We start from the raw sequence: 72,089 nt of genomic DNA on the forward strand, positions 1-72,089 counted from the left end.
CTTTTGGGTTAACCAATGCACCTGCCATATTTATGGACTTCAGGAATAGAATTCTCCACGAAAGTCCTAGATAAGTTCGTTATTATATTCATTGATGACATCCTGATTTATTCAAAGCATGAAAAAGAGCATAATGAACACTTGAGGATTATATTGGAGACGCTTAGGAAGAATCAACAGTATGCCAAGTTCTCTAAGTGTGAGTTTCGTTTGGAGAAAGTAGCATTTTTGGGTCACTGTGTGTCAAAGGAAGGAGTCTCTATAGATCCTGCTAAGGTCCAAACTGTGAGTGAGTGGCCTACTTCAAAGAATGTGTCTGATATGCGAAGTTTTCTAAGCCTAACTGGCTATTATAGGAGGTTTGTGAGAGACTTTTCTAAGAGAGAAAAACCAATGACCAACTTGATGAAAAAGGAATCAAAATTTGAGTGGAGTGAGAAATGTGAGGAAGCTTTCCTGATTTTAAAAGAGCGTTTGACTTCTGCACCAATTGTCGCGTCAGTTGAAACCTTATGAGACTAATTACCCTACCCATGACCCGGAGCAGCTGATATTGTGTTTGCTTTGAAGATTTGGAGAGATTGCCTTTATGGGGCAACATGTAAGATCCTTACCGACCATAAAAGTCTGAAATTTTGACAAAATGTCCAATTGAATCTTGGGGAAAACATGAAAATCTGTCTTCCACCCTGTAACCGATGGTCAGCCTGAGAGGACTAACCAAACAATGGAAGATATGTTGAGAGCATGTGCTATTGACTTTAAAGGTAGTTGGGAAGACCGCCTAGATTTGAATGAATTTTCTTACAACAATAGTTACCATGCGAGCATTAAGATGACATCTTTTGAGTCATAGTATGGAAAGAAGTGTAGAAGTCCCACTTGCTGGTATGATTTTAGTAAAAATATAGTATTGGGGACAGAATTCATTGAAGGAGAGATATCTAGAGCTATTCCCTGAGGTGATTACAAGGGCGTAACTAGTTTTCTTTAAGGGGGTAGAATCCGGTAGAATTTCGTGCTTTTATCTATTTTTATGGTATTTTTATGCATTTTATGTTTATTTTTGGCAAATTATACATGTTGATGCAAAGTAAAAAGATTCTCCGCATAAGAAAAATGTGTTCATGAGTAACACAAGAAACTTTAAGTTGGCAAAAGAGTGCACATGAGTGGCACAAGTACTTCTCCAGTAAGAATGAGTTAAAGACTTTTGAAAAATGTGTAACTTCTCATGTCAAATTTCGGGAAGAAACTTTTTTTAAGAGGGGTAGATACGTTGCAACTTTCTTAATGTTGTATTCTTTCGTGTGTTGTTGTATATGATTGATTTTTTTTTTTTTTGGCTGAAGAACACAATGTTGGACAGTTATATCATAATGTGTTTTATTGTGTTGGTATTATTTTAGGTGTTTTATTATCATATGTTGATGTGTTAGTATGTTGATCAAATTTTCCTTTTACACTTCGTATTAGCATTTTTAATTGAGGTTGGGGGTTGAATTTCCTAATTTGTTTGTTCTATCCCGTAATTTTGTCATTTTATATTGCTGATGATGATTAGTGACTTCCTATTGCTGATAATAATTCTTCGTTTGATAATTATTTTTTCTGATGTTTATATTTATTTATTTTTTAAAATTCAATTCTATATTTTCTTTTCGGTTTGCGACATGTTAGTATAGTAAAAAAAATTGTCGTTACTTACTATAATTCCACCACAAAATTGTGATAGAGAGTATTACAAAAAAAATCTTTATGATTGGTTGCATTAAGATTACATGATTTTAGTTTATGAGTGAATATAACTCACCCATGTTCATAATTATTTATCGACTGAAATCATGTGGAGAGAAAATTACTGATGCAGATATGTTAGAAAAAATATACTTCACTTTCCATGCAAACAATGTTGTTCCGCAGACACAGTATCGAGAAAAAGGTTTTAAGAAATATTCTGAATTGATATCTTGTCTTCTTGTGGCTGAGCAAAATGAGTTATAAATGAAAATCATGAATCGCGTTTTACTGGCTCGACTTCATTCCTTGAAGCGAATGTGACATACCATATTATGAAAAAAATGAATGATAAAGACCATACCAAAAGTACCGGTTGTGGCCAATTGCGTGATTATTGATGTGGATGTATATTTGGTGGATATGGTGGAGATCGTGAATATTATTCAGTGAACTCATATTTACACCTGAAGTGGGACTTCAAAAATGTGAACTCACATTCCCACCCGTAGTGGGACTTCAAATATGGTAAATTGAGAAAGATAAAAGTGAGAATTTGACCAATGTATATATGTTATCATTGTGTAGGAAAAAACCTTATTGAATACAATTTGTTAATCTCTTTACCACCCCTTGAAGGAATAATTAAGTTTCAAATGATTTTTAATTGATTTTAAGTATGAAACTTCAATAGTTTACATATGCTAATTACGTTGTGAACCTTATGGTCGTATTATTATTTTATGTTTTATATGCTTTAGACATGGTATTATTTTGGGTGGTTTCTATTATGACAAATCTTATTTATGAATTTGGAGAAATTAATTTTGGACAACCATTTGAACATGGTTAATTTCTTGATCACCACTCCCGATGGAAATAACTGGTTATTAAATTCATTTGATGCCCCTTATACATCAACGAGAATAGATTAAGAAGAGATGTATTTAGTGGGTAGAATAATTTCTCTTACAATAGATCAGAATAGAATATATTCAAGGATCGGGGGGAGATAGCTTTTAACTATACAAAATAGTGGTATATGGATTAAAATGATACATGGATGTTAAATGCGGTACAAGTTTTGGTTCATAAATTATGAACACGAGTATGAGTTTATGATATTGATATCATCCTGAAGATGAAAAAAATGAATATGTTTATTGAAATTGATATGTACCACAATTACAACGCATACACCAGAAGAGTACAAGCTATCTTTCCATAAGTTTTGTTGAATTGTCTTGCCATTACAAATGAGACACCGGTTTGTGTTGTCATATTATATCAGAATATGTCCAAATTTTAGTATTTTATAATTAGAGTGATCACTTTGAGAATCTAACCATAAGTTAGAGAATGAAATATTTTGTATGATATTACATGATGTATTAAGGCATCCGGGTTTAAGAACACCCGTCATGAGAATTTGAATTTTTTTTGTCAAACTAGTGGTTTGGCCACGCGCATTGCGCGCAGTATGCCTAGGATACATAATCTCGCGATAATTTTGGTCTAATTCTCTACGCGTACATATACTAATGGCATAAAACTTACTTGATATCTTATCATGCAAAAGTATGAACCAATAATAGATAAATAAAGTGAAATGCTATCCAGATTTCTAAATGATATGTGCCTAAAATAGCTAGTTTGGTTTAATGCTAGCTCTTTGTGCCAAGTACATAAAAATGGCCATAGAATATCATGCAAATATATAAATCTATTGTAGACAAATCAATTAGTTTCTAATCATGTTCTCACGTTCTCACACAATTGTCCAATATCTTTTATGTTGTTTAGAGGTAAAAAAAATTTAGACCTCCCCAAAGCGTCTATTGAGAGATTTAGAGTGTCTTCTCAGGTAAACATCTTAGAAAAAAGATATTGATATCCTACTTAGTCATAGAACTATGTGAGACTGTGAGTAACTAACCAATTTAGCACGTGGGAAGGGAGCAAGGTAAAAATATGTATCTATCATCCTTCCAATAACTTTTTTCAGGAAATCTACCTACCAGCTCCATTTATTGTATATACTAATTAATAATTGAGAATTGTACATATAATTCCTTTGAATGTAAAATAAAATTGAACTATAAACCCAATCATACATATGAATAAATGCTTATAACGCCACATATAACCAAGAATATTTTTCCAGCGAGCTCTTGAGTTCAGGTGGGAGACTTAAGGAACAAAAAACATGATAATTTTAAAATTAACCAGAACTACTGCTTATAAACTTGATAATGATAAAAAAAATAACGGATTTTTCATAAAATACCCCTGAATTTTGGCGAAATTCACCAAATGCCCCTCGACTTTCAGAAATTCATAAAATACAACCTGTTCCAAAACATAATACACCAAGTACTCTTATGACGTCATCAATCCTAATTAACCCATTTAACTCACCCATTAACCCATTTTTTCCCAATTAATCAACTAAACTCCTAATTAACCCATATTTTTCTTTTCTCTCTCCCCCACCTTTTCTTCCTGTTTCTTCCATGGATCTCCCACCTCTACCAGGATGGTCGACTTTCCAGCCGCCACCATCGCCGCCAAGCAACAATAACAACATCAGTAGCGACGGTGGAAGCAGGCCGGCGACTGATTTTCTTTGGTATTCGGCTGCACTAGCAACTCATTTTCTCTCCTTCTGTTGCGACAAGTCCAACTCCATCAACCCCATGGTGAAATCTCGTTACAGAGAATGATGGAGTTGCCGAAGAAGATTGAAGGCGGCCATTGTTGACTACTTGCCGCACAAGCCACGACATTGTAAGTGGTTCAAATTCTACAACAAACACCAAAACAAAGTTCGTTTGATCGGGAAAACAACAAACACCAAAACACCAAAACACAGTTAGGGAAATCAAAGCAAAATTTTGTAAATCTGGAAAAAAATCGATCAAACAACCTTGTTCGTTTGATGTTCTTTGTTCTTCAATTTTCCTGTCAATTTTCTTGTCAATTTTCGTTCTTCAATACAAGAGAGGCTCAATTTGGGGGAGAATTTCAAGGGAGAAATAACCTTGTTCTGTTTGATATTCTTCGTTCTTCAATTTTCTCTGAATCTCTTCGAATTTCTCTTCAAATTTCTGTTTCAATTCTTCGAATTTTCTTCAAAATTCTTCAAATTTATCTTCGAATTTATCTTCGAATCTTTGGGCTTTGTTAAATTGATGAAATTTGTTAAATTCATTCAATTGATTTGACTTTTTTGTGTGATTAAATATGATGGAATTTGGTTTGGGTTCAATGAAAAAAAAGTAGTCATGATTTGCTGGTGAGATGATGGAAGGAGGAAGGAGGAAGGAAGAAGGAGAGAGAGAAAAGAAAAGAAAAATGGGTGGGTTAGTGGGTTAATGGGTGGGTTAATTAGGTTTGTTAATGGGTGGGTTAATTAGGTTTGTTAATGGGTGGGTTGATTATGGGTGTTAATTAGGGATTAGTTGAGTTAATTAGGCGTTAATTGGTGGATTATAGGTATGATGACGTCATTAAAGGTATTTGTTGTATTAAGTTTTGAAATAAGGGTATTTGGTACATTAAGTATTGAAATAGGGGTATTTTATGAATTTCTGAAAGTCGAGGGGCATTTGGTGAATTTCGCCAAAACTCGGAGGTATTTCATGAAAAATCCGAAAAAATAATGTAAACATAGGACATATGAGAGAGACCTTCATTCATGTGTTTGCGAAAAACCGATAATCCATCATGGTTGCTAATTTGTTGTGTCATATGCAGTCAAGACCTTAGAGAAAGATTGACTCGCCGACTTTGGTGTCTCAGATTGGCACCGAGTAGACTTAAGCCATTCAGTTTGCTACTAATTGGTAAAAATTTCACACAATAATTTAATTTTTCCGGGAGAAGAACTTACGCATGCTCTAGATACAAAATCAGATTCACCTCCACCCCTTCTACTTGTTAAAAGATTGACCATGAAAAAATATTCTCATATATGATTGCAGAAATTGATGAAATTCACAAATTAAATTTAAAATTCACAAATTGATGAAATTAACATAAGTAAATTCTAAAAGAATGAACATGAGATCAATTAGACTGCACACATGTCGCACTATAAGCCATACCCTCCTCCCTAAAAGCAACATACCTAGGAAATTGTGATGATGCATGAGATAATTAATAGTAAAATTATAAATGAAGATAAATAATTAAGATAGAAGATATTAATTAAGTGGCGAAATGAAAACAAAAATAAATTATAAGGTCTTGCGTGCACAAGTTGTACAATAAATTTATTGTGCACCAACATAACTTTAATCCAGTTTTCTCTAACTTTTACTCAGTTTTCTCTAACTTTTATACTATTAAAAAAAAGTTAATAGATAAACATTTTAAAGTGTAATGATTAATTTTATACATTATTAGTGATTTTGAAGAAATAATTTTTATTAAAATGGAAAATTTAATTACTAAAAAGTAGATAACTTTTACATATATAATGGTGACTTTTAAGCATTTTACGTCAATTTTAACTTCGGTGTACAATATTTACCGTACACCCCATGTAAATAAGAACTAGATTTTAGCCCGTGCGATGCACGAATTCTATTAAATTGTTATGTTTAAATAAAACTCCTATGTATATATACCAATTTTATATACTTCGTATTAGATTAAATTATTTTTTGATTTTGTATTAAATTTCATTTTAGATTTAAAATAAATAAATTATGAGAGTGTTTGTTTTTGGATAAAATTGTATATACGTAATATTATTAATTAATTAATTAATTAAAATATCTACGTGGCGTTTAATTATTTATCTACGTGGCACTCGACTTTTTTAATTCAATATTAATTTTGAAATCTTATTTTTCATTGGCCAAAACCATTAGATTCTCTACATGGCGCTCTAATATTGGATAATATATTTTATTTATTTTATTTTAGATTAGTGTTTGATTTTGAATGAATTTTATTTTAGATTTTTTTTAAAATTTATTATAGTGTTTGATTTCAAATGGAGTTGTATATATTAGTAATTAATTAATTAAAATATCTACGTGGCACCTAATTAATTATCTACATGGCAATCGATTTTTTTAATTCAAATATAAATTAGAAATCTTATTTTTTATTGGCCGAAACTATTAGTAATCCTAGGTGGCGCTCTAATATTTCAGCAAATATGCCTCCTTTATATATACTAGTTGTTGGACCGCGCGCTACCGCGCGCGGTCCCCCAAAATATTAGAATCGGTTTGGTATATTTAATTAGCGTGCTTCAAACACCACATTAAGCTCAAAACAATTGCAAATGGTAAAAGATGACACAAACAATCACGAAGTTATGGAACCGTACGAATTGGCGACCATCATAATTTTGTCTATGGAAGATAGATACAAAGTACTCGTGCAAATTAGAACATAAGGTACTCGGCATAGTGCCCGAGTTATAATGGAATATAGATACAAAGCACTCGTGCAAATTAGAATATAAGGTACTCGGCATAGTGCCCGAGTTAGAATAGAACAAGAGTTCTTATGTTTATATTACAAAATATGTAAGGGGTTCTAGATAGTGAGGCTTCATTCCCACCTTCTATACGATCGCAACAGAAGCTATTTCTGTTGGCATGAAGTGTAGGACTCGTTGATTCCAGGCTAAGTAGAGACTACCTATATCTTACAAGTTTCCAAGGTAGATCAACTACAATACTAATTATTTTACAAGACATTAATCTTAGCTAAGCAAAAGGGTGGATGACTGATTGACTTGAATTACATACCAGAGGATCTGGCTTCTTCATCCTAAGCAAAAGGGACAACTAATGATGCACTTGAATTACTTACCAGAGGAGTCATCCTCCTCTTCGTCTGATTGTCTTGCAATACTCCCCTGTGCAGCATGGAGCTCAGCTATGAATTCCTGCTTCAGTTTCTTTTGAGGAATGGCTCCTTGCTCTGGCTGCTTCCCAGTAACCATTGCTTGCTCAGGGTTCTTCCTACGAAGTGTTGGTTGTTCAAGCTGCTGCCTAGCAATTGTTGCTTGTGCAAGCACCTGGCTGGCACTCGGACCCTGTTCAGCCTGCTGATCAGCAAAGTGATGCTCAACATTTTCTGCTTGGGCCTGCTTCAGTTTCTTTTGAGGAATGTCTCCTTGCTCTGGCTGCTTCCCAGTAACCATTGCTTGCTCAGGGTTCTTCCTACGAAGCGTTGGTTGTTCAAGCTGCTGCCTAGCAATCGTTGCTTGTGCAAGCACCTGGCTGGTACTCGGACCCTGTTCAGCCTGCTGATCAGCAAAGTGATGCTCAACATTTTCTGCTTGGGCCTCCCCAGATTCCAAATCAATCGATTTCAAGCACCATTCAAGCACGCCGTTCTTTGAAAGGCCCATTGTTGGACCGACTTCCAGCAGAAAGTGGTTGGACTTGAGCATTTCCTGGAGCTGTTCAAAGGTCGCTGCATCATTCTGGAAACACAGGTGTTTGTTAAGCTTAGGAAACGTTTTCCAGCCTATGTATGGTAGAAGAAACAACTGACACCGAAGGATTAATAAAGGCAACACAAACTGCAATAAGCTCCTAATTTCATATGCAAGTATATGGCTGATTGTTTAATAAGTTATCTACCTACTAAGTTTTTGATAGTCCACTGTAAGAATTTAAATGTCATCAGGGAAGTGTGTATAACAAGTTCGAATGCCCTTTGTGTGGTCTCTGTTTGTCTTTCATTTCTTATGTAATTTGCAGTTTTAACCTGATAAATTTAAAGTTGATTTTTTACAGTGGTCGCCTAATTTTATAACAATGTGCAGCGTTGCGTTCTTTTCTTTCTAAATTTGTATATGTGTACATTCTAATGGGTTTTGCAACATTCTTCCATGGTTGACTTGTTAGTCTAAGGGAGATAGGCTTACGCTGTTCTTCATCCTGAACGTGTCTGCAGCCGTCATCCTGAACAACTTTTCAGAATCTTCAGTGAACGAGGTGCATTCCATTGTGCCAGTCCCATCAGATGCCACGAAATTGTAGGTAATCCTGCAATGATCATTTGCAAAAGTGTGACACAGCATTACATGTATTCGTCTGTAACAAAGCATTCTAAAGTTTGCAGCTTACTTTGGAGTAGACACGGTATCCGCCTTACATCTGGTGCAAGTGTAGGATGTCCCTGCTGGAATGTCTCCACGCCGTCCACAAGCAGAGCACCCCAGGTATGCATTGATCGTGCTCATTTGAGGGTTGGGTATTGTAACCCTGAGCCAATGGCGTTGCTCTTGCAAGGTGTTGTAAGGCTAGGGAAAAAATCCGACAGGTTCACAAGTCAGGCACACTTCTTTATATTCTGAAGTGCATCTACATTAACGGAACAATAAGACATACATTATTTGTGAATCACTTTTTCGCATATGAGTGTGGGTTTCCAACAGGTTTAAGCTCAGTTACCCCGGGCCACTTTCTTGAGGCCGTCACTTTTTCGCATATGATCGCTTTATTATGAAGCAACATTATAACAGCTCTAATCAGACAAAAACTACCTGTGTATTCTGTTCTCACTGAATGTAAAGTTAGCGTAGTTGATTGGATGGTATTTTGTCGTTACTTAGTTTAGCAGTTATGCAATGCAATATAGTTTAGGTTATGCAATGCAATGTAAACACAATGATGATGTTGTAGCAGTCCTTAAATTCCCTATCTATTTTTAGTAGCTATGCAACGCAATTTAGTTTAGGCTATGTAATATCTTTGATGTTCCTTCCATTATCCGTTTTTTTTTTCTTTTTGCTGACATTTTTTCCTTACTTAGCTTAGCTTAGCTTAGCAGTTATGCAATGCAAACATAGTCCAACACTGATATGGCAGCCTAGAAATATTAGTTTTTTGTTGTTGGGAATATGAAATCATCTGAGATTATTGTGTCATTGACTGGAGTTTTAATAATTGTAGACGATAATCAAGGTACATAGGACAAAAGCAAAGGTTTATACCCTTTTTAGCTTCAGGGAGTCCAGTGTGATGATCACCTTCTCTTTCGTAGGGTTCCTGACATCCAATACCCTTGCTTGCCTGTCACTCAGCCAGTCGGTGCGATTTTTGACCCTACAAAACATATCGAGGTTAGTTGCCAGGTATTTTATGTTGTGTTTTTAAAGGATAAGGAATGACATGTGCTGTCTTACCATTCCCTCAATGCGTCTGCTCTTTCTCCTTTTGGATCAGTAATGATTCTAGTAGACATGGTGGAACCAAGGGAAAATCCTGTACATTTCGCAGCGTCTTTTGTAAGATAATTGAAACTGTGTATTCAGACACTAATGGAGGATTAAGGTAATCAAAACCTTTATGAAAGCTGCCTCTCAAAGCCGTGAATCCAAAAACAGTGAACTGTTCTGCCCATGAGGAGAGCGGTTTGCAATGTTCTCCAGTCAGCTCGTTCCAAACAGTAATTGTGATTGGCTGCTCATTGCTGCAAAAGTGGCGAAGGTTTGGCACTGATGATTAAAGCGCAAGATGTTTAGATTTTTAAATAGAGTATGAGTCGTACCTATGGTCTGTCACCACAATTTCACGAACTAAGTATTCGCGTTGTTCAAATCCAGTGACTTTCCGTGCTTCTTCTTCGAGGTATAGAACAACAGCAACAATATCTGCAAATAAAAGGAGCATAGAAATAAGTATTGGCGCATGTGTATTAGGTTTTTACCAAATCTGTCAGTTGGATCATACACTCTTGGGATGGTGGCTAGGCATTGGTATTCCGGTAATACTGGCCCTGACTCAGCATTCATTCGTTGGATTACCGCCTGTGAGCCAAAGCTCATCTGGTATCCAAGCAGACCGTATTTCGCGTCTTTGGCTTTCCAATATTCATCGCTGGCTTTAATCGTAGCATTAGCTATCTCATAACTCCCTAAGTGTTCAATAGCTTCCTTGTAGACATCAATTTGATTTCCAAAAAGTGCAGCACGCATTCGATTTCCCTGCATAAAGCAATAGCATACAACAGCTTAAATAAGTAACTACCACCAGTACATGTGTGCATATTTGATAAATAAAACCGTAACTATACATGGTCAACAATATGGGAGCATAAGGCAACGGGTTTAGGCAGAACTGAATCCTTTCTAGATAGCAGCTATGCATTGGGAATGAAGCAACAGAAGAAAGCCTAACACCTGTGGGGGAACATTGATGTATAGGACTGACATAGAAAACATGCATTTTGGGAATAGCTGATTCTGGTCAATATTACATTTAAATCACTAATCTGGGTGGCCTAAAACTGCTGATTTTACTGCATAAATCAGACTGATACACATGGCATCCAACCTTATTCATGGTTGGGCCTCCCTGCCCTCCACTGTGTGAATAGATAAAGCTCACCAATGACTTTGCATCATAATTTAATATAAACTAACAACTGTATGGGCATACTCCCCTATAAAAAGCAACCTTCTCCAACTCACTCTCTCACCTATCCTCTATTCAGGTATACTGTTTTCTGAAGGGAAATAAATCCCTATTCACCTAAAAGCCTCAAAACTAAACGCTCCTCAAATGGCAAGTGATGTGAAGATCGAGTCGTCTGTTGTACCCTTTGGTACACAACATATCATGTTCAGCATGCTTAGATGGTGTATGAATACCTGGATACTTACAGAAATATCACAATTAACATGAATGTTCTGATGTATTGTCGATACTAAGTACCATGGTCTGATGTATTGTCGATACTAACACGACATACAGTTAAATTACCAGGCCATGTGTAGGTTTGATGAGATGAAGGTTTATGAAACTGAGGGTTGACACCACGAATGTCTGGTTCGGTTGGTTGTCCCCCCAGGGTATGCGCCTTCAGAATTACAAACCACCTAAGGACCAGCACTATATGAGCAACAAGAGGTAACCGCTGGACAGCTCTATTATGAGCCTGTCCTGGTTGCATTGGTTGCCCTGTGGCTGGCCCTCCCCGGGCACAGGCTTGATCAGACCGTCCGTCATGTCTTGCCCCCATAATGTATAGAGAGCTACCTTCGATCCAATGTATCCTAATGTTAGACCTATTAATGAAGCAGTGTTATTCATGTCCCCTAAATTTGCAAGTGTTGTATGTATTTATCTATTTGCTTTTACATTATAGTTTTATGCCTTATGACGGTGCTATTCCGTTAACTTATTTAAGGTATCTATTAATGCTAAATAAGTTAACGGAATAGCATCTTCAATAGCAAGCCATATGCAAAAAACACAAACAGGCCAAGGAAATAAGACTATACCAGATTTTTTTTTAAAAACAGCAGTTGCATGCATACAATTCGATATAAAACATTGATGATTAAAGAGTTATTACCAGAAACCTAATTCCAGTGGTGACCACGTGCGACTAAATATGCAGTCGTATCCAGGAAATCCAATAATTTGATAGATGACGTACGCTGGCCAGCAGTTCTTATGTTTTTTGAAGAGTAAGAAGGTAGGATGTTTATGTTTTTCAACTAAGTGTAAGGAGTTCATATGTTTTTTAAAGAGCGAGGAGGTACAACTTTACGAGTTATTCTTCTGAATGGACAACTAAGTGAAAGGAGTTCCAGAAATTCTAATCGTTTATTATGGAACGAGGTAAATAGAATAGGTAGATATTCTAATCATTGATTACGGAATGAAAAATTCTAATCACTGGACGGTATTTATAATGGGAACTCTAATCACTGGACGGTATTTATAATGGGAAAAATTCTAATCACTGGACGGTATTTATAATGGGAAAAATTCTAATCACTGGACGGTATTACGGAATGAAAAATTCTAATCACTGGACGATGCTACTATGTTAACGTATCTAACGTATCTATCAATACTAAATAAGTTAACAGAATGGCAGCGTGAATAGGAAACCATATGCATAGACCACAAACAGGGAAGGAAATGAGAGTACACCAGGGGAAAAAAATGTAAACATAGCAGTTGCATGCATACAATTCGACATAAAACATGTATGATTACAGAGTAACATGGAACCCCATATACCTATTCGGGAAATCATTATTGTTTACAGGAAAAAAAACTCCTGGACGATATTCATAATGTAAACTCTTTTTCAGATCTGAAGTGTCTGTGATACTCATATTTGTTATACTACTATGTGTTCAACATTTCCAGGTTGACAGATTAGCAGGGATTTCCTTTTTCCCAATATATTATGTGTTGACAGATTATTAGCATTCTAGTACTGAGTGTGTAAAGGAGATATTAGGAATTTCCTTTTTAAAAAATTACTATGTGTTGACAGATTCAGAGGAAAAATCAACACCAACTGCTGCTTGAGAAATAAGCAGCATCTTAGAACTAACTCTAAAAGATAGAACACTCAGTAGGCAACTAAAAGTCAGCAGCTTAGTAAAGGCATGGGGACAAAACAGATGGAAATAAACTTGGCAGAGAACATGTAAGCAAGCATGAAAAAAAGGGAAACGAAATGAAACAATTATACCTTGTCATCTTCCATCACAAGTCCTTGGAATAGGATTCCCTTTGAAGGAGAGTTCCTTTCCGGTCCTTTCTCTACGACCTTGACCTTAACCTTGTAGCCCTTGCTTTTTTCGGTTAGCTGATCCAGATACACGCGTTCAGGCTTCATTTCTTAGAGTTTGTACACATGGTAAGAAAAAGAAATATGATTAATCCCACAGAAATAATCATGAATTCTGTTTTAGCTAACATAACAACATCATCTTATTTTGTAACTGTGTAACTTTGAATTATCAATTATGCAGAGAATACAAAGAAAAGAAATATGATTAATCCCACAGAAATAATCATGAATTCTGTTTTAGCTAACATAACAACATCATCTTTTTTTGTAACTGTATAACTTTGAATTATCAGTTATGCAGAGAATACAAACCTAGTAAAACAAATCTATATTCAATTGGCAGGCATTTGAAAAACAATAATGCAAACATTTATGATCTTATACATCAAAGCAATAAATTCCATTTGATTTGGTCATACCTGACAAACTGCAGATTCTGATTGTGGAGAGGAAGCTGTAAAATTCTGCTTAGGTTGTAAAAGATTGGGACTGAATAGAGGGTGCTACATCTTCATATATAGAGGGAAGGAAAACCTGTGGTTCAAAAGAAAGGCACAGCAGTAAGCAAAGAGGCATGGGCAAAACAGCAAATCAACTATTCAGAATAGTGTTTTATTGTCCTTGTAGCAGGTGAAGTCTTGTATTACCATGTCCTAACACTATTTAAACCATACTTTGCTATGTAAAAACGTGTTGCCTTAAACTTTAAGAGGGAAATCTTTACCACGTACAGCTGATTTTAAGGACTACAATATAAAAGGATACATACCTCTCTAATGGGTATGACCATGTACTGTGGTCTGCTGGTTTTTTATTTCCTGAGAAAAAAACAAACACCTTTGGAAGAGGCTGAAGTATTAATAACATTATATAAGGTTAGGCTGGAAAAATTAGTGTGAAGTATTAATATCATGATGAAAGTTTAGTGCTTCATAGATTTCTGCGAGATTTTTTATTTAAAGGGTTACGGAACATCCTATATTACGGTGAGCAACATCTGTAGAACCATGATGGTTACATTCGTATAACCAGTTTCCGAGTGTATATTTCAAAAGAAGTTAGTAATAGATAAGTTGCAAGCGTCTAAAGTGATATTCTCAAGCTAAGTTGACAGGGGAAAAAACGCCTTAATTAGGAATACTCGAGTAGGGAAGTGGGTAAAAGTGGTGATACAAAACCGGCTCGATTAGGAAACTTGCTAAAATTGGTGGTTAACCTTTTGAAGATTGACCAAGAGAACGGCTACATTTAATAGGATGCTTACTATACAGAAACAAATGCATGTTCACGACATTATAACAGTTTAGAACACAAATCTCAAAACCAAATTCAGCAGTCTATTCTTACAACTTGATCGCACTAAATTATGCATACACCATTGGAACTGTGGGCAAAATGAGGGGATACGTCATGAACCTCGCTCATACCTGCAAGCAACGACAGTCTAACTTTCAGTTTACATTTGGTTCACTCTCAAAATAAAGAAAGATGAGGTTTTTTTTATGTTCACATGTAGTTCATATTACTTTGAAACAAGAATCCAATGACAGTCCGTATTATTTCGTTGTAGTTTTTTGATTCTCTGTAATGCACTGTACTGCTTGAATTAGAAAAGTGTGCACTTTATTTTCTTTCACCTGGAAGTGGTGATTAATATGTCTCACCTACAATGGATGTGTTAAGTAAGCTACAATATGAATGTAATTAAAAAAACCGGTTTAATCAGCAAACGTGTGCAATTTGGTTGTTCTGAATCTGAACTACAATGACCAAACAGGCAAGCAAAAGAGCCCACATAAATCTAAGAGGGCTGGTTATAAATACTAATATCCTACAGAAAGAACCTTTGACAACAGTTACTGGAACCCGGGGTCTGTGCACAAAAAAAGGAGGTTATCTCTGGTGTACAAGCTATAATTCAGTTAAGCATAGCAGGAAGATACTAATTGAAAGTACTCTGTCAGGATATGCATTTCTATTTTGGAAAACCAAAAAGGAGAAGGATTAACGAAGAGGGAGCAACACAGAAAAATATAGAATCTCTTTGGCTATTATAATAACTCCATGTTAAAGTGTAAGGACTTGCATTTAAACGACCTAATAACACTGGTTTTAGTGTCACCCAATCGCTTGAGCTTAGGTGCTTTAATAATGAGAGTAGAACACAAAGGGACTCACAAAATACTACCAAAATAGCACATATGCAAACGTGTTTATCAGTTAGCTACTTCCAATGTGCAAGTTGATATTTAAGCAGATGGGTGTAATGAACTTACAGAAAGAATAATATGAGGTTGTATGAGCTATCAGAGCCCTCACTTGGCATATATGAACACCAAAAATTTCTTGATCTGCATCAAAACAAAGCTTAAAGCTTAGTATTAGAGGATGGACATCTACCTGGCACATTATTTGGCATGACACCATTGGATCATAGGTACAAAATCCGGAATAAAGGGACACACCAGGTTTCCAATGTGTCTATGAGTTTTTGCCAGTTTTTGAGAGAAGAGCTAGTCAAAATTTGAATTAAATAAACCAAACAGTTAAGTCTATTAGGAATCAGAAGGAAACCGAGAATTATAATTTCAACTCCTATATATGATGCGCACAGCAAAACAGTGTGTATTAACTGCTAGCAGTTGAATGGAAGAACAAATAAGAGCATGTATATATATACTTGACGATAGCAACATTGAAATGCGGGGTGAATACTTTTGAAAGATCCTATGCCAAACTTGTTCAATTTCTTGTAGCTAAAAGTTTTCTGTCTCTATACATAAGCTAGCCTTATTGACTGGTGAAAATAAGGGGTGATGCTAGATTACTTAGTCGCACTAAAACAACGAATGTTCACCAAAGATGTATTCAATTAAAATAAATCAGAATCAAAGGCAGCAAAGTAAGGGCATACAGAACTGAAGAGGGTATATACCTTATTTATCATTTCCTCTGCAACAGGAACCTGCAGATGACATTAGAATGCATGTGCTTGCATGATTTTCTACACAGGTGGGCTGTTTTTCACGGGCATATTTGCAGCACAAACCAAAAGGCACAAAAAGGAGCAACAACTGCATGGCATGAACATGTTTGGTTACAGTAAGCCGTACAAGAATAATAACAAAGCAAGCTGTAAATGCACAATCAGGAAGCAGATAAAAAGGTTTGTGATAGATTACCTGTATATCATATGATACCGGCTAATCTGAGCACATCATAAGAGATGACATTTCTAACATGGTGCTCAGGTTGGTGTCCCGGAGATTGTTTTGAAACAACTTTGACGTTACATGCTTTTCTAGCACGAGACAATGCCACATAAAGCTGACCATGGGAGAAACACGGCTGGGGAAGATAGATGGAGACTTGGCTTAGTGTTTGCCCTTGTGACTTGTTTATCGTCATTGCAAAGCTTAGTTTTATAGGGAATTGTTTCCTCTGAAATTGGAAAGGATAATTGGAAGATGCAGACGGCCGAAGCCTAATTCGGGGTATAAAAACATGGCTTCCGCTGTGCTGCCCAGTCGTGATCATGCATTCAATCAGATTCGGGTAGAAATTCTTGCATATCATACGTGTCCCATTGCACAGGCCAGACGAAGGCAGGATATTGCGAAGCAGAAGAACTGGACAATTTTTCTTCAAGACGAGCTTGTATGGGCTCATTCCACCTGGGCAGAGGGTGTGTATAAATTCAGGAGGATAGATCGCGCTATTATCATCAAGAACTGTATCAAAACTCCTGTACATAACAGATTCTCCAGGGAATTTGTCTATCAGGGTAGCATTGATATCATCAACATCTTCATTCAGGGGGGTCAGTATAGCCGTTGTTGTGAAATTGCCTGGGGTGGACCTGCAAACATCTACCTCGGGAAATGCAATTGCAGTAAGTTCGGCAATAGGATCAGAAGCGACCTCAGATGGGTGTACTATCTGCATTGGCAATTGCACAAGGTCATTCTCGCCGGTTTGCAGCTCACCATTTCCAAGAGAAAGCAAAAACGCAGAAAAGTAGGGATCTTCTCTTGCCCGAACATTTTCAGTGAGATTGAACCTAATGAACCGAGGCCAAAGAACAGAACTCACTAAGCTAGCAGCAACAGCTTCTCGCTGTGTTTTGCGGGGTAGGACGGGCAGGACCTGACGGAAGTCGCCACCAAAAACCACAAGCTTGCCACCAAAAAGGGTATTCTCATCACACAAGTCTCGTAGAAGCATGTCTAATGACTCAACATTTTCTTTCCTTGCCATTGAAGCTTCGTCCCAAATAATCAACGATGTCTCTTTTAGTAAACATGCAAGACTGCCCTGTTTAGGAACATCGCAAGCAAGGGAAGCATCAGAATCTATCGGTATTTTAAACCGAGAGTGAGCAGTCCTCCCAGAAGGTATATTTGATGCTGCAATTCCAGATGTCGCAGTTGGTAGGACAATCTTGTTCATCAAACGAACCTCTGCATAGAGAGCATTGTATAGGAAGGTTTTACCTGTTCCTCCGGGCCCGTCTATGAAGAATGCACCAGGTTTCCCTTTAAGAACGTGGTCAATAATGCTGTCAAATGCCTCCTGCTGTGCTTGGTTTAATGTGTTACGGGCATCAATACAGTCCCGAGGTATCGGTGCATCAAGTGCATCGATAATGTCTTTTGTTCGCCTGAACTCTTCATCTTGAAAATCATTTAAATGTTGTAGGCCAAAGTCTCTAAATGATTTCCCCATTGCTTCAAGAGATTGCTCAACAGATCTAACAGTGAGCTCCCTTGACCTGCTATCAGAACTCGGATACTGGTGCCTATAATCTTCAGAGAGAGCGTCGTAGTATTTTAACCAAAGGGCATTGGGGTCACTTGGCTGGCAGAAGATCAGCACTGTTGAAAAGAGCTGTCGGAATGCAGTCGGCATTTGCACTTCACACGCTTCAGCTAAGCACAAGTCGACAGCGTTGTCTTCCTCTAGCAATTTCAGCCGCAGAGCTGTCTCCTGAAAAGTGGCACACTTATATCCATCAACAGTTCGGAGATGATCAAAGGATCGCGGGCTATCCACATGCATCAGTAATAATCTGAGGAAGTAACGTTCCCCTTCAGCAGGTGCTACAAAAGTGAGCCTGCCAACAACAACGGTCTTGTTGCTTCTTTTTTTCCATTCTTTACCCTCCCACTTATAATGCTCTGGAAATTCTGCATATGTATAGCCCGTTCCATCAGGTGTGGCAGCATTCATCCTAAAGAATTCTGTAAGTTGAGTTCGAGATCTTTTATCATTTAAAATGATCTCGTCTAAATTCTCATGAGGCATTACCTGGATTGTCTGCAAGTTAGGCAGATGTATTTGCAGAGGCAACACCGATGGAAACATCTCAAACAGATCGAACCCGAAAATTCTCCATGCTGCCTCACACGGGGAAACCCACCTCCCAGCCTGGTACTGTTGTATCTCATCAACAATAGCAGTGCTACCATCCTGCACGTTGAATGAGATCCTGTCATGGCCCTTGTACACATATTTGTACAGGTATTTGACTGCCATTATGGTCGAACAAACCTCAACGTTTAAGTGGCAATCAAAAAGTGATGATAGGTACGGGTTATACGGAATAACTGACCTGTTATCCATATTAACCCTGCGAATACAAACACTTTCTCCAGTATCTATCCTTTTATAAAGTGGGTATCCATCGCTGCTATTAGTTGTCTCGGCAGCAAATTTTTTCGGATATCCATACTTGCAGTGCCCCTCATTACCTTTCCGTTTCATGCACGCACAATCAGGGTTCAGTTGTCCACATGGGCCATGCATCATGTGTTGAAGAACAATCTTCCTCAAGTGAGGGTTGGCAAGAGGAGGGATCTCAGCAGAAACAAACTTATCAAAGTCAGCAGGGCTTCTAATCTTAGAATTGGGTTTAAGGATAACAAGGAAATGAGCGTGCGGCAACCCCCGTTTCTGGAACTCAACAACATATATCATAGCAGCAACTTCACCAAATATTTTTTTTTTCATGATATGGTGTTTTAGCGCTATCAGTTTAGCACGGAAAATCCTTGAAACTAAATCTGGCCGGTTTTGTGCCTCCTCTCCGACAGCCAACTCTTGTTTAATCTCTGGCCAATTAGGATTGCACGTCATTGTAAGGAACAAATCAGGCTTCCCATACTTCTTAACTAAGGACATCGCATTCAAATACCTCTTTTTCATATCCCTAGGCCCCCCCAGAAAACTTGGTGGTAACACAACTCGATGCCCCACATTAGCTGCACTGTTTTCACCGCTCTCGACAGTGTCGAGTATACCTTGGTACAAATCTGCCCTGATAGTTTGCTGGTTCTTTCGGAAAAAGTCCAAGCGAGTGTTTTCAATCTTCACGTACATGTCAACAATGTACTGTTGGAAGCACCTCCCTGCCCTTAGCAGCATGTTACAAGGGCGTATCTGAAGCTTATAAGCATAATACTCTCTGCAAGAGATATGCTTAGCTGATCCTTCCCGACCTTGATGAGCAACTGGTAAGCAAAACAATAGGCCATATGTTATTACAGATGCAAAAGAGATATGCTAAAAAAAGAATGTAGCCATGGGTAGAACAGAGTAAATGAAATTAGTAAGGCATACGGTTATCTTCTTGAGCCAAGAAGTCTTCAACAGTGTGGACAGCACACGATAAGACAGGATCCTGATGAGTGGCAAGCTGTTGTTGCCCACCCGTTGACATCTTTTTAAGCCCTTGATGCCATCCACAATCTCCAAATGGGAATAAGAGCGGATACTGAAGTGCATCATAACAACCATAATAATGCATTATTCTATGGGAACTGTTTGATTTTCCGGAAACCAATATATGTGGACTTCTACTTGTACTGGAAGATGTGCTTTCAGACCAAATGACTGCAACTTCATCGGATGTAGGAGCGTTATAGACATTCTGATTTAGCACAGTGTTTTTGTTAAGTAAAATCTGGGTATCTTCATGGACCTCCATTTCTTGTAAGGATCTAAAAAATCTAGCATATGGGTTTCTTTGCATGACATTCATTAGGATAGCGATAATTTCTGGCTTTAATTCTGGGAAACAGCCTACCCGATTTTCAGCCTCGTGTTGGCCATCATAAAAGTATAGTTGCAAATATTTAGGGTTGTCATTAGTGGGAAGCAAATTAGGGAGATAGTGATATATTTGCCCATGTAGCTTAAATACATATATGCCTTTTTCGGTCTTCGAACTTAAGTCCCCCCCAAGGGAGCTAAAAGCAAATAGATTATTGTAAAGCCGTGCATATGTTCTGAAATGCACAGCATCACTGTCTCGGGAATCAAATAGCTTTACAAGCTCATCTGGGTATGCATTGGAAGCTAGTTTAATTTCTCCATTGCCGCAACAAAAGTGCAGCGACTCAAATTGGAACTTCTTTGCAGAACATTTTGGGCAATATTCAGGTGGAGATAGTGCAAGAGGTGCAGCCGGTAATGGCTGTCCAATCACTGCAGCAGGCACCTCTGGTTCACAGGGTATACATATTAGCGATGGATATTTAACCAGGTGTTAATAATTAAGATGATTTAAGGACATGTTTAAAAGTACTTGGTGGTTTTGGCCTAGTATTCTTTGCCCTCGGTTTCTTGGGTGGTTGTGTTCTAACCTCAGGCAACTCACTGTAAAACAACGAATAAGCCTGTTTATAAACATGCAAAGTAACTATGGAACATGGCTTTGTTATATACCATTACCTGCATGAACCTGTAGGCTCAGCCATGGCCTGCACACTCCTCATGCGCTTGCTGCATCTTGGACGGCTTACATACGAACTACTCAAGAATTGATCTATGTTTAACAGAATTCATAGCAGGCTATGTGTAAGACACTTAATAAAAAAAACCACACGCATGAAAAGGCGGAGGAACTTACTCATCACATAAGTTGGCACGCTACCTATTTCCAAATGTTCAGTTCCCTGCACAAACCATCAGCTGTTTAATCTGCAAACACAAAATAAGCTAAGTCGACAAACAAAGGCACAAAGAACACGCTGTGTACAAAACGAACAACACAAGTGAGAGCCTCTCCTCAACCAAAACCCAACATTCAATAACTGTGAACACAACCTACAGACCTGAATAGACATACATGTTAGTCTGGTGTGTCCACCAACTTACATTTACATATCAAACAACCCTAGGTAAATTTAGAATGCAATTAACAACAAGAAACATGAGCAGGAGGCAGCATCAGGGAAGTGAGACACGATACATCAAGGAAAGGGAAAAGCACTGTAAAGCAGGATACAAAGAAGAGTGCTCCAAAACAAACTGAATTTCATTTAAACATAAGGATTCAATACAAAGTTGACTGCTATTAAAAGCATACATATGATCGCCATATACGACGAACCAGAATTTCTAAACATAGCACCATTACAACTTGAACTACCTAACAAGCTTGACAGCTAACAAAAGAGAAACTGTATGGCGATACAGCAAGAGGGAACCAAAAGAGAACCATCACCCCTAATATTACATATACAAGCCACCTAAATTCTAGGAATACATCTAGGCTTGTCCCATCAAAAGAGGAGGCAGTTTCACGAAACAGAGCACGGTGTGCTCACACCCCAAAGGTTGAACTATTTCGGTAGGTTAAACAGTCTTCCGGCGTTTGAACACAGTGTCAAGTTCAGGTGGAACAAAGAAGACCGGGGTTGCAGAAGTAGAACCAGGAACAGATGGCCTGACAAAAGAGGGTCTGGACATGCGCTTTTTGGGGGGGAGAGGAGCAGTAATCATAGAGGGTATCTGAAATGGACAACCACGGGGAGTCAAGCAGTCTTGCTCAATCACAAGGGCGCTAGGCTGAATAGTTTCTTTAACCCCGGACATGCGCTCCCTCACAGTCGAGCAACTTTCTTGTTCAAGAGAATACACAACAGCAGCGTATTTCCCAGACCCATAGTTCGCGTCTACAAGTTCAAAAGCATAGAGGCGCATCAAGCAATAGATGGCCTTCTTTGCTACACTTTGCTTAGCATCCTCAAGAGTCTCTGTATAATCCCCAACAACAGACTCCATAGCATTACTCTTGTGCGGACTTGTGAATGTCAACCAACAAACCCAAGTGTGAGGCCCAAACTGGAGATGCTCAATAGGAGCAAGCAAGACTTGAGTCTGGGCAACCACGGTGCGCAATACTCCTATATAATCCAGACGCACGTGTTTCACAGAAACTCGAATGTCCATACAATGATGTTCTGGAGGCAGGACCTGTGGATGTCCGCTTTCAATACCCTCTAACTCAACTCTCTTGAGACGATACAACCTCGCACATCTTTCAAGGGCCCTATTGCTAGCAGAAGTAAAATCCTCAACAACAACATCATATTTTTTTATAAGGCTACGGACAGCCTTCTCAGCAGCTCTCTCGCAAGACTCCTCCAGTGTAGGAGCTTCTCCGCCAATGTACACATAAGCAATTGCACTCGTTCCCGGCCTCACCGCCACGCAAACATTATTTTTATCTATATCTAACATATCGTACATTGGCTTTGGAAAGTGCAAGCACTCTACAACCTGCCTCAAAAGAGGCTGAAAAGGAATACGGATTTGTGCGGGCGGCACTGCCATAACCTGTGATGGGAAAAGGCTAAATTAAGGGGATTTTAGGTACATAAGCAAGCAAACAGTCTGAGACTGGGCACGTATATGGTTAGGCACACCGAGCAAAGCAAGAAGTACAAGAACTCGCTGTTGGACTTAAAATCAGGATTGCAGATGACCATGCAAAATGAACAAGGCAATTAGCTTGTTAGCCCACTGTACAACTGCTCTACAGGCAGCAACAAAAACTAAAACACTCAAATGTTGGCTAACCACCCTAGCACAAACCTAGACCTAACACTGGATTTTTTAAAATATTGGGATGTAAGTGTATGATAAACATAAAGGGGGGAAACCTTGCTGGGCTCACCACTATTAGCTGTGTGTACGTGTTGTCAGTTAGGACCAATTGAAAAAGGTGAGTCGGTTCCAAAAGACTTAGGTTCTCGTTAACTCTTGTAGCCAACCACACTATAGGCCACAGTCTGATTCAAGTAAGCACACTATAGGTAGCTATTCAGTCAGGCAGACTACATGGAGACAGTGACTCCGTCAGCCATACTTACTTATAGTATTAGGATTCGATTGATATTGAGCTATCCTATATGTTTGGGATTTTAGTGGCACTGTATATCCAGGGACAGTTGAACTCTCTTCAGTGTGTAAACCTTAAACACTACCAACAAACACACAATACACGATACTCCATCTATATTACGACTAAACATACCAATAGCAACAGATTGATACCCCGAATCACCCCGTAGTAATTAGTGCGTGACTGCTGAAAATTGCAATGCTATGTTAACTTCCACCCAATTGTCCCATTTCAGTATGCTATCACAACAAGCCAAAGACAAATATATAATCAGGTCAATGGACAAAACATCACCACACACATGGATGCACACCTAGGGCTTACACTATAAGCATAAAAGGATAAGGCTAGAGGGCGGTTGAAGGGTTGACTACCTCTAATGTTGTGACCCAAATATTACAGGGAAAAAGAGGAATCTCGGACGGAAATGAATGCTTTGGTAACCCCCAAGAGAGTTAATAAACCAGCAGACAATGGCAAAACATGTATATGCATACAACTAAGCAACAAGAACACAATCTATTCAAACCAACGCTGCCTGTATTGCAGGCCAGGACGGAAAAACTATAATAACCGGCACAATGAACAGCAGGCAGAATAGTTCGGGCACTAACCTAACGCACTCAAGAGGCAAAGCAAGGATAGCCGGAAACACTCGGAACCAAACCGAGCAATGATGCTTGCAACACCTGTCCTGCCTATGCAACAACAGACAAGAACAAATGACTAAATTAGTTGTCCCCAGATAAAAACACGGATCCAAAATGCAAAACTTAGACAGTAACAAACGGCAGTTACACATCAGTTTACGTAAATTAGCTAGCTAACTACTCTAGCAAATATATGCCAAACAACAACTGGATAAAACATGCCTAATTACAAAAATTGGAAACAGAGGCACGTGTTCGCTCCAAACTACACGGATAAAAATTAGCATCAAAGGGAAGTTATGCATAGACAAAATAGTTCTATATTGTGTATGTGCGCACACACACACACAAGTGACAGGGAAAAAGTGCAGTAAAAGGCAACACGACGACCTAGCCAACACAAAGACCAAGCAACAAGGCAACTTGTTACAGCATTGAACCTCGAAATTCAGGGACGTTACCAATAAAGACGGCAAACTGAATTAGGGATCTCAATGCATAAACATCTCAATATTTCATCACAGCTTAGGGATATGACTACATAACTACCTTAGTGCATAATGATCCTCATCTTGTATTATATAGAAACTTGTGTTAACTGAAAGAATGGCACCCCAGAAGAACGGACAATAAATTTACAAGTATGTGCACAGAGTATACAAAATAACACTAAACAAATGGGAAAAAAAACGGATGTTCTTTTTTAAAAACACCAGCAAAGGACCAAGGAGTGCACATTCAGTATTCACCGATACATGTCCATAGATCGTAGGAGGATTTCCGTCAAGGGTAGACAAAATTTCTGGTAGATCATATGGCTTGGGATTTTAAATAGGCAGATTACATTAGATTGACAACAAACGAGCATCAAGAAGCAACATTACAACCACTCTAATTATGTGAGTTAACATGAACACATAGCTAATCTTAACCTTGTTATTAGTATGAGTAATAAAAGGGAGCAAAGCTGATTGCACCACCTTTCCAAACAAAGGAAAACAACTGGTAAAAGGGAGCAAAGTTGATTGCACTACCTTTCCAAACAAAGTAAAACAACCGGTGAAGCAAAACCCTAAAAAGGAAAGAGAACCCCCCTCCCTTTATATATAGGTGTCTACTTTTGGAAACCAGCAGTTCTAGAAATTGGAAAAAGGACAACTGATAAAGCCCTCTAACACACACAGCCACAAAAAAAGGGATAATAAAAAAAGGCAGCATGGTGTGATTTTGAGTACAAGGAAGGTTGTACTATCCCAGGAAAAGAGGGATGTGCACAAGCCGAACCCAAGAGTAAGGGGAAGGTTGTACTATCCCAGGAAAAAGAGGGATGTGCACAAGTTGAACCCAAAAAACAGGGTTGTCTTAGAAATCTAAGTGTGAAGCTAAAACACCATAAGTAATACTGTAGAGTATGAATTAACATGTAATGAAGAGGATTAATTCCAGAACCCAAAATCAAGAGAAAAAGGATTAATGCACCACAGTTAAGGGGAGAAAACACCACAGTTAACACTCCAACCTACGAATGAACATGTAATCAAGAGAATTAATGGAAGCAACAAAAAATAACATAAGGCTGAAGATGATTAATGCACCAGAATCAACAATTTACAGATGCAATCGAAAAAGAGGTAAATTGCAAAAGAAAACCCCCAAAATTACTCTGAATCAACAATTTCCAGATTCAAGATTTAATCGAAAAAACCCTAAATCGCAAAAAAAACTCAAAATTAGTAGATGATAAATATAGAACATACCTGTTAACAACCTATCAAGTTGTTAATCAAACCACCATCCTAACCAGTAACCAAAGGCGGAAAGATTTCAAGCATGTGGGAAGCAATGAACTATTTACCAATCGAATGATCATCTAGGAATGAAGGTTTGCCTAACTAACCAATTCAATTGCGTCAGGTAATGAATTCAATGCTTCCCACAGGCTGGAAGAGTTCCGATCGTCGTAGAAGAATAGCGCCGCCGCACAAGATAAGACGAACTGCGAAGAAGCAACAAGCTGGATCAAAGGGAGCAAAGCGAAGAAGGAGACACAGGCGGAGAAGGTGAGGCAAAAGGGGAAACAGAGGAGAGAAAAATGGAAGGAAGAAACAGAAAGAAAAGAGAACCGCCAGTAAATTAAGAAAGCAGGAAATAAAGAAGGAAAAATAAAGAAAGGAAAAGGAATTTGGGAAAATGCTTGAATCAAGGTTTGAACCTTGGGTGGCTTAGCAAATAGCATAGAGCAAACAAAGGGAAGGGATGTAGGGAAAATTCCTTATGAATAGTGAAAATCAAGGATATAAGACTCATAACACTATGCATAAGCATAGTGTTTCCATCCCACACATTTTAAAGGTTTGGGATATATTAGATTTGTGAAAATAAATAAATATTAGAATGTTGTAAGAAACTACGTACCTTTTAAAGAGTAAAATGTTGTAATATACAAAGTCCTACATTTTCTCGGATTGCGGCAATTTATTTATCACAAATTCTTATTTACAAGTGGTGTACAAAATTTATTGTACACCGGAGTAAAAGTTTTCTTTATATATGTAAAAGTTATCTATTTTTTAAGAGATAATTTTTTCATTTAATAAAAATATTTTTCAAAATCACTAATAATGTATAATATTAATCATGTAATCCTTTAAAATGTGTCTCTATCAACTTTTTTTATATTATAATTTAACCAAAACATACCAAAAGTTAAAGAAGGGGCAAAAGAAGACAGATGCGGGAGTACATTCCACTGACATGTGGGAAGTCACACATGTGAACATTATTCATAAGCTATAACCTCTCACTTTTCAAAAGTTCATAGACAAAATGTTATGTGCTGACACTCCCCCACTAGTAGAAAAAACCCTTATTGCAGCGGGCTTTTAGACCCCTGTTGCAGCGTACATCGTATGCTGCAACTGGAGGGCCTACAACAAGTCTGAACTTGTTGCAGCGTACAATGTTCGCTGCTAAAAGTGGTTTTTTACCGCGTACAGATGTATGTACGCTGCAACAAGTGCCAAAAAATTGGCAAAATTTTGGACTTGTTGCAGCAAAAGACTCAACTTTTTGCAGCGTACATTTATTTGTACGCTGCAACAAGTCTGGAATTTCGCGAAATTTTTTTCCCTTGTTGCAGCGTACAATATATATGTACGCTGCAACAAAGCACTTTTGGCGGGAAAATTCTAATTTTGTTTAGGGATACCTAGAGTGCCTTGCACCAAATATAGAAACCTGTCAAAACAATAATAGAATAACGCAACCTGTATAACAAATATAAAAACAACAACTAGAGTTTTGTATATATCCCAAAACCAAAAGTGCACATATCGATACATTTAAATATATTTACGTTCCAATTTCAACGTACGCATACATTTTAACATAAAAGATTGTTCTATAACATCTAAACCAACTCGATCAAGCGCCCTCAGGTCAATAATAAATACTTGGTGGTAAAAAATTTCGCCCATTGCTCACAAACCACATCAATTTCCTCACTAGCATAAGGCGCAGTCCTCAGAGTATAGACCTTACAAAAACAAAAATTTGATGGAGCATTAGATCGATTAAATGCAAATGAAATGTCACATTTTAACATTCAAGCAACTAATGACAATGTATTAATAGTCTAGAATACGAATCAATTAGTTACTTACCTCATCTAGCCGGCCTTCATAGTCATGTTGTAACGTGACTATCTCTAACATGAACTTCATAACGTAATAGCCACACTCAGTTCCGCCGATTTGTTGAGCACACTGATTAAGAAACATAATACTTTATCTTGCAAGGCCAATAGTTAATAAAAACAAAGCAAAAAGCTAATTAAGAAACATGTTATACCTCTATATGAATGGGTTTACACGACTTAAAACTCGTTTTATTCGGACAATTCCCACCATTGCACTTGTACACTTGGTATGCCCTAGAAAATTAACGAAACACGGGTACTCATGAATATGATTTTGGCTTAGGTTTCTTAAAGACTAATGTAATTTGTAAGCAAAAGAACTTACAAACTCAAGATTCCCCATGCATAATCTGTTCGATGTGGATCTCTAGCAGAATCGAAAATATATACATAACCTCTACGTAGGTCCATCACGTATAAATTCCAATGATTTCTGTATAATTTATAAATGATATAGTAAATATTTAATAACAATAATAATTAATATTATATATGAAACTTATATAACACACTTACTCTTGATTATATGGGATTAAAAACCAATTAGTTAGGTTAGGATTACCCATCTTCACCTTTTCAATTTCAGCTTAGAAATTTTTTTACAAATACATTGTTGGCGCTCCAGGGTCGGCCTTGATTCTAGTGCTTGACATAATCTCGGGACAAATGAACGAAATCCGAGACATTTCAAATGATTTGGCATGATCGTGCAATAAACACCTACAAAATAAACAAGATTACACTATTAAGATCGATAAAGAGAAAAAACTTCAAAGAAATAATAGTTATATTAACAACAATAAAACATTTAATTACAATATGTAGACTTGGATCGCTGAAATGTTTAAGCACGCCCCGCGAAGGAACTCTCCTATATCAGACGCAGTTATGTATGTTTCTTGATCAAAATCCGAGTGCCAAACTGAGGCCTCCAATGGGATGGTAGTATTATCATATATATCATCAGGCGCCGAAGTCATGATAAACTGCAAGTATTTGCATGACGGGCCAAGACCTTGAATTGCATCGTGTACAAGTCCCGCTTTCTTGCTTTTGGTGGTTGATTCTTGAGTTTTACGATCACAACTACCCACGACCTCTAAGTTGGACTTAGGCTTAGAATTCGACTTCTTTGGATGCGAAAATTCCTATAACAATAGTCAATTAGCATTAGTCATGTAATAAGAATCAAATGAGTCCTTAGGTTCTTTAGTTCAAAGTTGGGAGCGAAAATGTCACTTTAGCTCTATATATGACCTATAACAACCCAACGAACCTTAAATGTGCATAAATAGGCTCGAATGAGATTTACAAACTTAAAACTATGCATATTAGTCATGTAATAAGAATCAAATGAGTCCTTAGGTTCTTTAGTTCAAAGTTGGGAGCGAAAATGTCATTTTAGCTCAATATATGACCTATAACGACCCAACGAGCCATAAATGTGCATAAATAGGTTCGAATGAGTTTTAGAAACTTAAAACTATGCATATTAGTCATGTAATAAGAATAAAATGAGTCCTTGGGTTCTTTAGTTCAAAGTTGGGAGCGAAAATGTCATTTTAGCTCTATATATGACCTATAACAACCCAACGAACCTTAAATGTGCATAAATAGGTTCGAATGAGATTTAGAAACTTAAAACTATGCATATTAGTCGTGTAATAAGAATCAAATGAGTCCTTAGGTTTTTTAGTTCAAAGTTGGGAGCGGAAATGTCATTTTAGCTCTATGTATGACCTATAACGACCCAACGAACCTTAAATGTGCATAAATAGGTTCGAATGAGTTTTAGAAACTTAAAACTATGCATATTAGTCATGTAATAAGAATCAAATCAGTCCTTAGGTTCTTTAGTTCAAAGTTGGGAGCGAAAATGTCATTTTAGCTCTATATATGACCTATAACGACCCAAAGAGCCTTAAATGTGCATAAATAGGTTGGAATGAGTTTTAGAAACTTAAAACTATGCATATTAGTCATGTAATAAGAATCAAATGAGTCCTTAGGTTCTTTAGTTCAAAGTTGGGAGCGAAAATGTCATTTTAGCTCAATATATGACCTATAACGACCCAACGAGCCTTAAATGTGCATAAATAGGTTGGAATGAGTTTTAGAAACTTAAAACTATGCATATTAGTCATGTAATAAGAATCAAATGAGTCCTTAGGTTCTTTAGTTCAAAGTTGGGAGCGAAAATGTCATTTTAGCTCTATATATGACCTATAACGACCCAACGAGCCTTAAATGTGCATAAATAGGTTGGAATGAGTTTTAGAAACTTAAAACTATGCATATTAGTCATGTAATAAGAATAAAATGAGTCCTTAGGTTCTTTAGTTCAAAGTTGGGAGCGAAAATGTCATTTTAGCTCAATATATGACCTATAACGACCCAACGAGCCTTAAATGTGCATAAATAGGTTCGAATGAGTTTTAGAAACTTAAAACTATGCATATTAGTCATGTAATAAGAATAAAATGAGTCCTTAGGTTCTTTAGTTCAAAGTTGGGAGCGAAAATGTCATTTTAGCTCAATATATGACCTTTGCTGCTTCATGTGCAGCAATGTACTCCGCTTCAGTTGTAGAATCCGCAATGGTGCTTTGCTTAGCACTTTTCCAGCTTACTGCACCTCCGTTGAGGCAGAAGACAAACCCAGAGTGTGATCTGAAATCATCTTTGTCGGTTTGGAAACTTGCGTCCGTATAGCCTTTAACAATTAATTCATCATCTCCACCATAGACCAGGAAGTCATCTTTGTGCCTTTTCAGGTACTTCAGAATATTCTTGGCAGCAGTCCAATGTGCCTCTCCTGGGTCTGACTGGTATCTGCTCGTAGCACTGAGTGCGTACGCAACATCCGGGCGTGTACATATCATAGCATACATTATTGAACCAATCAATGATGCATACGGAATCCCATTCATTCGTCTACGCTCATCAAGTGTTTTTGGGCACTGAGTCTTGCTTAGAGTTATTCCATGAGACATGGGTAGGTAGCCTCGCTTGGAGTCTGCCATCTTGAACCTATCAAGCACCTTATTGATATAAGTGCTTTGACTAAGTCCAATCATCTTTTTAGATCTATCTCTGTAAATCTTGATGCCCAATATGTACTGTGCTTCTCCTAGATCCTTCATCGAAAAACATTTCCCAAGCCAAATCTTGACAGAGTTCAACATAGGAATGTCATTTCCGATAAGTAATATGTCATCGACATATAATACTAGGAAAGCAATTTTGCTCCCACTGACCTTCTTGTATACACAAGATTCGTCTGCGTTTGTTGATGAAACCAAAGTCACTGGCTGCTTCATCAAAACGTATATTCCAGCTCCTGGATGCCTGCTTCAATCCGTAGATTGATTTCTTTAGTTTGCATACCTTTTTAGCATTCTTTGGATCCTCAAAACTTTCAGGCTGTGTCATAAACACAGTTTCTGTTAAAACGCCGTTTAAGAAAGCGGTTTTGACATCCATCTGCCATATTTCGTAATCGTAATTTGCAGCGATTGCTAACATTATCCGAATAGACTTTAGCATTGCAACTGGTGAAAAGGTTTCATCGTAATCCACACCGTGGACTTGCCTGTAACCTTTTGCAACCAATCTAGCTTTGAAAACTTCAAGTTTCCCATCCTTGTCCTTTTTCAGTTTGAAAACCCATTTGCTTCCTAATGGCTTGGTAGCCATCTGGCAAATCGACCAAATCCCATACTTGGTTTTCTGACATGGAGTCTAATTCAGATTGCATGGCTTCTTGCCATTGCTTGGAGCTAGGGCTCGTCATAGCTTGTTTGTAAGTCGCAGGTTCGTCATAGCTCTCGTTCGTCAAAATACCTAAGTACCTTTCCGGTTGAGATCTATATCTCCGCGATCTACGCGGGGTTACATCTCTAGATTGACCATGATCCTCACCAGATTCTTCTAAAGATCTCTGAGTTTCATCTTGAATGTCATCTTGAGCATTCTCTAGAGTTTGTTGTTCGGCTCGAATTTCTTCGAGGTCTACTTTTCTCCCACTTGTCATTTTGGAAATGTGATCCTTCTCCAAAAAGACACCATCTCGAGCAACAAACACCTTGTTCTCAGATGTATTGTAGAAGTAATACCCCTTTGTTTCCTTTGGATAGCCCACAAGGATGCATTTGTCATATTTTGGATGAAGTTTGTCTGAAATTAATCGTTTGACATATACTTCACATCCCCAAATCTTAAGAAAAGACACTTTTGGAGGCTTTCCAAACCATAACTCATATGGAGTCTTTTCGACAGCTTTAGACGGAGCTCTATTTATAGTGAGTGCAGCTGTATTTAGTGCATGTCCCCAAAATTCTATTGGAAGTTCGGCCTGACCCATCATTGACCTAACCATGTCTAGCAAGGTTCTGTTCCTCCGTTTCGACACACCGTTCCATTGTGGTGTTCCAGGAGGGGTCAATTTTGATAGAATTCCACATTCTTTCAGATGGTCATCAAATGCATAGCTCAGATATTCACCGCCTCTATCAGACCGCAGTGCCTTAATCTTCTTGCCAAATTGATTCTCTACTTCACATCTGAAATTCCTTGAATTTGTCAAAGGATTCAGACTTATGCTTCATTGGGTAGACATAACCATATCTACTGAAGTCATCAGTGAAAGTGATAAAGTAGCTGAAACCACCCCTAGCATTTGTACTCATTGGTCCACATACATCTGTATGGATTAAACCCAATAGTTCAGTTGCGCTTTCTCCAACTTTAGAGAAAGGTTGCTTTGTCATTTTGCCAAGTAAACATGATTCGCACTTACCATAATCCTCTAAGTCAAATGGTTCTAGAATTCCTTCCTTTTGAAGTCTTTCCATGCGTTTCAAGTTAATATGGCCTAATCGACAATGCCACAGATAGGTGAGATCTGAATCATCCTTTTTGGCCTTTTTGGTATTTATGTTATAAACTTGTTTGTCGTGATCTAATAAATATAGTCCATTGACTAATCTAGCAGATCCATAAAACATCTCTTTGAAATAAAACGAACAACTATTGTCTTTTATTAAAAAGGAAAATCCCTTAGCATCTAAGCAGGAAACTGAAATGATGTTTTTAGTAAGACTTGGAACATGGAAACACTCTTCCAGTTCCAAAACTAGCCCAGAGGGCAACGACAAATAATAAGTTCCTACAGCTAATGCAGCAATCCGTGCTCCATTTCCCACTCGTAGGTCGACTTCACCCTTGCTTAACTTTCTACTTCTTCTTAGTCCCTGAGAATTGGAACATAAGTGTGAGCCACAACCTGTATCTAATACCCAAGAAGTTGAATTAACAAGTGTACAGTCTATAACAAAAATACCTGAAGATGGAACGACTGTTCCGTTCTTCTGATCTTCCTTTAGCTTCAAGCAATCTCTCTTCCAATGCCCCTTCTTCTTGCAGTAGAAGCATTCGGATTCAGAAGTGGGTTGACTGACCTTCCTCTTTTCAGACTTGGCGCTAGTTTGCTTAGTTGGGTTGGCCTTGTTGCCACCTTTCTTAGCATTCCTCTTCTTTCCAGATTTCTTGAACTTGCCCTCACGCACCATAAGCACATCTTGCTTATCACTTTTGAGCGTCTTTTCAGCGGTCTTCAGCATACCGTGAAGCTCAGTGAGCGTTTTGTCCAGACTATTCATACTGTAGTTCAGTTTGAACTGATCATACCCGTTATGAAGAGAATGGAGGATGGTGTCTACAGCAATTTCCTGAGAGAATTGCTGATCCAGCCGACTCATATTCTCAATGAGTCCAATCATTTTGAGAACATGTGGACTTACGGGCTCGCCTTTCTTAAGCTTGGTCTCAAGAATTTGCCTATGAGTCTCGAATCTTTCGACTCGAGCCAGATCTTGGAACATGTTCTTCAACTCACTGATAATTGTGAAAGCATTTGAGTTGATGAACGTTTTCTGCAGATCTGCACTCATGGTGGCGAACATTAGACATTTCACATCCTTGTTGGCATCAATCCAACGATTGAGGGCTGCCTGAGTGACCCCTTCGCCTGCGGCTCCGGGCATCGCCTCTTCCAGGACATACTCCTTTTCTTGCTGCATAAGAACTATTTGCAAGTTCCTTTGCCAGTAAAGGAAGTTTTTCCCGCTCAACTTCTCCTTTTCGAGAATTGATCGAATGTTGAATGAATTGTTGTTTGCCATAATTAAAACTACAATTGAAAAGAATAAACAAATAAATAATCATTCACAATTTCTCTTAATAAACTTAAATTCTAGCATGCATGCATAATTCAATGTTCATTAAGCATTTTATTCAAGTTATGTGTTCCGGCAGGTGTGAATAAAATGATTCCAAGATCCTAAAATCCATTGAAGAATTAAGCACGTTATGTATTTAGACTTAATTCTAAAATCTTTTAGGTAAGCAAAAGCCTTTTGCTAATAGTCTAGAAACTATTCTTGGTTGATAGGCACGTCTAAGAACTTATTAGGTAAACCTATCGATTTTGCCACGACATAAAAGGACTCCTTACTTATATCGTTCAGTTTCACCAAAACTAACATGTACTAACAATTATTTGTGTACCTTACCCCTTTAGTATCGATAAGTAACACCTCGCTATGGCGGAAAACTATTACTAAGATCGATGAAGAAAGGATATCCAAGTAAGTGTTATTTTGGCATGGCACCTTTTAACTCAATTTTTTAAGTTTGGAACTTAAAGCTCTTACTATGTTGGTTAGATTTTAAGTGAACTAAAATCCTTAATCATGCAACATAATCAAGCTTTGATCTCATGCATATTTAAGACATATTTAATAAATAACTTAAAACATGCATAAGATAAATGTGATCTAGTATGGCCCGACTTCATCTTGAAGTTTTAACTTCAAAGTCCGTCTTGAAAATCTCCGTGGGAGGCGCCATTTTCTTCAAATAGGATAAGCTATAATTAAACTAATTACAACTATTTGATGGTACGCAGACCATAATTGAATTGAAAAACAATTTTGGTACTTTAGACCAATTACATTCAAATTAATGGTACGCATACCATATTTTCTATCCTATTTGGGCCATACTAGTCACTTCATAACCTGCAAAAAGTACATATACAATATATACCATTCACCCATTCATTATCATGAATGGCCCACATAGCTGGTTAGTAAAACACGTTATGCATCACATAAATATTTGCAGCAATTAATCAAGGGCACCAATAATCTACCAATTATTCAGTCCTTATTAATTCTAATCAAGTTGTTTAACCTTAATTAAGGGATTTGTAGACCTAATCAAGAGTTTATGACTAAAAATGCTCCCACTTAAACCAATAAATTCATATGCTTTACTAATTTTAAACATAAAAATGTATTTCTAGTCTAACCGGAAACATACAAATTTAATTAAAATTTAAAGCTCATATAAATTTATAATCGAATCCATTAATTTAATTTATTTCAGTTGAATTAAACGAATTTAAATTAATTCAAGATTTAACTTTAGTAAAATAATTAGTATAAATAAAATTTATAATAATTATAATATTCAAAATTAAATCCAAGAAAACAATTTAAATTTCGAATTTTAAAATTAATTAAAATCGTTTCCGAACTGAAAATTAAAATTAAAATCAAAACGTACCAATCGTCGCAAGACGAGGCACTTTGGGGTTGCGCCCAAGCCCCATCAAGCTACGAGGCAGCGCACCCCGCTCGATTGATCGTAGCACAAAGCATACACAGCCACACGCCACAGCTGGCCACGCTGCGCGCAGCCTTGTGCTGTGTCGCGTGTTGCTGCGCAGGCCAGCGCGCGCCGAGCGAGGGATCGCTCCCTGCTCGCGCGTTCTGCTTGCTGGCTGGGCGAGCCAGGCGCGCTGTGGCGCGGCAGCATCGCTGCCCACACGCGTCTTGCTCGTCGCTCGTGCCTTGCATCGTCGCCCTCGCCCATCGTATAGCACATACATCACACACGCACAGGCTCCCTTGCCTCGTGCGCGCGCCATGCGCTATGTTGCTCGCTGCATTCGTACCGCACGGGCGACGAGCTCCCTTGCTCGTCGTCGCGTGCCCGCACTATACAACACCCCTTAAGGGTAACACGTAGCTTCCATTGCTTTGTGCATGCAACATTAACGAGCGTTTTCATAAAAATTTAAAATTTTTAATTCAAAATTAATGACAAATTAATAAAAACATATTAATTTCATAATTATAGGGCCAAAAATCGAAAATTTATTAATTAATTTCCGATTAACATGGATTCAAATCTAGGTCATAAAAATTAAAAAGTTAACATAAATTAACAATTTTTATGGTGGATTTTAATCATAGATACCTAATTAAACTATTAATTAATTATGAAAATCAAATTAATTCTAAATTATTCGAATTTCAACAAATTAATCATAATTACAAATTAGGTTGTATAATTAACAAGGCTAGGCATTCAAACTTGTTAAACATATACTGTAGGTCAATCAAAAATTCAAGATTTATCAACAAGAATCGCAAATACTTAATTTAACATCTTAAATTTAAAAACTTTTGCGTTCGAAAAACTAAAACCTCCGAAAAGTCATAGTTAGGCTTCGAATTTGGGAATTCTGGGTTCGGCCGAAAAATAGTCTTTTTGTCAAAAATTTAGAATGCCTTTTACATGCGGAATTGACACAAAAATCACTCGATTTGGATGAGTAACGAAGAAACTGCCGAAAAACTGCGTACATATAATTAAATAAACGCAATTTGCAATTAATTAACAATTATGAAAATTAATCACCCCTTTTAATTCCTTGCAAATTTGTGAAATTTAACCATGTTTAAGCAATTTAGATTATGAAAATAATAAGAGGCTCGTGATACCACTGTTAGGTTATGATTCATATGACAAAACATAAATCATGCGGAAAAACCATAAAGCAAGGAAAGCATATTATTTACACATAATCAGTTAGCATAGTTTAGATGCATACACTTTGTTGCGTGCCCTCCCTAGCTGCGCCCGAACCGAACAAGAACAAGTCTTTAGGACTCCAAGTGTCGTCCCTCCGTAGATAGTCCACAGTACGTCCGGATCCGCCTCAAGATTGACCAACTAGAATCACCCTTAAGGTACTAGGATTTTCGGCTAGGTTAGTGCAAGTGTATGGCTGAATTTTTCTTTCAAAAAACTTACCTTTTGAATACTTCAATTGTATCTCTAAATAATGACCCTAGGCACTTATTTATAGAGGTATGGAAAGGGAACCGGAATCCTACTAGGATACGAATTAATTAAGCTAGAATCCTATTAGAACTCTAATTAATTAATTTATCCTTTTAGGTTTAGGAATTTAATCATATATCAAATCCTAATAGTTTTAGGAATCCTGTATGAACACAAACACACACACGCACGGTAGCCCACGAGGGGCGCCTATGCGCGCGCGGCCTGTGAGCTCGCAGCCCACGCCACGAGGTCCACACGCTGCCGTGGCCTTGGCGCGCGCTGGGCCTGCCTTGCGGTGGGCCTGGGCGCTGCCTTGGCTTGGGGCGTTTGTGGCGCGCTGGCTTGCTGGGCGATGGCCCGGCTTCGTGCTGGGCCTTCGTCCAGCAGGCCTCGTCCGATGCTTATTCGTACGATGCGCTTCGGATTAAATTCCCGGTTCCGGAATTTATTTCCGATACGAACAATATTTAATATTTCCGATTCCGGAATTAATTTCCGTTTCGAACAAATATTTAATATTTCCGTTTCCGGAATTATTTTCCGATTCCGATAATATTTCCGATTCTGACAATATTTCCGTTTCCGGCAATATTTCCGATTCCGGCAATATTTCCATTTCCATCAATATTTTCCGATACGTACCATGTTTCCGTTTCCGGCAACATCTACGACTTGGATAATATTTATATTTCCGATACAATCCATATTTTCGTTTCCGGCAATATCATCGTTTCCGGCGTATTCATTTCTTGCTTGTGACGATCTCAGCTCCCACTAAAACCAAGATCTGTCGATTCCGAATATCCATAGATGGAGTATTTAATGCCATTAAATACTTGATCCGTTTACGTACTATCTGTGTGACCCTACGGGTTCAGTCAAGAGTAAGCTGTGGATTAATATCATTAATTCCACTTGAACTGAAGCGGCCTCTAGCTTGGCATTCAGCTCACTTGATCTCACTAAATTATTAACTTGTTAATTAATACTGAACCGCATTTATTAGAATTAACATTGAATGCATACTTGGACCAAGGGCACTATTTCCTTCAAAATCACTACACCTGAAGTGTAGTATATATATACGGTTCCAACATATTGATGAGATATAGATTTATTTATATGAAAGGGCAAGATAATGCAGTTGATGATATTTTTGAAAAGAAAGAAAACACTAATATATAGTGTATGAAATACCTTTGAAGTGGTATAGATATCTGAACTATAATAGATGGCCCTTGAGAAAAGATGAATGGTACCTATTGAATAAGTATTCAGATATCATTGAGGAATAGCATGCAAAGTATATATTGAAGAATCTTGATGATACCGGTAGATGATGGAACCGAAATATAATGCATATGCGAGAAATGATGGATTGAATTGAGGATCGAAAGCCTATGTCTATTTCGATGTAGACATCATTATAATGATCAAATGATCTCATGGACCTGAAGACCAACAAGTTATGGATTTATAATATCCACATTGTACAATGTTTTGTATTTTGAGTCTTACAATCATTTACATGCGTAGTTAATAGGTAAATGCATCATTCATCATACATTTAGTTTGTTTTGTGTTTTTATCATGGTATGATTTTGATTTGTCTAGTTATAATTTCATATTACATGTTTCTAAACTATTATGATGTCGTATATGAGTATGCATCCAAAGAATGGTAAAACAAATTTGTATCTTTATGGAAATTTATAAGATGAGATTTTGGCTTCATTGGGCTAGTAGTTGCAAAACAAATATGTAATATTGATTTAATAGCATCTTATAAATCATGCAAATAAGAAGAGTTCCCGGAGAACTTATACATGATGTTCTTAACATCTAGCCCTTTAAGTTTTGCATATGAAAATCTCAACATTGATGAGATATTATCAAACTCTTGAAGAGTGTTTTTGAACTGTCATCTCAACTAGTAGTTTGAGTACTTGAGAGTTACGAAATATACATATTAGTTTATTCACGGAAGAATTCTTGTACAAATATGAGTTGATTCATAGTATAAGATAAGAGTATGTAATGTTCTTACATTGAGTTTTATTTTATGGTCCAGAAGAACCATAAATTACATTATTAGTTACATCATACTCCAAGTTAGACGATGATAATGTTATTTATCATGTATTTCCATGAAAGTATGACTAGATAAATTTTATTGATGATTACTAATATTTCTAACCTTCAGAAGAAGTTTATATATGTCCAATATGAAAAGATACATTTTGTAATATTATGTACAAGAAAATATATTATTCATGTATTATTTCAAAAGTTTGGTGATATAAATACTCACCTAGTGCATACAAGTGAAGATTTGAAAATTCAAGTCAAATTATGGAGAATCAACTTTCAAGGAGCTTCATGTTGCTACATTTAAAAGTTATCAACACTATTTAGATTCATTGAACTAGAAGATCTCAATTGATGTATTCATCAGTGGGAGAATATACGCGTTGCACTCTTTTTCCCTTAACCATGGTTTTGTCCCATTGAGTTTTCCTGGTAAGGTTTTTAACGAGGCAACATCCCAAGCATATTATGATGAGTGTTGTACTCTTTTCGTTCCTTAGCTTTTTATCCCACAAGATTTTCCTAGTAAGGTTTTTAACGAGGCATCATTTCACGTAGATTATAGAGCCATTGTATCTTTTAGATAATAGACATTCAAAGAGAAGTGTTATAAATATATTGTATTGTGTATGCTAAGTATACCCTTGACATCCTTATCATATATAATATATGTATGTGTACATATTATATCGATTGAAATAATATCATAATTGTCAGTTTCTCTCTGTCTTTCTCTATTTTCATAACACCCATCTCAAAATCAGATTATGCTTCGTTAATTGGTACACTTTTCCCTTCCTTCTGTTGGGCTTTATAGAAAAAAAGAAGATGTTAGTATTGTCGGTGTTTTTAGCGCAAAACCTACACTTACCCCGGGGTAAGTCTAATGAATATACCATGGTTTCTGATTTGTTGTTTAAATAGCCCCACTGCCATGTCATCCCTAAACTTTCAACCAAAATTTCAAGCCTAATTCAAATTTGAATTTTGAAAATAATAATAATTTAATTTTTTTTTTTTGGTTTCCTGGTGTCGATGGTTCCAAGGGAAGAGGTCAGGAGAGAAATCTTGATTTGGAGAGCCTGAAGGAGAGAAAGCTTGAAGGAGAGAGGAAGGTTGGAGGAGAGAAAATTCGAAAGGAGAAGCCCAAACCACTACCTCGTCAACGAACCCCAACCGCCGCCGCCACTCACGCGATACAAATTGCCCAAAACCACCTCAACAACTCTAACCCTGACACCAACTTCTATCACGCATTACGTATACGCCTTTAAATGGTTGAATTCGTCAATGAAAACTCCATATTTGGAGTTCATATCTGGAGTTTTCATGATCGAATTTCTCCATTTCTCCATAGAATGGGGAAGGGTTGTTCATCGCAGATTTATCCGATATAAATTGGTGGGTTAGTTGTAAATATGGACAGGATTTGGATTAATTCAGACCGATTTGGTGGCGGAACAGGACCAGAAGCAGCCAAATAGAAGGTTTGTTGAGAATGCAGGTGAGGAGCGATTGTATCTGTGAAAGAACAGATTGAAAACCTCAACCAGGTTACTTTTCCTTCTTTTGTGTGTGTACGCCGCCGTGTTAGTTTACTATCAATTTGGTTTGATGGACTGTGTAACAGATGTTATTTTGTTAATTATTTGCTTCAAAGTTGAGAACTACCGGATTTAACTAAATAAATAAAGAAGTAATTTTAATTAATTAATGTCGGAAAACTGTTTAACTGGTGAATATAGAGTCGCCGGAAATGGAAGCACATGCATCAGGATTTCGTCGTGTTCTACTCCTTCGCTTTGCGTCGCCGGTATCTAGGCTGCTTACATTTCCCAAGTCGTTCTTCAAGAACATCTGTAATTCTTCTTCATAAGGTTAGTGTTAAGCTAATATTATCTTGATTGCAACGATTTTTTCATTAATTTGTGAAATATTGAGTTTGGTATGGTGATTGGTTGTGAAGGAAACTCATATTGGGAGGCATGCGAACCCTGGCGATGTTCGGAGATTAGTTAAAGTGCTAGTCAGGTTTTGATTAAGCTCTTTCAAGTGCTTTAACAAGTTTTATGTTTTCATTGAATTGATTGAGTAGATTATTTTCTAGCAGAAAGTTAGGGGTTTGATCTCTCTCCTTTCTCTACTTTTTTTTTCAATGCAGATAAACTAGTAAGTAGTAACCCCTATTCTTCAACATTCTACAACACCTGGTCATGGTACACCCTCTCCCCACCTCTTTTCTCTTTCTCTGCTCTTTCATCAACTAGAAGCATGATACATTTCGAGTTACAAGTTACTCAGAAACTTATCTTTTATGTGATAAAGCAGACCCAATATTAGATTCTAAGTCCTTGACTCCTGTAACACCTTTCACTGGTATTTCTCTAGTCCCTCCTCTCTAATCAATCAGCAGCACGATCCAAGTCTCCACGATAAAATATTATCAGCTATTGCCATTTCTTTGTGATGCAAGAACCCCCTCTAACAAACAACCTGTGGTAACACCAGCGCCACCTAAGGATGACCTTTTTTAGGTGTTGATCCCGGTAGAGGCCCTTCTTTCCTTTCTTATGGTCTCTTATAAGTTACTGGCGTAATTTAGTTTCAAATACCAAACCATAAATCATTAAGAGACTTATTGTTTTCTTCTCTCACAAAAAACCAGGGACAACATTACCTAAGCCTTTACTTAAGATGACAATAAGTTTATTCATTGATTTTGTCTTAGTTGCCAAAAAAAAATGACCTAATCTTGATAAGCATCAGACGTGCAGTTTGATCCTAACTGTTGTGATAGTGGTTCGCCTCACCTCGTTAGTTGGTTTTGGATGGTTGAACATTTGGATTAGTATATCCATTTATATTCTCTTACTAACTTATCTTTATTTTGTTTGATAGGTCTTCGGAAATGTGAAGAAGCTTACACGGAAATACGATTATATTTTAGAAATAAGCTTTGGTACTTAGATATAGTCTTATTGTATAAATATGTGGTTACAGGAAAATTGTACAAATGTGGACGATAGTGTTTGGGGTAAATTATATATTGCTTGAAATTATTTTAGTATAAAACGGAGTACTCCATGTGCATTCGTAATTGAATTCCTATTTATGAAGTACTAGATTAGATCCCGTGCACGCACGGATTTTGATAATATTTTCACAAAATATTTAACTGAATATCTCCCAAACTATTGCATAGTCATAGCATTTTTTACATACAAGTTTAAATTTATTCATCTAATATGCATATTTAAAATACCAATATGGTAATTTGACCAAAATATTGAGTGATATATTTTGCATTATTAATATAGCGATTTGACTAAAGTATTACTAATTTAGAATAATTATTATTACGTCGTATCTATTATTGTCATAATTTATAAAATAAATTTTGTTCCCATACATAGATAGTTTATAAAAAACTGTAGAGAATAAAAATAAAATAAAATAGATACATTTTCTTGGGAAAGTGATTTTTGGCGGGAAAAAATTGCACCAGGAATTGACACGTGTCATTCCTGGTGTCTCTTTTAGTATATAGTAATAAATTATTTTAGTACAATTTCTTTAATTATTTATGGAAATTGTTTGTATTTCTTTTAATAGGAAAAGGTTAAATTAGAATAAAATATTTGAAGAATAAAAGTAAGTATCTCTTATACTCTGTAGTTCGTATCCAATTTCTTTGCATGATCAGATGTGTGATATCCCGAACTAATATGGTTATTTTTCGATCTAACACTGAAGTATATTGGTCTCGAGTTAGAATTTCCTACAAGGACTTTAATCCAGTCTACCCCTCAAATCCTAAACCCATTTTTATTTTTGACATGCATATATTGATTATAATTTGAACGTACATAATTGGATAGATTTTAGATTTTGATTTGGACCTAATGGTTCTTACCTGATTGTACTTGATCTAGATAAATATATTCTAATTTGGATATGTAGACATGATCTGGATAGATCTGTTCTAATCTGGACATGAAGAGGTATTATCTAATGTGTTTAGTTCACCTCATTGATCTGGTCTTATCTTATCTGAAATATGGAGTAAATAATAATGTCCTGAAATAAGGTGAACTAAACATAGCTTAATTAAACCCCTAATGAATAATCCATGATGTTAGAAATTTTAAGAAATTCGTGTAAAGTTATCCTTATCATATATAACCGTCTCAATGACATATTTAGACTTAGTAAATGAACCAATTTTTATTTTCTAATTATTTTGAATTAGTTTAGTAATAATATAATATTTGTTTTAGTATGAAAACATTGGTTTCACTAGTATGTTTTATTTTATCTTTATTTTAAAACAATGAAATTTTATGTGAAAAGTTTTTTTCTATTTTAAAAAAAAATACACAAGCAGAATATAAGGGCAAGGGAGGAATAAATAGATCCATCAATACTATTTGTAGAAAAACAAGCAAAATATAAAGGCATGAGAGGAATTAATAAATTCATCAATAATGAATAAGTCACACATAAATCCTAATGTTTGACACTTTTGAGAATTATGTATAAAGTTTCCCCTCAACTACTTTTTTATGTTTGACATGCACATATTGGTTCTACTTTGGACTTTTATGATCTGGATAGATTGGTTCTGATTTGGACATATTGGCCCTAATCTGGGCGTACATGATCTAGATAAATCGTTCTGGTCTGGATATATTGATTACGATATGGACTTGAAGTAGATAGATAAGTTATAATGTTTACATGATAAAACACATATTCACTGTGATTTGATATGATCTGATTTGATCTAAAATAAGAAATAAGGTACTAAAATAAGATGAAATAAACAAGGTCTAGTTAAACCCCTTAATGAATAAACCATATACGTGTACATGAAAATATGAATTATTTGAAATTGTATAGAACTACGTGTAAAGTTATCCTTATCATATTTAACCATCTCAATGACACATTTAGACCTAGCAACTTAACCAATTTTTATGTTCTAATTATTTTGAATTAATTTAGTAATTGTATAGTATTTGTTTTAGTATGAAAACACTTGTTTCACAAGTATGCTTTAGTATTTTTTTTTATTTTAAAAGAATAAAATTGTATGTGAAATGTGATTTTCTATTTATTTATTTTTTAAAATACACAAGCAAATAAATAAATCTATCATTAATACTTACTACGTATATAAACATCGCGTATTGGTGTTCGAGTTATACACATGTTTCTAAATTTGAGATTTTGGAATATATATATGTTGATAACATAGAATGTCACGTGGTAAAATTGAAGGAGGAGAACGCCACATGACATGGGAGACTTTCTTACGAACGTTTTTTTAATAGATTGTTTGTGTTCGTCCATATTAAATAACTTAAAACTACGTACTCCGCATTAGGCATTTCAGGTTCATAACTCCCCTAAAAACTCTAATCCAGTATATCTCCAACCAATCTATATTGTTTTACAAATGACTTCCGGGCATATTGGTTAAGATTGAGCGCCTGTTACGATAAGTCACAAGTTCGAATTTTTCCTTTCCCATTTATATTTATATTGCAGCTCATTCGAACGGGAGAAAACCCAATTATTTTTTAATTAGTTTAGTATTTTAGGAAAATATATCCAATATAAATTTAATTAATTTTACTATAAACTGATATAATTCGAAAATTTATTTTTATTTTCCTTATTACCTGTATTTTATTTTTATTTTCTTTTCCTATAATAACAAAGTAAAGGATATCCTGACTTAAACTTGAAAGCTGAAATCCATCAAACCAAATTCATTTGTTATTAGATTCTTTTTACTAAAAAAGACACAATATTCGAAATTTTCTTGACTTTTCCGCACATTTACAACACCTCCATTCACCCCTTTTATCTTCCCACCCACAATTCATTAACTTGGTTGATAATTTACAATATCGTCCGATCCAATTCATAATTTGAGTAGAATGTTGCAAAAAAGCAAGATGTTTGGGCTCCCAATTGATTCTCAATTGGGCCACTAAGTCCAAAGCCCAATGGCTCTAAACAAACAGCATCAAACCTACCAATGGCTAGCCAGCCATCCATCAAGGCCCAAGGCCCAAAAGCAATAAATGACCTATGGGCATTTATTATGCAAACACTATAAATAGGCCGCCAAGGCTCACACCTCAAGGTACGTCCAATTTATCGCCTTAAGACTACTCTTCTAGAGAACTTCTCTCTAGAATCCGAGCATCGTTCTTACTTAGGCATCGGAGGGGCTTTCCTCAGAAACACCCCCGAGGCTAGTGACTTTGCTCTTGTGCAGGTGAATTCGGACTCTACTCATTCAAACAAGCAAGATCTTCAACACATACGAAAGGGCCTTCATTCGAAGCCCATTGTTTCCATCTTTACAACACCGGAACAATTTGGCGCCGTCTGTGGGGACGAACACTCCAAAGCCTTTGAAAGACATCAATCACCTCTTTTCGCGAAAATGGTTAATGATGCTATTAACAACAATGATGACGATATGATGGTGCGGTCAGATTCAGAATCTGACCAAGAGGAGCACCCTCAATCGATGGCGAGGTCACAGCCAAGCAAAGCTACGACCGCCACAAACGCAGGACCTCCGATTCCAACTAGGGAAGAGCTCACTGCGGCCATGACCATCATGCAAAACTTCCTCTTCAATGAGAAGCAGCAAGGATTGGCAAACGACCGCAGAGAAGAGAGGAGGACCAGGCGAAGGCTGAACGAACAGCCCAGTGTAGAAGTGTCCAGACCCGAAAGAGAGCTCCTCCCCTTGACAGGAACACACTTGACGTCGAGATGGATGGAAAGCACGTAGGACACCCAAAAAAGGGCACAACTGAAGGAAATAATGCCCTTGGTCCAAGTATGCATTCTATGTTAAGTCTAATAAATGCGGTTCAGTATTAATTAACAAGTTAATAATTCAGTGAGATCAAGTGAGCTGAATGCCTAGCTAGAGGCCGCTTCAGTTCAAGTGAAATTAATGATATTAATCCACAGCTTACTCTTGACTGAACCCGTAGGGTCACACAAATAGTACGTAAACGGATCAAGTATTTAATGGCATTAAATACTCCATCTATGAATATTCGGAACCGACGGATCTTGGTTTCAGTGGGAGCTAAGATCGTCACAGGCAAGAAATGAATACTCCGGAAACGATGATATTGCCGGAAACGGAAATATGGATCGTATCGGAAATATGAATATTATCCAAGTCGTAGATGTTGCCGGAAACGGAAACATGGTACGTATCGGAAAATATTGTTGGAAATGGAAATATTACCAGAATCGGAAATATTGCCGGAAACGGAAATATTGTCAGAATCGGAAATATTACCGGAATCGGAAAATAATTCCGGAAACGGAAATATTAAATATTTGTTCGAAACGGAAATTAATTCCGGAATCGGAAATATTAAATATTGTTCGTATCGGAAATAGATTCCGGAAATGGAAATTTAATCGGAAGCGTATCGTACGAATTAGCATCGGACGAGGCCTGCCGGACGAAGGCCCAGCACGAAGCCAGGCCATCGCCCAGCAAGCACGCACGCCACAGCCCAGCGCGCACAAGGCCGCGCATGCGTGGGCCGCGCTGCGTGGGCTGCTGCTCGCATGCGTGGGCAGCCCTTGTGGCTGCCGTGTGTGTGTGAGTTTGAGCTCATGCGAGATTCCTGAATCTGCAAGAGTCAGTGTATGATTAAATGTCTATTCCTATTGGATAAATTGATTAAGTAGAATTCATGTAGAATTCTAATTCCAATTAATTCGCATCCTACTAGGATTACGATTCCTTTTCCATAACTCTATAAATAAAGGCCTAGGGGTCATAATTTATATACAAGTTTCAAAGTATTCAAAAGTGAGTTTTTTGAGAGAAAATTCAAACACCCATCTTGCCCCAAAAGTGCCGAATTTTCTGAGTACCTTAAGGGCGATTCTAGTTGGTCAATCTTAAGGCGGATCCGGACGTGCTGTGGACTTTCTACGGAGGGACGACACTTGGAGTCCTAAAAGACTTGTTCTTGTTCGGTTCGGGCGCAGCTAGGGAAGGCACGCAACAAAGAGTATGCATCTAAACTATGCTAAATGATTATGTGTAAATAATATGTTTCCTGGGTTAATGGTTGTTTCCGCATGATTTATGTAAATGTCATATGTATCATAACCTAACAGTGGTATCACGAGCCCCTTATTATTTTCATAATCTAAATTGCATGAACATGGTTAAATATTACAAATTTGCAAGAATTAAAAGGGGTGATTAATTTTCGTAATTGTTAATTAATTGCAAATTGCGTTTATTTAATTATATGTACGCAGTTTTTCGGCAGTTTCTTCATTACTCATCGGAATTGAGTGATTTTTGTGTCAATTCCGCATGTAAAAGGCATTCTAAAATTTTGACAAAAATAGTATTTTTCTGCCGAACCCAGAATTCTCAAATTCGAAGCCTAACTATGACTTTTCGAAGGTTTTAGTTTTTCGGATGCAAAATTTCGTAAATTTAAGATGTTAAATTAAATATTTGCGATTCTTGTTGATAAATCTTGAATTTTTGATTGACCTACTGCATATGTTTAACAAGTTTGAATGCCTAGTCTTGTTAATTATGCAATCTAATTTGTAATTATGATTAATTTGTTGAAAATTAGAATAATTTAGAATTAATTTGATTTTCATAATTAATTGTAATTTAATTAGAAACCTATGATTAAAAACCACCATAAAAATTGTAAATTTACGATAAATTTTAAATTTTTATGACCTAGACTTGAATCCATATCAATCGGAAATCAATTGGATAATAAATTTTCGATTTTTCGCCCTAAAATTATGAAATTAATATTATTTATTAATTTGTCATTAATTTTAAATATAAATTTTAAATTTTTATGCGATTCGTTCAAATAACTTGCACGCACGAAGCAATGGACGCTTCGTGTTACCCTTAAGGGGTGTTGTATAATGCGGGCATGCGACGACGAGCAAGGGAGCTCGTCGCCCGTGCGGCACGAATGCAATGAGCAAGGGCGTAGTGCACGAGCGCAAGGCAGCAGCCCTGCCTTGTGTCGTGTGCCACGAGCAATGAACGGATGGGCATGGGCGAGGGGCGAGCCAAGGCAGTCGCGTGTGGGCAGCAAGCGAGCTGCGCCACAGCGCGCGCTGCCTCGCACAACAGCGCGCAACCTCGTGCGCAGCGAGCGCAAGCTCGCGTGCCACGAGCGCTGCGCACAGCATCACTCGCGCGCACAGCGCGCGACGTCGCCCGCCCAGCGAGCGATGTCGCGCACCAGCGAGCGATGGCTCGCGCGCGCGCAGCGAGCGATCTCGCGCGCCAGCGAGCGATGGCTCGCGCGCGCCAGCGAGCGATGCAGCGCCCCAGCGAGCGATGGCTCGCGCGCACCAGCGAGCGATCTCGCGCACCAGCGAGCGCGGTAACGCGCGCGCGCTGCGAGCGATAGCTCGCGTGCGGTGGGCGCTGTGCGGAGGCTTGCGTATGGGACAGCAGCAGCTATGCAACGAGCGCATGGGCTGCGCGCACATGGCCAGCAATGGCTGTGTGCGTACGGCCCATGGGCGTGCAACGCGTAGGGTGTTTGCGTTTCGATTAGATCGTTTTTGAATGTTTAATTTGAAAATTTCAGTTCACGTAATTTTAATTGATTTTAAAATTAATAATTTGAATTAATTTCTTGGATTTTAATTTTGAATATTATAATTATAATAAATGGCATTTATTCTAATTATTTTACTAAAATTAAAATCATAAATTAATTTAAATGTGACTGAAATTAAAATTAAATTTTTGGATTCAATTATAAATTTATATGAGCTTTAAATTTTAATTAAATTTGTATGTTTCCGGTTAGACTAGAAATACAATTTTATGTTTAAAATTAGTAAAGCATATGAATTTATTGGTTTGAGTGGGAGTGCTTTTAGTCATAAACTCTTGATTAGGTCTACAAATCCTTAAGGTTAAAACAACTCGATTAGAATTAATAAGGACTGAATAATTGGTAGATTATTGGTGACCTTGATTAATTGCTGCAAATGTTTACGTGATGCATAATGTGTCTTACTAACCAGCTATGTGGGCCATTCATGATAATGAATGGGTGAATGGTATATATTGTATATGTACTGTTTTGCAGGTTATGAAGTGACTAGTATGGCCCAAATAGGATAGAAAATATGGTCTGCGTACCATTAATTTGAATGTAATTGGTCTAAAGCACCAAAGTTATTTTTCAATTCAAATATGGTCTGCGTACCATCAAATAGTTGTAATTAGTTATAACTTATCCTATTTGAAGAAAATGGTGCCTCCCACGGAGATTTTCAAGACGGACTTTGAAGTCAAAGCTTCAAGATGAAGTCGGGCCATACTAGATCACAAATATCTTATGCATGTTTTAAGTCATTTATTGCTTTAAATATGTCTTAAAATGCATGAGATCAAAAGCTTGATTATGTTGCATGATTAAGGATTTTAGTTCACTTAAAATCTAACCAACATAGTAAGAGCCTTAAGTTCCAAACTTAAAAATTGAGTTAAAAGGTGCCATGCCAAAATATACACTTGCTTGGATATCCTTTACATCAATCTAGTAATAGTTTTCGCTCAGCGAGGTGTTACTTATTGGTCCTAAAGGGGCAAGGTACACAAATAATTGTGAGTACATGTTAGTTTTGGTGAAACTCAACGATATAAGTAAGGAGTCCTTTTATGTCGTGGCAAATTCGATAGGTTTACCTAATAAGTTCTTAGACGTACCTATCAACCAAGAATAGTTTCTAGACTATTAGCAAAAGGCTTTTGCTTACCTAAGATGTTCTAGGATTAAGTCGACAAACTGTGCTTAGTTCTTCAATGATTTTAGGATCTTGGAATCATTTTATTCACACCTGCCGGAACACATAACTTGAATAAAATGCTTAATAAACATTGAATTATGCATGAATGCTAGAATTTAAGTTTATTAAGAGAAACTGTGAATGGTTATTTATTTGTTTATTCTTTTCAATTGTAGTTTTTAATATGGCAAACAACAATTCATTCAACATTCGATCAATTCTCGAAAAGGAGAAGTTGAACGGGAAAAACTTCCTTGACTGGCAAAGGAACTTGCAAATAGTTCTTATGCAGGAAGAAAAGGAGTATGTCCTAGATGAGGCGATGCCCGAAGCTCCAGGCGACGGGATCACTCAGGCAGCCCTCAATCGTTGGATTGATGCCAACAAGGATGTGAAATGTCTAATGCTCGCCACCATGAGTGCGGATCTGCAGAAAACGTTCATCAACTCAGATGCTTTCACAATCATCAGTGAGTTGAAGAACATGTTCCAAGATCTGGCTCGAGTCGAAAGATTCGAGACTCATAGGCAAATTCTTGAGACCAAGCTTAAGAAAGGCGAGCCCGTAAGTCCACATGTTCTCAAAATGATTGGACTCATTGAGAATATGAGTCGGCTGGATCAGCAATTTTCTCAGGAAATGGCTATAGACACCATCCTCCATTCTCTTCATAGCGGGTATGATCAGTTCAAACTGAACTACAGTATGAATAGTCTGGACAAAACGCTCACTGAGCTTCACGGTATGCTGAAGACCGCTGAAAAGACGCTCAAAAGTGATAAGCAGGATGTGCTTATGGTGCGTGGGGGCAAGTTCAAGAAATCTGGAAAGAAGAGGAATGCTAAGAAAGGTGGCAACAAGGCCAGCCCAACTAAGCATACTGGCGCCAAATCTGCAAAGAGGAAGGTCAGTCAACCCACTTCTGAATCCGAATGCTTCTACTGCAAGAAGAAGGGGCATTGGAAGAGAGATTGCTTGAAGCTAAAGGAAGATCAGAAGAACGGAACAGTCGTTCCATCTTCAGGTATTTTCGTTATAGACTGTATACTTGCTAATTCAACTTCTTGGGTATTAGATACAGGTTGTGGCTCACACTTATGTTCCAATCCACAGGGACTAAGAAGAAGTAGAAAGTTAAGCAAGGGAGAAGTCGACCTACGAGTGGGAAATGGAGCACGGATTGCTGCATTAGCCGTAGGAACTTACTATTTGTCGTTGCCCTCCGGGCTAGTTTTGGAACTGGAAGAATGTTTCCATGTTCCAAGTCTTACTAAAAACATCATTTCAGTTTCTTGCTTAGATGCTAAGGGATTTTCCTTTATAATAAAAGACAATAGTTGTTCGTTTTATTTTAAAGAGATGTTTTATGGATCTGCTAGATTAGTCAATGGACTTTATTTATTAGATCACGACAAACAAGTATATAACATAAATACCAAAAAGGCCAAAAAGGATGATTCAGATCTCACCTATCTGTGGCATTGTCGATTAGGCCATATAAACTTGAAACGCTTAGAAAGACTTCAAAGGGAAGGAATTCTAGAATCATTTGACTTAGAGGATTATGGTAAATGCGAATCATGTTTACTTGGCAAAATGACAAAGCAACCTTTCTCTAAAGTTGGAGAAAGAGCAAATGAACTATTGGGTTTAATCCATACAGATGTATGTGGACCAATGAGTACAAATGCTAGAGGTGGTTTCAGCTACTTTATCACTTTCACTGATGACTTCAGTAGGTATGGTTATGTCTACCTAATGAAGCATAAGTCTGAATCCTTTGACAAATTCAAGGAATTTCAGAGTGAAGTAGAGAATCAATTAGGCAAGAAGATCAAGGCACTGCGGTCTGATAGAGGCGGTGAATATCTGAGCTATGAATTTGATGACCATCTGAAAGAATGTGGAATTCTATCAGAATTGACTCCTCCTGGAACACCACAATGGAACGGTGTGTCAGAACGGAGGAACAGAACCTTGCTAGACATGGTCAGGTCAATGATGGGTCAGGCCGAACTTCCATTAGAATTTTGGGGACATGCACTAAATACAGCTGCACTCACTATAAATAGAGCTCCGTCTAAAGCTGTCGAAAAGACTCCATACGAATTATGGTTTGGAAAGCCTCCAAATGTGTCTTTTCTTAAGATTTGGGGATGTGAAGTTTACGTCAAACGATTAATTTCAGACAAACTTCATCCAAAATCTGACAAATGTATCCTTGTGGGCTATCCAAAGAAAACAAAGGGGTATTACTTCTACAATACATCTGAGAACAAAGTGTTTGTTGCTCGAGATGGTGTCTTTTTGGAGAAAGATCACATTTCCAAAATGACAAGTGGGAGAAAAGTAGACCTCGAAGAAATTCGAGTCGAACAACAAACTCTAGAGAATGCTCAAGATGACATTCAGGATGAAACTCAGAGATCTTTAGAAGAATCTGGTGAGAATCATGGTCAATCTAGAAATGTTACCCCGCGTAGATCGCAAAGATATAGATCTCAACCGGAAAGGTACTTAGGTATTTTGACGAACGAGAGCTATGACGTTCTATTACTTGAAAGTGATGAACCTGCGACTTACAAGCAAGCTATGACGAGCCCTAGCTCCAAGCAGTGGCAAGAAGCCATGCAATCTGAATTAGACTCCATGTCTGAAAACCAAGTATGGGATTTGGTCGATTTGCCAGATGGCTACCAAGCCATTGGAAGCAAATGGGTTTTCAAACTGAAAAAGGACAAGGATGGGAAACTTGAAATTTTCAAAGCTAGATTGGTTGCGAAAGGTTACAGGCAAGTCCACGGTGTGGATTACGATGAAACCTTTTCACCAGTTGCAATGCTAAAGTCTATTCGAATAATATTAGCAATCGCTGCATATTACGATTACGAAATATGGCAGATGGATGTCAAAACTGCTTTCTTAAACGGCGTTTTAACAGAAACTGTGTTTATGACACAGCCTGAAGGTTTTGAGGATCCAAAGAATGCTAAAAAGGTATGCAAGCTAAAGAAGTCAATCTACGGATTGAAGCAGGCATCCAGGAGCTGGAATATACGTTTTGATGAAGCAGTCAGTGACTTTGGTTTCATCAAGAACGCGGACGAATCTTGTGTATACAAGAAGGTCAGTGGGAGCAAAATTGCTTTCCTAGTATTATATGTCGACGACATATTGCTTATCGGAAATGACATTCCTATGTTGAACTCTGTCAAGATTTGGCTTGGGAAATGTTTTTCGATGAAGGATCTAGGAGAAGCACAGTACATATTGGGCATCAAGATTTACAGAGATAGATCTAAAAAGATGATTGGACTTAGTCAAAGCACTTATATCAATAAGGTGCTTGATAGGTTCAAGATGGCGGACTCCAAGCGAGGCTACCTACCCATGTCTCATGGAATGACTCTAAGCAAGACTCAGTGCCCAAAAACACATGATGAGCGTAGACGAATGAATGGGATTCCATATGCATCATTGATTGGTTCAATAATGTATGCTATGATATGTACACGCCCGGATGTTGCGTACGCACTCAGTGCTACGAGCAGATACCAGTCAGACCCAGGAGAGGCGCATTGGACTGCTGCCAAGAATATTCTGAAGTACCTGAAAAGGCACAAAGATGACTTCCTGGTCTATGGTGGAGATGATGAATTAATTGTTAAAGGCTATACGGACGCAAGTTTCCAAACCGACAAAGATGATTTCAGATCACAGTCTGGGTTTGTCTTCTGCCTCAACGGAGGAGCAGTAAGCTGGAAAAGTGCTAAGCAAAGCACCATTGCGGATTCTACAACTGAAGCGGAGTACATTGCTGCACATGAAGCAGCAAAGGAAGCTATATGGCTAAGGAAGTTCATAGGAGAACTTGGTGTAGTCCCCTCCATTAAAGGACCAATAGCCCTGTATTGTGATAATAACGGAGCTATTGCACAGGCAAAAGAGCCTAGACACCACCAGAGAGTCAAGCATGTACTTCGTAGATTTCACCTTCTACGAGAGTTCGTTGAAAGAAAAGAAGTCGAGATAAGCAAAATTGGAACTGATGACAACATATCAGATCCATTAACTAAACCTCTGCCGCAAGCGAAGCACAACTCGCACACTGCAGCTATGGGAATCAAGCATATTGGAGAATGGCTTTGATGTCTCTGTTTAATGTTTTAAAGTTTTAGAGTTTAAATCTTTGTAAAACATTATTGGTTAATCATTCACAATAAATGAAAGGAATTCATTTTTCCATTTAATTTGTGGTTTATTAAATGATGAGTCCCTTCAACTTGACGATATATTCAAGATAGACTGTCAGGACCAGTCCTGTGACTAAGAAATGTCTATCAAGTGAACTTGAATGTCAAAGGTTGAAAATGGTCCCTAGTCGGAGTTTTCTATAAAATTGGACGCATAGAAAACGTTAGACGATTAGAATGCAAGATGACTAGTAGTTCTGTTTCTTGAACTATGTGGACATGGCAATGTCATAATCATTTGCATAGATACTTACTTTGGGAAGACTAGTATCGGACAAGACCTATGAAACTTTACTGTAAGAGATGAAAGTCTGTCATAAGTAAATTTCATTAAATTATTAGACACTAAATCCTCAATACCTGAGTGATTTGAGATTACTTGTTTGAGAACTGGTTGCTTTGACGTTGACCAACCGTCGCACCGTAAAAGGAGGCTATAAAGGCAACGCTCAGGTAAACACCTATCAAACGAAGTCTAATCTCAAGATCGCAAGATTGGGATTGTCCTCCCATAAATCGGGATGAGATGCTTAAAAGTTGTACAAGGCCACTCGGAGAGCTAGAAACTGTGAAATGCATGGCCGTGCTCGGATGAATCATAGGCTATGATTATCTGTTTATTTGATCAGTTGAACTCTGAAACCGAGGAACACCTCTGGACATAATAAGGATGACAACTCTTACCTTATGTTCAAGAGCAAGCATCGAGCGACAAAGGAATTAGGAAATGCACACTTGTCCCTAAGGACAAGTGGGAGACTGAAGGAAATAATGCCCTTGGTCCAAGTATGCATTCTATGTTAAGTCTAATAAATGCGGTTCAGTATTAATTAACAAGTTAATAATTCAGTGAGATCAAGTGAGCTGAATGCCTAGCTAGAGGCCGCTTCAGTTCAAGTGGAATTAATGATATTAATCCACAGCTTACTCTTGACTGAACCCGTAGGGTCACACAAATAGTACGTAAACGGATCAAGTATTTAATGGCATTAAATACTCCATCTATGAATATTCGGAACCGACGGATCTTGGTTTCAGTGGGAGCTAAGATCGTCACAGGCAAGAAATGAATACTCCGGAAACGATGATATTGCCGGAAACGGAAATATGGATCGTATCGGAAATATGAATATTATCCAAGTCGTAGATGTTGCCGGAAACGGAAACATGGTACGTATCGGAAAATATTGTTGGAAATGGAAATATTACCAGAATCGGAAATATTGCCGGAAACGGAAATATTGTCAGAATCGGAAATATTACCGGAATCGGAAAATAATTCCGGAAACGGAAATATTAAATATTTGTTCGAAACGGAAATTAATTCCGGAATCGGAAATATTAAATATTGTTCGTATCGGAAATAGATTCCGGAAATGGAAATTTAATCGGAAGCGTATCGTACGAATTAGCATCGGACGAGGCCTGCCGGACGAAGGCCCAGCACGAAGCCAGGCCATCGCCCAGCAAGCACGCACGCCACAGCCCAGCGCGCACAAGGCCGCGCATGCGTGGGCCGCGCTGCGTGGGCTGCTGCTCGCATGCGTGGGCAGCCCTTGTGGCTGCCGTGTGTGTGTGAGTTTGAGCTCATGCGAGATTCCTGAATCTGCAAGAGTCAGTGTATGATTAAATGTCTATTCCTATTGGATAAATTGATTAAGTAGAATTCATGTAGAATTCTAATTCCAATTAATTCGCATCCTACTAGGATTACGATTCCTTTTCCATAACTCTATAAATAAAGGCCTAGGGGTCATAATTTATATACAAGTTTCAAAGTATTCAAAAGTGAGTTTTTTGAGAGAAAATTCAAACACCCATCTTGCCCCAAAAGTGCCGAATTTTCTGAGTACCTTAAGGGCGATTCTAGTTGGTCAATCTTAAGGCGGATCCGGACGTGCTGTGGACTTTCTACGGAGGGACGACACTTGGAGTCCTAAAAGACTTGTTCTTGTTCGGTTCGGGCGCAGCTAGGGAAGGCACGCAACAAAGAGTATGCATCTAAACTATGCTAAATGATTATGTGTAAATAATATGTTTCCTGGGTTAATGGTTGTTTCCGCATGATTTATGTAAATGTCATATGTATCATAACCTAACAACAACAACAGCCAGATTGGTTTGCAAGACCATCGCCTACTCCAACAGCTCTCCAAAGCGAATCGACTACTCGTAACACTCGGATCCGAAGCTCGGTGCTCAGCAGGTTGAGGCCCTCGGTCCACTCAAGGTTAAGACCTTCGATCCACACGAGACTCGGGGTAGGCGAGCCAAGCAGATCTGGCGAACGACCCGAGGTCAGTAGCCGAGAGAGAAGAAGAGACAGGAGGCATGATCGAACCCCTAGCCCCCATCGTACGCCCGAACGTTCTAATCACAGAACCTCGGCAAACGAAGGCATCAGGGCTAGACTCGGGAAAAGAATCATGACTCCCACGTCATCCCCTTTCTCGGACGAGCTAATCATGGAAGAAATACCAAAGGTAAGATTGCCAGAACACCTAACCTACAGCGGAATCACAGATCCGAGGGATCATGTCATCTCCTACGAGCAGCAAATGTTCCTGAGTCCCTACTCCGAAGCATGTTGGTGTAAATATTTCCCAACCACGCTAACTGGAGTGGCGGGAGAGTGGTTTAGATCGCTGCCGAAGGGATCGATCAAGAGCTGGAAAAAGCTGAAAAAGAGATTCTGCACACAGTTCGTGAGCAACAATCGCCCCGAGCGAACCACAGCAGAACTGACCTCAATCCAACAAGAAAGAGACGAAAGTCTAAGAGAATTCATGGCCAGATTCATGAAGGAATCAACAAACATACCAAACTTGCAGCCAGACGTGGCCATCTTCGCCTTGAAGCACGCGCTCCAGGAGGGGAAGTTCCGTGACGAACTCTCAATGAAGAACCCCTCCAGAATAGCTGACGTGCTCCAAATGGCTGATACGTTCATCAGAACTGAAGAGTTCAACAAGGCCGCTGCAAGACTGAAAGGATCGTCGGATCCGAGAGACACAAAGAATACCCAGAGCAAGCCCGAGGGCAGCTCAAGGAAAGGGAAAGAGAAAGTAGGAGCTAGAGAGATGAGCCCGAAGAAAGACGGGAGAAGGGGTGAACTTCAACCCAAATACACTAACTACACTCCACTAGCTCTGCCCCGAAAAGAGATCTTTAGCCTCAACAGAAATGATGAAAAGTGGAAACTACCGGGGAAGCTCAAGTCCAACCCAGCTCGGAGAAACGAGAACAAGTGGTGCGAGTTTCATGATGACTTCGGTCACCACACCGAAGAATGCAACTCGCTGAAAGACAACATTGAGGACCTCGTTCGTCGAGGCTACCTGAAACAGTACTTGTTAGACCGAAGGGAGGAAAAAGAAAAGGCCGCCGGTGGCAAACAACATGAGCAACCCCAGAAGAGGGTCTACGAAGCAACAGGACACAAGAAAAACGACATCCTAGTGGTGTTCGGGGGACAGAAGTCTGGCCAGGCCAGCAAGAAACACCTAAGAGCCCTCTCCCATCGGGTCAACTTCAGCGCGGTGGAAGACAACCAGCCACATCCCCCGAACATGACCTTCACTGCTGATGATTGCTTCGGAGTCCAGTACAAACATGACGATCCTCTAGTCATTTCCATGGACCTCAATAACCACAACGTACATCAAGTGTTAGTCGACGGAGGAAGTGCCGTCAATATCATCTTCAGAAACTGCTTCGAGCAGCTGATCCTCGAAGAATCAGAGGAAGCACTGACGAAAGTCAGTTATCCTCTGATCGGATTCAACGGATCCGCAGCTATCCCTCGAGGAAAGATCACCCTGCCAGTCACAGTGGGTGAAGGCCAGGCGGCAAAAACCCTTCGGGACGAATTTCTGGTGATGGACTGCGACTCCGTATACAACGTAATCATGGGAAGAACCATGATTCACAAGATGCAAGCAGTCCCCTCCACATACCATCAGCTGATGATATACGTCTCGGATGCAGGATTCGCCGAACGAATCAGAGGTGATCAAGAAGTGGCGAGAAGAACCTGCCACACTGCTGTCCGAAAGTCCAAACTAGGGGACGACCCCGAGGAAGAAAAAGGAGCCACGGGAGAGGAAAGCGAGGCAAAAAGGAGAAGAGCAAGCACGAGCAGCCTATCTCCCGCAGAAGTTGATGCTCGCCCCGAAACCCTGTCTCCTGAGCCAGATCAAGAAATGGAGGATATCTTCCTCGAAGATAATTCAGACAGGAGCGTCCGAATAGGCAAGGGCCTAAGCTCGGGGCTCCGAATCGATTTGATCCGACTACTCAGGGATCACAAAGACATCTTTGCATGGTCAGCAGCAGATATGCCAGGGATAAATCCGAAGCTGATTTGTCACAAGCTGGACGTCAACGCTGAAGCTCGGCCAATCAAGCAAAAAAAGAGAAATTACTCCTCGGAGAAAAACAAAGCCATCGCCGAGGAGGTGAAAAAGTTGCAAGAGGCCGGATTCATCGAACCATGCATGTATCCGAAGTGGCTGGCCAACGTGGTGATGGTCAAAAAAGCGAACGGCTCATGGCGAATGTGCGTGGATTTCACAGATCTGAACCGAGCCTGCCCCAAAGACTGCTATCCCCTGCCAAGGATAGATCAATTGGTTGACTCCACCAGCGGCCATGCACTGCTCAGCTTCATGGATGCCTTTTCAGGCTACCACCAAGTATTCATGCACCCCGATGACAGGGCAAAGACAGCGTTCATCACAAGCGCAGGAGTGTTCAACTACAAAATGATGCCTTTCGGCTTGAAAAATGCCGGAGCCACCTACCAGAGGCTAGTTGATCACGTCTTCGCCGACCAGAAAGGGAGGAATGTGGAGGTCTATGTGGATGACTCCATCGTAAAAAGCATCAAGGAGGAAGACCATGTCAAAGACTTGGCAGAGACCTTCGGAAATCTGAGGAAATACAGCATGAAGCTGAACCCAAAAAAATGCGTCTTCGGGGTGAAGTCAGGGAAGTTCCTCGGATTCATGGTGAGAGAAAGAGGAATTGATGCGAACCCAGACAAAGTCCAAGCGGCATTGGATTTACCCGAGCCGAAGACCAAGAGAGATGTGCAGAGGCTAACCGGCAGGTTAGCCGCACTAACAAGGTTCATATCAAAAGCCTCGGACAAGGGAGCCCCCTTCTTCAAAGCACTGAAACCAAAGAACCTCCCCGGAGGAGAAGCAGAACCAGTCAAGAAAAAGGGGGTCCCGAGGAAAGTGGATCCCGAACTGATATGGGAACAGGAGCAAAAAGAAGCTTTTCAGCAACTCAGAGCCCACCTAGCTCAACTGCCGACACTGGTCAGACCAAAGGAGGGGGAAACCCTGTACCTATATGTCGCAGTTAGCCTTGGAACCGTCAGCGCAGTGCTTCTTCGGGAAGAAGAAAAGAAGCAACAGCCAATCTACTTCACCAGCCGAACACTCACAGGGGCCGAAACCCGGTACCCGCTCATCGAGAAAGTCGCATATGCAGTAGTGGTAGCTGCACGAAAATTGAGGCCACACTTCGACTCCCACCAGATCACAGTACTAACTGACCAACCGCTCGAGAAAGTACTCGACAAAATAGAGAGGTCAGGAAGATTGGCTGCCTGGGCCTTCGAACTATCAGAGTTCGGCATCAAATATCAGCCGAGGACAGCAATCAAAGACAAGCATTGGCAGACTTCTTGGCCGAGTGCTCATACCAGGAAATGCTGGATGATACGAAAAGCACTTGGGAGGTCTTCACTGACGGATCTTCCACAATAAACGGCTCAGGAGCAAGAGTTGTACTAATCCCCCCGACGGGGAAAAGCATAGAGTATGCATTGAAGTTCGGCTTCAAAGCAACTAACAACGAGGCCGAATATGAGGCCGCAATCGCAGGGATAGAGCTTTACTTATCCCTGGAGGCCGAGCATGTTTGCCTCAAAACTGATTCCCAGCTTGTAGCCAACCAGATCCGAGGGGAGTATGAGGCCAAATGGCCCAGCATGACAGCCTACTTAGCAAAAATTAAATCCTTAACGTCAAAGTTAAGATCCTTTGAAGTCATCCTCATCCCCCGAGGACAAAACACGCAAGCAGACGCACTGTCAAAACTCGCAAGCTCAACACTCATCGACCTAAACAGGTCGGTCCACGTGGAAGTTCACCAAGAGAGAAGCATTGACTTGCTACCCACCACAGTATGCAGTTTACGTGCCGAACCCAGCTGGATGGACGCAGTAGTTGCATACAAAGAAAGGGGAGAACTTCCCGAAGATAAGCTGCAGGCGAGAAAACTGAAAAGATTCAACAAATGGTTCATCATCAGCGCCGAAGGAGAGCTCATGAGGAAATCATTCTCTGCTCCGCTGCTAAAATGTGTGGGTCCAACAGACGCTGACTACATCCTAAGGGAAATCCACCTCGGGATATGCGGAAACCACATCGGAGGCAGGACATTAGCACATAAAGCCCTTCGGGCTGGGTACTGGTGGCCCACTATGGTTTCCGAGGCAAAGCAGATGGCAAGGAAATGCGAGAAATGCCAAAAGTTCGCACCAGCCATCCATCAACCAGCTCAAACCCTACAATCAACACTGTATCCCTTACCATTCGCACAGTGGGGGTTAGACATCATTGGTCCCTTCCCCTCAGCGACGAACCAGAAGAAGTGGTTGATTGTAGGAGTCGACTATTTTAGCAAATGGATCGAAGCCGAAGCTGTCTCCTCCATCACCGAACCTCAGGTCCGCAAGTTCATATGGCAGAACATCATCACAAGGTTCGGCATACCAAGACTGATGGTCTTCGACCACGGGAAACAGTTCGACAACACCCCGTTGCAAAAGTGGTGCAAACAGTTCGGCATACACCTAGCTTACTCGGCAGTCTGCCACCCACAAAGCAACGGGCAAGCCGAAGCTGCTAACAAACTCATCCTCAATGCACTCAAGAAAAGAGTCGAGGATGACAAAAACAAGTGGTTAGAAGAGCTACCCGGAACGCTATGGTCCCTTCGGACCACTGAGAAAGAAGCTACCGGGCAAACACCGTTCCACCTTGTATATGGATCCGAAGCTGTAATCCCTGTGGAAATCGGAACAGAAAGCCTGAGGATCCAGGCATACAACAGGTATGATGGGCTCCAAGGAGAAAGCAACAACCAACTTCTGTCTGAAGCTCTCGATCTACTGGACGAAGCTCGGAACGATGCAAGGACACTCAACGCAGCCTATTTGCAGAGGGTCAACAAGCATTATAACCGAAGAGTCAACGCCAGACCCCTAAAAGTCGGTGATCTAGTGCTCAGAAACGCCGCCTCGGTTCAGAAAGGACGGATCCATGGCAAACTCTCAGCCACTTGGGAAGGACCATACATCATCCATTCCGAAAAAAAGGCCAGGCACGTTTATGCTGAAACAGTTAGATGGAACAATTTTGAAGAACCATTGGAATACCGATGTTCTCAAGAAATATTTTGTATGATCTCTGTCTGTAAAACCAAGTAAGTTGTTTAATGAGAAGAGGAAAGCCATTGGCACCATGTGTTTCATTAAACTTATCTCTATATTTATTGTCCCCTTATATATATATGCAGCCTCGGATCTGATCAATCCGAGACTAAAAACAGGTTGACTTTGCCCATTCCTTGATAAAATGCAAGAAATGACCAAATCATACACTTCAGGGAATCGTCCAGAATCCTCGGATTCGCGATAACCAAATAAAACTTGTTCGCCACAAATAGTCGCTCGAATCAAGTTATAAAACTCCGGCTCAGATCCACGGATCGCCGAAGGCATAACTAAGAGGCAGACTAGCGATCTCTTGCCCAGGTTTCCGAACCACAAGAGATCGGAAGAACAATCCAAACCTCTGAGCAGATCGACGGATTTGAAGAGTCTGGAAACTAAAGAGTCTCTTAGCAGATCTACGGATTTGAAGAACTCGCAAAACTAAAGAGTCTCTTAGCAGATCTACGGATTTGAAGAACTCGCAAAACTAAAGAGTCTCTTAGCAGATCTACGGATTTGAAGAACTCGCAAAATTAAAGAGTCTCTTAGCAGATCTACGGATTTGAAGAACTCACAAAATTAAAGAGTCTCTTAGCAGATCTACGGATTTGAAGAACTCGCAAAGTTAAAAAGTCTCTTAACAGATCTACGGATTTAAAGAGCTCGCAAGATCAAAAGGTTTTTAGCAAGTCTACAGAAAGAGGAGCTCGAAAAATCTACGGATTCAAAGACCTAAAATTGCGAAAGTACAAAGTTGAAAAGAAGCAGCCAAGTAACAAACATTCATTTTTTATTCAATATTTGGGGGGAGTACAAATACATCGAAAACCTCAAAAATTGAAAACAAAATGAAACAGTTAAAATCGGCAGCCATCAACAGACAATACCGGCCTACCGAAGTACTAAAGAAAACAAAAAGAAATGAGTACAACGCAGCGCCGAGGCAAAAGGGGGAAAGGCAAGCACATGTTCGGAAGTCCTCAACTGGAACCGACCGACTCTGAAGAAGACGACTGCCCGAATCCCTAACTCTTGGGAGTCTCAGGAGCAGCCCCTAGGGGAGCATCCTTCGAAGAACCCCCAGCAGTAGTGTCACCTTCGGAGGACGCCTTCTGGGCCCGAGCCTCTGCAAGAGCAGCTTGACGTTCAGCTTCAGCTTCGTCTCGATCGGCCTGGCACTCCACCAAGTGATCCTGGGCCCTCATCCAGAGCGGAACCTTCTCATTCCAAGGGAAATGAGGCATGTGCTTCGCAAACATGCGCCGAGCACCCAGGATGCCATTCCAGTATTGCTCTCTACACTGATCAGCAGTGTAGAGGTCAACTCTCTCTTGCTCCAACTTCCGAATGGCCGCATCCTTCTCTCGGATCTTCAGCTGGAGAACGGACAACTTGTCAGCTTGATTCTGAATAATCTCCCGATGCTTGACAAACTGCTGAAGCCTCGCCTCCGCTTCCTGGCTCTGCTTAATGGCCGCCTCAAATTTAGACGTCATCTCCTTGAGAAGACTGTCTTTTTCTTCAAGTTCGCTCGCAAACTTGGCGGCCATTTCTTTCCTCTCCTTGTCGAAGGAAGCTATCTTTTCAGCATCCTCCTCGACTTGGAAAGTGAGCTTCCCAACTTCGGCCCCGATCTGCTCAGCCGACTCCCTAGCCTCACGACTGTACTGAAGGTACAGTTGCTTGACCTCCACCAGCTCGGCGAAGAGCTGCCCAGCCTTCTGGTCCAAGATAGGGATATCACGAGCATAAGCCTCCTGATATCTCCTCAGTTGTCTCTCCTCAACCGAGCTACACTCGGAAGCGAACGAGGACCAGAAAACAGCCTGGGAAAGAAGAAAAGATGAGGAAAAGAAAAAAAAAAAACAACAAACCAAAAACGGAACTCAAAAGAGAATTTCCAACACTTACCTCATTCAGATAGTATTGGGCCATCATAGCTGGGTTCCTCTCCTCAGCTCCAGGAACCCTCCACTGCGGGTTGGCCCGAAGAAGATTCTCCCGTGCAGCTTCGGGACCCACCAAAGATCCCACGTGAGCCATGGGGTTCTCCCCCAAAACCGGAGCTCTAGCATAGCGAGCCATCGCCTCCCTTACCTAATCGGGGATCCGTTTCAGCGGAACATCCGAGCAAGGGTCAGCGTGGATCAGTCTATCCAGGGCCGAGGTCGAAGTAGAGCCCAAGGTCGAGTGGCGCCTCTTCCTCGTCAGACCCTGTTCGGGTTTCTCCTCCTCAGCAGAAGGGACCTCCTTCTCAGCTTCGGGAACCTCTATGTGAGCTTCGGTGAGATCCACCATCTCCTTATCTGGACTTTTCTCCCTTTCGAGAGAAACGTCAGCAGATTCCTCCTTCTGCTCGGCCACAATAGGGACATCCGAGCCAGGAACAAGGTCGGCTTCAATCGCCTCCATCACCTTGGTTATATCCTGGATCTCGATCCCTAAAGCAGCAGACGGCTTCAGCGGAGAGGGGATGGTATCTTCCTCAGCCAACGGTTGGTCCACGGGCGGCGGTTCCGCAACCACCACACTCTTCAACTTCTGCCCTGGCAAGGGCATGAAGTGAAGGAGATTCTTGGGAGGAGGCATGACTTCCGAAACCGCTTCCTACAGGGCAAAGGCTCAAAGGTCAGTTTCGGAAAAAGAGAGAACGGACTACAAAAAGCTCCAAGTCAGAACAAATACCTTCTCCGAGGACTGAGAAGCCTTCGCTTTCTTCGGATGCGCGGAAGGCCTCAAAAGAGTGCTACCCTTCCTTTTGCGCTGATCCTAAACAGAGGAGACCAAGGGTCAATAAATGTAAAAGAAGACAAAGGAAGGAATAAAGAAAAAACCGTGAAGTACCCGGTTCCTAGATAAAGAGATATCTATCCGAGCCGGAGATGAAACCGAAGGAACGGCACGCGGCACAGCGTCAGTCCCAGGACCCTAAAAAGATGGTCCAGGACCAAGACGTTAGCCGACGGCCAACCAGAAAGAAAGACAAACAAAAGACTTCGAGATATAGAAACACTCACCGGATCCGAGGTTGTCCTCAAATCAGGGAGCACGACCTTCACTGGAACAACTTCGGGAGAAGAGGCAGAATCCCACGGATCAGCTCGAACCTCAGATATCCGAGCGACACCCGACGGAGACAGCACGTAATCCTTCAAGCGAGGATTACGAGGATTCTCTTTCCCGAACTTGTAATCAGGAGCCGAGTCGTGAATGGTCTTCAGATCCAAAGAAATGCCCAAAACCACAGGATCAACGCAGCTAAAGCCGTACTCTGCAGAAACAAAGCACAAAACAAAGTCAATAAAACGAGACAAAAAGGAGGAGGACAAACTTACTAAAGCACGGTCCCAGCCGAAAGACACCTACCCCTGTCAAAAATCCTGCTGAGACCGGCAACAACAAGAATGTCCTCCCGCAAGATATAGTTGAGGTTCGGGAGCCAGTTGGACGGCAGTTTGTAGTTGTCCTCCCGAGCCAAAAACCACTGGAGGAGATCCACGTAGTGGTGATGGTTCCGATCCGGAGCAGCCACGCTTCGCATATCAGGATCAGGAGTAACAAACCACTTCGGAGGGCGGTAAAAATGTGGATGCTTCGGATCTGTCGGCACACGAACGAACAACCACTCCGTCTTCCAATTATGGTCAGAGCTGAGGTAAGGGTAAGCCGTAATGTAGTTCGGCTCCCCCTTCCTTCGGGACTTTTTGTTGATGATGGTTCACCAACCATACCCATCCCCCTTGGAAGCGTGATTGAAAGACAGATCGTGGAGATCCCGAAACACGGCAACAGAACAGGGAAAGTTAATAAAATCGCACACCCATCTAAATCCGATGATGTGCCTCATAGATTTGGGGGTAAGTTGGGCCAAGCTGATGTTGTACGACACCAGAAGCTCGGAAATGAAGGGATCCAAGGGAAAGCGGAGACCGTTCTCCAAGTGATGAGTATACACAGAGATGAACCCCCTCGGCGGATGAGTCACCCGAGGACGCTCCTGATCGGGAAGCTCGCACCAGTACCCCAAGGCGTGCTGGATTCCGTATAACTCTTCGGCCCTCCGATGGTAGTTCCCCAGCTTCGCCTCCACCAACCAGTCACCACTGACCGATTTTTCCAAAGGACCATCGATCTTAGTGGTCTCATGCAGGATCGGGGCATACTTGCCCTGCGGATCAGCTTCAGTCCAATGAACTGGAAACTCAGGGTAAGGACGGCGCACACCCGAAGAACCAGCTTTCTTACCAGAAGTTGCGCGTTCAGACACGCTAGACCCGCCAACAACATCATCTTTGGAAGCATCCCAACCAGTCGAACGCCTCTCCGCCGGCCTCTCCGAAGGCCGACCCCTCGAAGTTTTCGGTAACCTGCCCGAAGGCACGTTCTCCCTCTCACTAGAGGACCCAACGACGAACTTGCTTTTGCCCCTATTCTTTGCCATGGTCGCGAATTCTCGGCCTAGGGTTTAGATTGAGGGGTAGAAGGAAAAACGAAGAGGAAAAGAAAATTCAGAAACAAATTACCTTTTTCCGAAGCGGAATTCGCCGATAAAACGAATAACCCAAGTTCCCGAAGTCTAAAGCTGGCCGAAATTCGTAGATCTGAAGAAATTTGAAAACTGCGATCGCCGGAATTTAGAGAGAGAATAAGTTTGAAAGAAGGAGTAAAAAATTCGAAAGGAGCAAAGCACCCAGTATTTATAGAAAAGAAAGGGAGGCGCATCAACTTCCTCAACCCACGATCTCCACGACACAATACAACTCCCAACACTTGTCATCAATGCAAATCATCCCTTTTCAAAAAAGAGAGGGAACTTTCGGACTTCTGACAGCTGGAAACCCACCCATTTAATTCTAAATGGACCGGGTCTGGGGGGCATGTTGTTTGGGCTCCCAATTGATTCTCAATTGGGCCACTAAGTCCAAAGCCCAATGGCTCTAAACAAACAGCATCAAACCTACCAATGGCTAGCCAGCCATCCATCAAGGCCCAAGGCCCAAGGCCCAAAAGCAATAAATGACCTATGGGCATTTATTATGCAAACACTATAAATAGGCCGCCAAGGCTCACACCTCAAGGTACGTCCAATTTATCGCCTTAAGACTACTCTTCTAGAGAACTTCTCTCTAGAATCCGAGCATCGTTCTTACTTAGGCATCGGAGGGGCTTTCCTCGGAAACACCCCCGAGGCTAGTGACTTTGCTCTTGTGCAGGTGAATTCGGACTCTACTCATTCAAACAAGCAAGATCTTCAACACATACGAAAGGGCCTTCATTCGAAGCCCATTGTTTCCATCTTTACAACACCGGAACACAAGATATTAAGATCTCTAACGGTGAAAGTATGTATAGCTCAACAATTTACTTTGTATCAGTGAGGAAAGTAGGATTGGATCAGTTGAATCAGATTATAAAATCGTACGATCCTGCCTATTCAAAGAAAAGGAGTAGCTAAACTGATGAAACATGACTAATTACACTTATTTTCAAGTAAAAAGAAAACTAAAATGCATAGATTTGGAAATATTCTTAACAATCTCGTCAAAAATAACTAAAACAAGTAAATTTTTATCTTGGTTGCAGCAAAAAAATTAATAAAACCAAGATTATGTAACATTATCACTAGTATTTATTTATTTATGTATTTATTTAGTTTAAAAAAGAGTAAGTGAACTAATGAACACTTGGCAAATTAAGTAAAGCCAAATGGTGGGCAGCTTTTAGTAAATTAGTTTACTCTTTGTTTTTTTAATTAATTTAAAAACTTTATGGATAGTCCATTACCAGTTATAACTAGGGGTGCTTATGAGCTCCCCGAACTCGCGAGCTACTCGAACCCGACTCGGTCAAAGCTCGGTCAAAACTCGACTCGAATCAGCTCGACTCGAGCTCGAGATTGACTCGAAAATTTAACGAGTCGAGTCGAGCAACTTGATACTCGACTCGAAAAGCTCGAGAAGCTCGAATTATATATACATAATAAAAACTGTTATAAAAAATATTACTGTTTTATTTTATCATTTTTATTCATCATTTTATGTTTTTTAATTCTTTATTAAAAATATTTTTTTTCTTCCTAAAATGGATGAATAAGTTATTAAGGACAAAAAAAAAAAAATCTAATTCGTCCATATGGATTACACTATTTGGCAGCCAAAATGTCTTCTACCGTTACTCCAACGTTGGTACATAAATAAGGGAGGAATGAAGGAAATAAGTATATTCATTTTGTCCCACATGGGTAAATAAGTGAGGGAGGAAAGAAGAAAATGTTATATTAACTTTGTCCCACATTGGTAAATAAGTGAGGGAGGAAAGGGGAAAAGGGTTATAAGTATTACTCTTTGAGTATGAAAGTGTACAAATCACTTCCATTAGACTTTCATTTGGGTTAATGGATATATTAATTTGGGTATAAACTTACTTTTTATAAGATTTAAATTTGATTTAAGTCAAATTTAAGCTCAATTTTGGGTTTTCAAGTCGATTACGAGTTAAGTTTTAGCTTGAGTGCTTGTGTTTTCGAGTCGAGTTCAAGCCGAGTTCGAGCTTGAGTTTAGTTTTGGAGCTCGGCTTTGAGTTTTCGAGCTGATTTCGAGCCGGCTCGCGAGTTTTCGAGTCGAGTCGAGCTTGACTATGAATTTTCGAGTTCGAGTCGAGCTTAGCCAAACTCGAGCTCGACTCGGCTCATTAGCATCCCTAGTTACAACAACAAAAACAACAATTCTTTGCTCCAGCAAAAATTAAGAAAGGGCGAGAGAGGAAGCAATAAAGAAGAAGAGAACTGGCGACCTAAAAAGATGATCGGCGACGGCATTCGAAGGTATTATGATAATATGATCAGTGACAGAGAGTACTTATCCTTCACCGGCAATCTCTGTCACTACTCATGTGATCATGGACCTCCAATTTTAACTCATTTAAAATTTAGGGTTTTCTCCGAATTTGGGCCTTTTTATTTTGGGTCTGAATTGAAGTAATTCAATGCAATTAATTGGGGGATTCAAGTCGAATTATGACTCTTATGCCCGGTAAGATGTTAATGTCAAAAAATATTTTTTAAATTTTAGTTTTTTACTTTGATTCTTGGGCATGAACGAGTAAAATATTGAATCGTTAGAATCGGGTTTGGGATCGCGATCCCACCCGATCCTACAACGATCCTAACCCAATTGCGACTTCGACCACGATCCGGATCGTTTTGACAAATCTGGATCGCGATTAACAGTGGTAATCACACACCCTTTTTATCTTCCCAGAATTTCACCATCAAAATCCCCTAAATGACTTTTGTAAATTTCTTCCCACCTTCAAATTCAATTCATTTTTCTAGAAAAATATCAAACCCTCTAAATTTCCCAATTAATCATTTTTCCAGAAAAATACCAAACCCTCTAAATTTCCCAATTAAATCAATCAATCTTTCTGGAAAGTTTTTTTTTTTTTTGATGGTGAAAGAGTGGGGATTTGTTATATGTGAAATATATATAGAGAGTGGTGACAACAGTCATGGAGGAGATGAGAGAGAAAGAGGTTGAATATGGAACGTATAGGGAGAAGATGAGAAGTACTGATGAATTAGATTGGACTATTGATTTTGTGATTAATATATTTCGTGGAAATGAAAAAAATTCGCTGGGCTTTTTTCACTTAATTTGGGCTCTAAAAATCTCGCTATTGTAAGCTAAATGGCGCCATTTCACCAAAAAGTTCCCCCATCTTTCCTTAGCTTTCCCACCAAAATGAAATATTTACTGATGTGTTGGCACCATTTAAGAAACAGGGTAAGCTGACTGGATTTAGCCCAGGGTAAGTGTATCAACTCCCTGTTTTTAGAGATGTACTCTCTCCGTCTCGGAATACTCGACCCGGTTTGACCGGCACAGAGTTTAAGGGACTTGAATTGACTTATTTAATTTAATAGGTAGTAGTTGATAGTGGGGTATTATTTTAATGTAGTTAGTGGAAAATGGGTAAAGAGTGGGGTTGGGAAGAGTAGGGGTTGAATTTTTAATTATTTTTTGTATGGAGTAAGGGGTAGGTGGGTTAATAGGGGTGGAGTGAGAAATAATATAATATTGTTAGAATATTTTCATTTTTAGAAACAGGTCAAGTATTAAGGGACGGCCCGATAAGGAAAACAGGTCAAGTATTCCGGGACGGAGGGAGTATATGGTGAATGGGTGCTCGGTTTCCTAAAAAAAAATGTAAACTTCAATTTGTTTTGATGGGGGAGATACTAGCAATATGTGTGAGTTTGCAGATTATCAAAAGGAAAGGTTTGTCAGGGCATCATCAATAAGGATTCACAGCAGGCCATTTAAAATTTGGCTAACACATACTTCATTTGTTCTTTTCTAAATGACATAATTATTTAGACACGTTTATCAATATACAATTTCAAATGTTAATATCTTCTATTATGGATAATTTTTTTTTATAAAAAATTATATTTAAAAAATGTTTATTGAGACGAATCTAATAAACCCCACACGACTATGTGTTTTCTTAAATATAAATCACAAAATGAAGTTAAATGAGCCTATGTAAATAGTGTCAAAAATTCAATTGTGTCATGTAAATAAGAACGGAGGAAGTATATTATGATCTCAATATTGCAAAACAATGCAGGGATCGACCTCTTTCAGGAAATGTCAGGGATTGATATTGTGCATGGCTCGAGATGTACCAACAATGTGGCGGATATGAGAAAATGTGTTGTACGAATGTACGAAGTAATAGGCTATTATAATTTACCTTTCTTTGAACAACATTCTGAGTTTGTTTCCGATGTAATTTTGAATGATAAACCTCTTTAAACTCTCTTATAACGTTTTAATTTAATGTTCCATACTTGCATTAAAAAAAATGGCTCTCAATCCATCTTTCCACTAAAAATCAATGAACATATCTTCAATTGACCCCATAATTGATTTACCAACGTCATGTTATCCATCAATTAGTATCAATGCTTTTTAGCATGCTCACGCACTAATAACTGTCTTTTAAATATATAAATAGATAAAACTAGTAAATGTCTTTTTTATAAGTATATACTATCTAGGTGAGACATTTTATTAGCTTAAATCAATTTTCGTCACAATAGTGACACTTTGAGAAAGCTAGTAAACGTCTAAGAGGCGAAGGTTGATACTTAGACGCGCGCACACCGGCCTGCAAGGAGACAACTAGGGGCACACATTAGTATTAGAGTATATACTAGTCTAAACCTAGACCATGCCAAACGGATTTTACTAAGTTAGACAGGAGACCTTTAAAAAATGACGAGCTAAAAACTGGACCGGTTATACTTGGACTAATTTTAGATGCAACATGATGGAATTGGAAATGAGAGAGGTTAATGTCTTTACTGTTTAGGTAGGGGTGACAATTCTGGTCAATAGGTCAGGTTCGAGTTTGGTTTCGGGTCAATTTCGGGTTATGTCTAAAAATCAGAAATATTGTAAAACTTAATATTACTACAAAATATGATAAATGAGTCAAATCGGGTCGATTTCAGGTCATTCGGGTTCGATTCAGGTTGAGTTCGAGTCGGGTTATCAGGTCGGGTCAGGGATTGTCAGCCCTGACTTTAGGGAGAGGAATCGCGTAGTAAACAGGCTCATTAGTTATAGAGTGGCTCAATCGCACAAGACTGTTAGAGATATAATTGTAGCTCTTAATATAAAATTTTAGATGACTTTAATACCCGTGCTTACTTCACCGCAGCTACTAGGGGTGAGTATGGGTTGGATACGCAAACCGATAACATTATCGGATTGGGTAACCTATAACCAATAATGGTAAAAAATCATATACATGAACCAAACCGTTAAGTTTGGTTATGCAAACTTTCAGATCGGATAACGGGTACCCGCTATGATATCAAACTAGAAAAAATAGACTTTATAACTAGAATATTCATTATTGTAATATCATTCAACACTAAATACCAACATTAAACCAATTATCTGTTGTTTCAGTGGTGATTGGGTCTGAACTTGGTAGGGATGACTCGTGTTCGATCCCCCGTAACAACAATTGGGAGGGGACTAGAACCTATGCACCTAAAATTCTCCCCGAATCCGAATTAGACTTAAGGGTGAATTGGGTGCTAACACCAAAAAAAATACCAACATTAACGCATGATTTTGAATATATTACTAATGAAGTTATAATTTACTCAAATTATACATTGATTATTAACAGTTAGGATTTTGAGCTCTTGGGAAAAAATATTTAAATTGGGAAAAACTTTTAAAAAGTGATTATCGGATCGTTATCGGCTAACCATTATTTATAAAACGATATTTATAACTGT

At 39.1% G+C, this 72,089-nt stretch overlaps 1 protein-coding gene and 1 long non-coding RNA gene across 16 annotated transcripts; one reads left to right on the top strand and one right to left on the bottom strand.

Moving 5' to 3' along the window:
• Positions 1-13,730: 13,730 nt before the first annotated feature.
• On the bottom strand, positions 13,731-26,516 carry LOC110781305 (uncharacterized). 13 transcript variants are annotated; one of them, XM_056836568.1, is made up of 10 exons: positions 25,914-26,516; positions 24,121-24,204; positions 21,251-21,297; positions 21,049-21,142; positions 19,936-20,089; positions 16,500-19,826; positions 16,253-16,391; positions 15,594-15,668; positions 14,087-14,744; positions 13,731-13,851 (listed from the first exon to the last, which is right to left on the bottom strand). In XM_056836568.1, the coding sequence occupies exons 4-6, from the start codon at positions 21,052-21,054 to the stop codon at positions 16,507-16,509; spliced, it is 3,480 nt and encodes a 1,159-aa protein (XP_056692546.1). In that variant the 5' UTR covers positions 21,055-21,142; positions 21,251-21,297; positions 24,121-24,204; positions 25,914-26,516; the 3' UTR covers positions 13,731-13,851; positions 14,087-14,744; positions 15,594-15,668; positions 16,253-16,391; positions 16,500-16,506. The 13 variants fall into 13 exon arrangements, with proteins under 13 accessions (XP_056692546.1, XP_056692543.1, XP_056692545.1 ...); XM_056836565.1 differs by having other exon boundaries at positions 19,936-20,973; XM_056836567.1 differs by having other exon boundaries at positions 21,227-21,297.
• Positions 26,517-39,936: 13,420 nt separating this feature from the next.
• On the top strand, positions 39,937-42,222 carry LOC110780126 (uncharacterized). 3 transcript variants are annotated; one of them, XR_002531361.2, is made up of 5 exons: positions 39,937-40,691; positions 40,884-41,015; positions 41,105-41,169; positions 41,300-41,354; positions 42,037-42,222. It is a non-coding gene; the product is annotated as an uncharacterized lncRNA (long non-coding RNA). The 3 variants fall into 3 exon arrangements; XR_002531360.2 differs by having other exon boundaries at positions 39,937-41,015; XR_008927534.1 differs by lacking the exon at positions 41,300-41,354 and having other exon boundaries at positions 39,937-41,015.
• Positions 42,223-72,089: the final 29,867 nt, after the last annotated feature.

The sequence above is a fragment of the Spinacia oleracea genome, chromosome 2 (genome assembly GCF_020520425.1).
Source record: "Spinacia oleracea cultivar Varoflay chromosome 2, BTI_SOV_V1, whole genome shotgun sequence".
NCBI classification, from domain to species: Eukaryota; Viridiplantae; Streptophyta; class Magnoliopsida; order Caryophyllales; family Amaranthaceae; genus Spinacia; species Spinacia oleracea.

Bases quoted from the DNA above. Each gene is read 5' to 3' on its own strand.
- LOC110781305 (XM_056836563.1), bottom strand. From the start codon at position 20,356: ATGAATGTCATGCAAAGAAACCCATATGCTAGATTTTTTAGATCCTTA. The intron at 19,827-19,935 runs GTATGCCTTACT...TTTGCTTACCAG, and splicing joins CTTGGCTCAAGAAGATAACC to TTGCTCATCAAGGTCGGGAA.